At 39.9% G+C, this 60948-nt stretch overlaps 2 protein-coding genes across 5 annotated transcripts; both read left to right on the plus strand.

Moving 5' to 3' along the window:
• The first annotated feature begins 13920 nt into the window (after nucleotides 1–13920).
• On the plus strand, nucleotides 13921–25190 carry LOC137666427 (phospholipid scramblase family member 5-like). Its single transcript, XM_068406427.1, has 7 exons — nucleotides 13921–13933; nucleotides 16499–16650; nucleotides 21039–21081; nucleotides 21912–22132; nucleotides 23112–23273; nucleotides 24068–24229; nucleotides 25141–25190. The coding sequence occupies exons 1-7, from the start codon at nucleotides 13921–13923 to the stop codon at nucleotides 25177–25179; spliced, it is 792 nt and encodes a 263-aa protein (XP_068262528.1). The 3' UTR covers nucleotides 25180–25190.
• A 17667-nt stretch (nucleotides 25191–42857) lies between these two features.
• Nucleotides 42858–57096, plus strand: LOC137666164 (phospholipid scramblase 1-like). Of its 4 annotated transcripts, none has more exons than XM_068405870.1 (9): nucleotides 42865–42916; nucleotides 47658–47689; nucleotides 48493–48594; nucleotides 50682–50842; nucleotides 51895–51937; nucleotides 53030–53250; nucleotides 54080–54241; nucleotides 55293–55454; nucleotides 56666–57096. In XM_068405870.1, exons 2-9 carry the CDS (start codon nucleotides 47683–47685, stop codon nucleotides 56723–56725), a joined length of 918 nt encoding a protein of 305 aa, XP_068261971.1. In that variant the 5' UTR covers nucleotides 42865–42916; nucleotides 47658–47682; the 3' UTR covers nucleotides 56726–57096. The 4 variants fall into 4 exon arrangements, with proteins under 4 accessions (XP_068261974.1, XP_068261971.1, XP_068261972.1 ...); XM_068405871.1 differs by having other exon boundaries at nucleotides 42899–42916; nucleotides 47644–47689; XM_068405873.1 differs by lacking the exon at nucleotides 47658–47689 and having other exon boundaries at nucleotides 42858–42916.
• The last annotated feature ends 3852 nt before the right edge of the window (nucleotides 57097–60948 follow it).

A 60948-nucleotide genomic window follows, 5' to 3' on the forward strand; every position in this document is an offset into this window, starting at 1 on the left:
ACTGTAGCTCTGTAATTATGCAAGTATTCTTCTAATATTATATAATTAGATGGCCCCATCTCCCTTTCTTCCTCTTGATAATGTTTTTGTAAGTGTCAAGAGCACTGAACTCTTTCCTTGTTCAATCACTTCTGTCTCTGTGCAATACAACCAGCACTTTCCTGATGCTCCTGGAGCTGGCACTCTTCCTATACCAGAGGATGTCTTCCGCTGCATTTTCAGTACTGTAGTAGATTTTTGTATTGTGAGATAGGAAAAAATAGGGATAACAGTCAGTAAGCAGTCACACCTTACCTTTATTAGAGGTATGAGGCAGTGTTGGCTGTTAGAAAGATGCATCTGGCTTTATTTTCTTCCGCAGAAGCTTCTTGCAAGCATTTGGTGGCTGAAGCGTGATGTGGGAGATAGACCAAAAAAGTATCAGTGCATCCTTTATGCATTTGAAGGATCTTTGAACTAAAAGGAATGAGAGAGAAACTGGAGGGTATGAAGCAAAGCCAACTTTTTCAAAAGTAAAAAAGTAAGAGTACAGTTCTCAACTGGGGGAACCATCTTAGTAGCAAATGGTTAGTTTGTTCTTGAAGTTGTTCAGAAAAGCATATTTTACTACAAAATGTTTCTACCTTTCTCATTATAGTCTCCTTTTTCTCTCCTCAGGATGTCAGTCTATAATTAGCAGAGTTTATGAATTCTAAAAGCTTGAATTTTCCTACTAAAACAAAAATGGATGATATTCTACTGCCCACCCCGAACCCAAGCCTCAGTTACCATTTTACAATGTAGTACTTTTGATTTTGTCCATTTCTCCTATATTTTGTTTCTGCAAGTCTTTATTTGAACAAGAAACTGTAGAGATCTCTTGATGCCATACAGGGTATCAAATCTCACCCTCATTCTGAAGAGGTCTAAATATTTATTGTTAAAGCAGCCTAGCAAATCTGCCCATTTTAGTTTTTTCTATATTTCTTAACCTAAGGAAAGTCAGTTACATAAGATGAGGACCTGTTCTTCAATTAACCTTTTCCTATTAGACTGAAGTTTACAATAAGTTTAGATTCAACACCAAGGTTGCTAATTAGTACTTCCTTTTTTACCTAAATTTGGGCTAAGTCACAGTGAATTTTATGTTTGACAGGCTTAATTCTTGCTGCCTTAGAGATAAATCCTGTAAACAAAAATTGTTAGCCAACTTTGAAGTTGCCTTTAATTCTGTTGTTTACAAGATCCTCAAACCTTCTTTCTGCAGAAAGCATGCAAAGATTATTAAACTGGGCTTCAGAAACAGCTGTAACGATTAGCATGTTAACCCTCTGTCCGCAGCCACCCAGCTGTGTGAGCTGTGCTAGTAAACTGGGTCCAGACTCAAAAATGGTTTAAAGAAACCAACACTTTACAGACCTGTCCTCATGTTGGCAGTTATGCAGCCATATGAGAGGGGAACAAGGATAGTGATGTTTTAAATCACTGCAGTTGTAGAAACAAATCTGTGACTCTGCCCAAAGGCTCCTGCGTGGTGGCACCTGGGGCACAAACCCGCTGTCAGTCCCTGCGGCTTTTGCTGGCTGCGTGGTGGGTATTTACACCCAAAATCACAGGGGACCAGGTGACTGGCTGAGACTTGGTGACAAAGCCAAAGTAATTTGGCTGGCTATTGCAGATTGCAGGTTCTCCTGCATGTGCCATGCGAAGGCACAGATGATTCAGAGCTGGACCAGAGCCATCCTGCCCTCTCCCGTCACCCCTGGGGTTGCATCTCTGTCCAAGTTAGCATGAGAATATTCCCTCACAGTTATGTGGAGCCCAGGACTCTAAAGTTATATTGCCTTTCTCAACTCTTCCCAAAGGTTAGTCCCCTGCTTTCTTTGTACACTCACTCAACCACAGGTTTTTGGCACTTTACAGATTAATCTGCACATTTCAGAGTATGTGAACGGATCTAAATTAAGTTGCAGATAATAAGAAAGGGTGCATATCCCGTGCTTTGAATGTCCTGAAAAGGACTTTTGAAACAGCAGAAAATGTATTAACATAGTTTTCTGCATTTACTTCTTGAGTTGGTGTAAATATAGGGCTTTTGAGAGCTTGATGAATATGACAATAACAGAGCATCATTCTAAACTGATAAATTAGAAGAACAAACCATGGTAACATAATGCCCCCTACGGTTTGTGAGGGAGTAAGTACAATAGCATTAAGAGGAATGCTTCCCTACATACTTTCTCTCAGTACAATTAGAATTACATGTTACGGTCCTCAGCTACAGAGGAAAAATCTGGCTGGCTTTTCTTAATAAAAAGCTCAGATGCTGCTAATTTAGATGCTCTAAATCTCCTCCTTCTTTTGGAGATTCAAAGCAATTGGGATCAAAAGTGGTTTTGAGTAATGTAACTGCATAACTAGTAGCAGCGGAGTTAATACAGTTACATACTAAACAGTTTAATATAGGAAGTCATCACCTAAGGCAAGGCAGGCAGCCTGCCCCAGAGGGCAGAGGGTGCTCTGTAATTGAATAAATGGCCACTTGATGGCAACATTTTACCACACATAAGTAAACCCAGCAGAATTTGACAGTAGAAACTATAAACCTGGAAACATGCACGTTTCCCCAGGACCCAGTTAAAAAAGCTCCAGACACTCCTACAACGTTGTTGTCCCATAACCTCTGCAAAGACGACTTTTATCCACCGTATCGTGTTTATATCACAATTGTCATCTGTTTAGGAATTCCCTTGTTATGGGATTTCATTTAGCAAGTTAGCACTGCCTTCAGTAAGATAACCCTTCCAAGCAGAAGTGCACATAATGTATTAATAGCTTTGCAGAGTAGTAAGTCGCCTCAGCAGTAAGTTATACAGAAGATAACGCGTAAATAACGATATAACGTTTTGCTGGTAAATTAGTGCTCTTTATCTATTCATAGTTTTTCATCCTTCTTCCCTACACCCAGTTTAAAGGCAAGCCTCCCGCCTTGTGCTCTCAATTCCTTTATGGTCTCATGGTGTTAAGGAGGGCAGAAGTAGTACTGTACCCGGGAGAGGGAGCAAACCTGCTCACTTACCCAGTGCTGTGGTCTGCAAGCACTGACGTGCTGGGCTGCCCTGCTCTGAACCTGCACAGGAACCACGAAGGCAACACCCAGGGCTGCTCAGTGCGGTGCAGTGAAGTGATCTAAGATTCAAAATGGGTGAAATGAATTATGCCCTCCTTTTGGGCTGTGGATGGGGAAACACCCCAGGGTCAGTTCTTCAGCTCCCAGGAAGCCTACAAATTCACTTTTAAACCTTCCCAGTGAAAAAAGACGTGGCTGATCCTTGTATGGTGGTGAACTGGCAGCAATTGGGCAGACCCACAGGTGCCTGTGAGCACACACATAACGTAAGAAAAAATGTATATTGGCCATTGCAGGTCACCAAGGAGCCAAAGAGCAAATGTGTGCAAGTTGGCTATTACAGCAAGTCGGCCACATGCAACGTGATGGAGGGGATGAGGTGTCTCCCAGGCTCAATGTTTTAGGATTATGTCTTGTATCGTTTTGAGTTTCAAGACTAAATAATCTTGATTACACGTTTCTTCTGTCTCAGTAACTACTGAAAAAGTCATGGTTTTCATATATTTATATTTTTGCAACCTGAGGACTGGGACGAAGGGGAAAATACGGGGACAAAGCGGGAATGACTCACTGGGAATAACTATTGCATGTTGTCGGAATGTAATGCAAATTATTTTGGTCTTCTGCTTTTAAGCTGGAATCCCGCTAGTAAACTGTAGGCAGATTAATTTAGCAGTAAGTACACTTTGAAAAAAACAGACCTTTCATTTCACTGACAGTTTATGGTAGTAGTTCTCTTGCTACCTCTCAGATACGGCCAGCGCATGTCTGGAGTGGGGAGCACCTCTTCTTCCTCGCTCCTTCTGTAACAGCCATTTATTTGTTGGGCTGGGACTGAAAACACAATTCACTGCTAAATTTGCCACAGCTAAGGTTAAACAAATGGTTATTTGTTATTCCAGCTACTGGTCCACGGGCATATATACAGTCAATATTTAAAATCCATGAAAAGACATATTCACAAGGTTTGTGAAATATGAGGCAGTTTTCCTTCCCATAAAGGCAGGGATCTCAAATGAGTTGTGTTGTCAATGGGAGCACAAGAGGTTATACAGTTTTCCATAATCTATAAAGCTTCGTCAGAATCACGTCATTAGCTTTCCTGTGGTAGTGCACAGCAGAGCTAATAATGCAATTATGGTTCATGTAGTTAAACTATGCTATTGATATTTTTTTTTTCCCAGGAGGCCTTCAGTTCTAGCAATCCTAATCATCTTCATTGTGCAGCTGTATGGATTCCACGTTTCACTATGAGGGAAATAAAATTGCAAATAAATACCATCTTTCCTAATGTCTCTGTAAATGCCAGATTTAGTAACCATTAACCAAATGTTGGAGTCTATAAAGTGTATAATTCTTTGTATAAAAAAAAATATAGAAGAGGCCACATTCACATACCAGTCACCAAAATAAACTATTATGCTAGGTAAATGAGAGCAGAATTTAATCCAATATTTGATTATTCTGATTTCTTGCTGCTGTAATTCATTACATTTTCTGTTTTTTGCTATACTAACCCTTCCTCTTCTCTCTACTGTATTCAAACTGTAAGTATTAGAGTAAATTAGTATAATTACCACTTGTAAATGGTGTGTGTGTTTAGCAGGGGGGAATCTTCTTTCAACTTCCCATTCTTTTGAACAAATCTGGAACCTGGAGTTCTGTACTTTTACCTGACATGCAATAAACGTGAGAGCTGGCAAGCACAGGATAATTAAGATGCTATTTAGTCTATTATTAAGCATTAATTTATGACTTCCATTAAGGAAATATTATATTTTTTTAGAAAAAGATTCCATCTGTGTCAATTCCCACTACAGCAAAAATCTCAGTCCTGATATTTTGGAACCCTCAAGCAAAAACATAAAACAAGAAATAAGGATGTTCACTGCCTCTGTGGTCTCAGTCTTCCATGATTAAGGTTGTTCTGAGAAGATAAATTATTAGAGCAATGAATCTCTGAAAGAACTGCTCTGTTTTCTTGAGAAAAATTTTGTTTCTATTAACTTGTGTTTCTTCTGAGTAAACTACCAAACACATTACAAAGCCTTTAGAAAAGACAAATGATAAGGTGATAGTGTGTTCATCATTTTGCTGAGAAACATCTTCCTCCTTTAACGTGCCTGGGACACAGAGCTGAAAATAAACACACAGACTGATTGCTATTACGTGTCTGAGGAAAAAACACAGACATGAGAAGAACCTGCTAACTAGGCTTCCTCAGTGGACCACATGGAGATGGAAATGAGTTGAAAATAAAAATAAAGCAAACATAGCTAAAGTCTTTAGATATTCTTGTAAAAAGTTATTGTCTGTGATGATGAACTCTCTGTGCTCTTAGTGTCTTCAGATAGAATATCTGTCATTTTCCTGCATATATCAGAGGCAATGTAGCACTGGGTTGTCACTTAGGGATCTCATGGGATACACAACAGCCCAGGTCAGCCCCAGGGGAGCTGGGATGGGGAGACAGCAGGACCAACTTTAACTATCAGAGCATCTTGTTATGGGCATAGAGCAGTTCCTGCCGTTCCCCCCTCCACGACTGCTGGAAGAGAGAGGGACTGTGCAGTAACAGATCTGCCAGAAGTATTAGTGAATTTCACATGCCTTTTCCATTATAACCTGTGTTTTTAAATTTCTCAACTCTTTCTACAGGTTCTACTAATTCTGTTTTTTTTTTTCAGTTACATAATAACTGTTTTGACTTTTGTTCTTCAGTAAAGCATTTAAAATATTCACCGTGGTAGTTTGAAATATATAAGCAAAATGCTGTCAAGATATACTAATTAGAAAAGTTGTACACGCATAACTTCCTAGTATGCTCTTTTGCTCTCATTTGTTTTACATATGGTGTTAGGTCAAAGCAGCAGGCTGTCTTTACAGGACAAGTAGTTCTGAAATTATGAGCATAAATACATTTTCATCTATGCAGACGTTTTCTCCTCAGCTCTTTTTTGCTAACCTAAGCCTTTGGAGGTTTGCTAATATTTTCTTCTCTCCTTTTACTTCTTATAACAGGAAATCTGCAAAGTGCTTTGCAGGAATCTAAAGTACTAATCTGTTGCTTTTGGGAATCAAAAACAAATGCAAAAACTTGCTGTGACTTTTCACCAGTAAGCGAACTGTGATACAAGGAGAGAGGAACATAAAACAAACTTGGGAAAAAAGAATCAGTTTTCCAGGTCTGCTTTGAGCAGATTAATGAATGAACATGTCTGTAAAAATGTGTGATTTGACCAGTAGTATCGCAGATACTCGGTGACCACTGAATGGTCCAGATAAACTGAGGCACAAAACACCTGCTGTGCAGCTTGGTGTCCCAGATACACTCCTAGAATTTTATTTGACTCAGTTGGGATGCTAATGGGTAGCTGCTGTTGTGTGGGTTTGTTGGAAAATCAGCAGTGGATAAGGATTTAAAAAAATCCATTTGTTATTCCTATTGGTTATCATTTTTAATAGTAGGAAATAATATGAAAAATAACATTACATGTTATCCTGCAAGAATTATTTTTTAGTGGGCAACTGCCATCCCTTGGATAGGTAAAATATCTGAAATGCAATAAGCGCAAAACCAAAACATTTCAAATTAAAAGAAATGACTGATAGTTGTGCTGTACTATTGCGTAGAATTTCTAAACATTGCTACTAAAGGTCGAAAACAAATTGGATTGAGATCCTTAATTCCTTTTATTATTTTTTTAGGGGATGCAAAGCTTTATTAGAATTAAGCTCATCTGAAACTTATTATTCTGTCAGTATGCTAATTAATAGAGGAGGATCATGGATTTGTTAATTAAAATAAGATACCTCAGGGAAACTGAAATTAATTTTGATGTCCTAATAGAGTTACCATTATGTCATTAAATCTTGTGGATATCTTATCCTTTTCTCTTCTTTTTCTTCCCTCAAAAACTGAAAAATGTTTTATTTAATTTGAATTTAGAATTAGAATATTGAATGGTGACTTTCTGAAGATGTGGAGGAGATCAGCTGATAATCTTGGAATAGCTGTAGCCCTCATGGGATTGTCAAGACTGTTCATCTTGTGCTCTAAATAAGCAGAAAGCTGTTCACCTCTGGGTCACTGCATCCTTGTTACTCAGGATTAACCTATAAACAGTCACTCCAGCAGCCTACTAGAGTAATTTAGTAATGTTGGCTTATATTTTCTAGAGATTGAACTAGCAAAATTTAACCATCAGGCAGACATCATAATAACTGCCAAAAATTTATTGCATCTTAATGAAATATCTTGCATAGATGGAAGGTGTCATCTGACAGCAAATACTGTGGTCAGCTGGATATGTCCATGTTAGTGATTTAGTTCATATCAATTTTTTTAAGGGAATCTCCTGGTCATCCCCACTTGCTGTGCTGGAGTGTAGTTTTGGAGCAGTCCTGGAGTGTGCAGACTAATTCCTGTTGGGTGGGCCCGAATTGGAAGACGAGATCCAGGAGCACATCAAGAGCCACCAACGGTGCTTGGCCGAAGAGCCACACAGGAGCTGGAGCAAAACTCAGAGCCACCAAGCATGGGTGAGTCCTCAGTGCCTGTCTTTTCTTTCTGCAGGTCTCCTGCTGTTGCACTGCACGGTTGGCTAATGTGGACATAGCTAGGGCTGTCCAGATCTTACCTAGCACCTTGACAAGAGATCATACTATTGATGTGACAGTTCATGCAAATGTTGATTTCAATCTAAGTCATTTTTACAGAAGGAAAAGCACCTAAAACATACTCAGTGTTTTCTGATACTCTGATTTTCCAGTACACTTTCTTCTGATCTAGATGTCTCACAGTGTAGAGAAAGGGAAAAGGAGAGGTAGGTATGAGAGAAGTACTAGTTTTTCTTCTACAGCAAAGCACAATTGTTCTAATTTTACTTGGTGAATTTTCAAGGCCAGCAAAGAAGTTCTGCATCATCACCAAGAGTGTTAATTGCATTTGTATCCAAAACTTCTGTCATTCAATGTACTCGAAGACAGAAATAATCTTATTACTGTACCAGTGTATACTGTTTGAGTACTTTATCTCATTTTATCACTGGGTTAAAGGGGTAAAATTGAATTACAGACAAGCATCAGATCTAATTGTTAGAGGCTGCTGAGCAGTTGCAGTGTGGTTAGTCCTGTGAAAGCTTGTGCTGTCCCAGGAAGAATGCCTACTGTTTGCTTTCAGCCTCATAAGTCTTCAGAGGGATTTGGTTGCATGTAAGGAAGGGCAGGATGCAGTTCTCTTACTGGTGAGTCTGTGTTTAATAAGCAAAAAGAAGTTGGTATGGTTTGTGAATTTCAGTTGAACTTGGCAAATGGTTTCAAGCCAAAATAACAATAAAATCAGGTAAAATTCACTTCAGCTTCTCAAAATAGATTAATCACAGTACTGTTTACTGAAGTAGCCAGAAAAGAGGCATAAAATGTCTTTGTTTCCAACACACAGTTAAAGCAGAGAACTTTACATGTACCTCCAGAGTGCTTTTGCCACAGAGCTATAAGGTTATCCTCTCTCACGCTCAAACCTAATGAATATTGAAGGATATTTACCTGGAGCAGAACAGATTCGGACAGATCTAAAATTCCCTTGGAGTGCTCAGTAATTTGGGTAAATTCACTCAGAGGTGAGAGACCAATTTCAAAATTTCTTCATGACCAAAGAGAAGGTTTGGTACATGTTTGGTGTAAGATACATTCAGGTCTTGCACACTGCTCCTTTCTGGCCTTATTTTTGCTTAAATCACATTGGTCTGCTTACATAAATCAACATCTGCATGGTCATACTTCCTCTGATTTTATCCCAAAACCTGTTTAAAGTGATTCAAATTGAAATATTTGGGTCTACGGTTGAATTCAGTATTTGGGACTAAACATTTCAAGCAGCTGTTTCAGAACTGCTAGGAAACCCGAATGTGCATGAGACAGTGCTCACCAGCAGTGCCCGCAGCCCCCTCGGTCTGCTGTATTTTCATGAGAACAAAAGTTTACAGGTGAGTTTAAAAAAAAAAACAAACAACAAACAACAACAACAACAACAAACCAACACAACAAAACCCCACCCCAAAAAACCCCTGACAAAACCAAAAACCAAACACTTCCTTCCCAAACAAACCACCAACCAAACAAAAACCCCCAAAGCCTTCTCCATCTACTGTGTCAAACCTGGGTACTGAAGGTGGTTTATGGATTTCCAGTTCATTGCTGTATTTTGCTGACATCTGTATTTAGGCTCTGAACCACACAAATACTTGCTGGGGGTAGCGTTACAATTTCTGATACATGTTTCAGTACCCATGTACCATTTCTAAACACAAGTCCTTGAATCTTTTCTTACAGAATCATTTTAAGATTGCTATTTTGATCCCATTTCTCCCAGTTCACTTAAATGCAAAATAAAGAGCAAACTGCTGAACAGTTGTTATTTTTAAAGGTTGTATTTTTCTATTAATTCATGCACAGCAGTCACCTCGTGGAATGGCTATGGCAAACCTACCATCGACAGACAGACAAGAGAAGCCCGTTCTGCAGCACCGTGTGCGATATGTGTGCTGTCAGCACGGGAACTGACGGGTGAGCCAGCCCGTCAGCGTTGCCGATGCTGGGGTGCTCCCTGCAGTAATTCAACGTGATTGCAGACATCTTCGGAGGGGAGGAGCTGCTGTAGGCACGAGCCGAAGCGAGACGCCTCACAAACCAAAGTTCAAGGTGAGATCCATGTTAGGCAGTAGCTGATTTAAGAAATTGATTTTTTTTTTTTCCAATGCAAAAAGATATACTGGGTAAAAATCTGTAACTTGGAGCTTCTTATTGCACAGGGTCACAGTCTGATACTTATGCCCATACTCAGCATTTCTCCTTGCGCTAAAGGAAAGCATAGGGAAGCAAGGAAGGCTGTATAATTCCCTATTAAAAAAATGACAATAAGAATGCGTTTTAATGCTGGTAACAATTGATATTTTGAGGAAAGGAAATTTAAAAAGGAAATGGACATCACTGATCATCCCTCTTAGCAGCAGGGAAGCTCAGGCATTGCTCGGTGAGGTCTTGGGTGCATTTCACGGTGCTTGCGTGCTCTCCTTAACCTGCCTGCTGCACAGCACAACTTATCCCTGGCTGCCTGGACCTCAGTAAGGGCAGGTGGGGAGGAGCTGAGCTCTCTCACAGGAACTTGTCTAGAGTGTGGGGACAAGGGGAGAGGCAGTTCCTGCTTACCTGGGAGAGCCGACAGCGATACTGTGGGGAAAGGGGAGTGGTGTATTTGCCCAGAGTACAAAGGCAAATATCTTACACCAGGTTTATAGGGCAGTTTTCTGAGCAGCAGGGAGCAGGACAAGAAATCAAACAGCTTTTCCTAATACTTTGTATTTTGTTGCTGTCTACTGTTTTACTTCTTGTGCCTTTGACCCTTAGTGAAGGTGTTATTTTGTGAAACCATTGCCATACTCTGGCTGTGGTGCCTGTAGAAAATAGAAGAATGATTAGGCTCTAGAAAAGCAGCATCTATGCTGAGCCATATGGTACCTTTGCTCTATTGACCCACCTGGTTGACTAATACTATGTGCTTTCTGGAGGAAAATCTGTGTTTTGGCTCTGTGCCGTCTGGGACAATGATGTCTTAGTCCATGGATAAGTTTCCTACAGGCTGCAGTAGTTTGTGTAATAACTATTAACTACAATGATGTTTGTATGTCAGCTTAGCAGGGGTGGATCCCTGTGCTTTTGGAGAAGTGGTAGTTAAAGAAAAAATGCAATGTAACTTTTCTTTAAAGAAAAAATGAAGGTTCTAGATGTATAAACTCCTCCAGCCAAGCACTGCTGGCCCTGATCTGAAATGTCTCATTGATTTTAATGGATCCATGCTAACTCCTGTCTTCTGAGGATTTACACATCAGTTTTTATAAGCTTTACAGCATGGGATGGAATGCATATATTTTACAGGTAGAGGGAATACATGTGTGCACACTCAGTTTCATTTTTTTCCATCATTTTTTATTTTATTTATACCTGTGAATGTGTTACAGATGTTCAGCACATTCATATAGAGGAAGAGAGCATGCTCAGAGTCCTAATGACACAGTAAATGTAGGCAGTGATCCCTGGGAGCCTTTTGCAAGGCACAAAGGCAGCGAGATCAGTGTCTTGGCAGAATCCCACTCTGGGTGCTGCTGCTCTGCTTCCTGAAGTCTTTAACAGTTGGCCAGAAATAGCTGTACATAATTCTTTAAATGTTTGTCCTGATTTCTTGAGTATTTTTTCCTGTACATTTCTAAGTAGCACCAAAAAATGGATGCATTTGTGCCTGGACAAACATGATCAAGTCTTCTGCTCCTGAAGTCCTTAGTGAGGCTGCTTTAATCATGTCTGGAGTAGATTTTCACCAATATGTGAGTACTTATTAAAAAAAAAAAGCCAAATATTCAGATTAAAGAAACTATTAAATACATAGTTTCATTTGTAAAGACCTATGCCAATGCAAGACTATTGTTTACAAATCCTGCAGAAACCTATTGATGTAATCTACTAAAATTATTGCTTCAGAATAAAACAATAAGAATAGGGTAAGAGGGGACATCTTAAAAGGTACGGAAAATTGTGAAAGAAATGGAAAAACATAAAATGTACTCCAAGCCAAGTTTTATACCTTTCTATTACCTATTCAGCAATTTTGTAAATAATGCGGGAAAATTAGTTCTTTGGGGCAGAACTGCTTCAGGGAAATGTTTATTTCATGAGCGGCAGGATAATGAAACCTGGCTCCTGCAGACAGGTGGACCTGCCCGTGCCACCGCGGAGGCCCTTGCCTGGGACCCCATGCCCCGGTGCCGGCAGCTTCCAGCACTGCCAGGCTGTCCTGTCCCAGAGCCTGCGCACGCTGTGGAAATAACTGGGACTGGTCCTGTGTGACGGGTACCGAGCACAGCACAGGCATCAGTGTCCGTGTGCTGCTCCAGGTCAGCAAGTGAGCTGCTTGGGCTTCACAAAAATGCTTTTAATAAATGTTCGAAACATCGTCTTTCAGCATATGTGTGCATTGTCTATTTTAGGCACATTTTTATTACTGTACTACACTACTACATAAATACTACACAATTTATGTATTGACAGAATTATTTGGATTCTTTTTCAGTTTGGTTTTCTGGGAGCTAAAGTAAATCTTTATTAATTTTTAAAGGTAGGTGGGTGCCATCTCACCTGAGTTTTCATCCCTCATTTTCAAAGTTAGGTTTACTATATTTATCCAGAGCCTTCCCTTTCCTTTTTTCTTCTTTGTTTAGGCTTTGTGTCTGCTCTCCAGGTTAGAGTCCCTGTTCCAAAGCGGCACATCTTTGATGGGGGAGAAAGGAAGCAAAACGTTTTAGTCATTCTTAAATTTATTTCCAGTGATGTCAAACTTCTTCCCAGTCCATAAGGATTTGTTTAGTGCCCATTTTTCAGCAACCAAAGTTTTTGTCTATGGGCTACCTTCTCCCTTTGCGTGGTGTTTCCAGGGGTGAGCACAGCAGGGACATGCTGCTGGGTAGGGCTGTGCTGCCACTGAACCCAGGGACTTCTCAAGCAGGCAATGATAAACTCCTGGGAAGCTGTGCATAGCCAAATTTTTACATGTTCCATAGGTAGACCTGGGGGCCTTTGTATGGACTAATATAGTTAATAAAAATCAACTTCCATACAGTTTCATTTTTATTTTTTTTTTTTATTCAGAGGGGCTTTCTGTATTCTTCCTTCAGAGATCCACATCAGCATCTTCCTGAACTGTAAACTCCAGAATAAAATCTGCTCAGACATGCTCCTACAGACCTTTTCAAATCAGTAGGACTTGAAGCAGCAGAGAGGACAGAAAATGGTCCCCGACACCTCACTCTGCTCCACCGGGCTCTGTGCATAGGCTCTGCCATTTTTGCAGCCATGCACCATACCTGTCTGCAGATTGCATGTGCCTGATGATCCCCATGGTGACTTGGGCACTTGAGGCAGAAATAAGAGCTGGTAAGCCATGGTTACTCTCTCTCCTCTGCTGCCTTCCCTCTCAGTGCAATGTGGGTGATTAGATGTGTTACGTTTTGGTATGGATGGTGCTTGTCTGGAGCAAAGCACAGCCAATCTGTTTTAATTCTCCAAATCCAGTTTAAACACCTCACACAGATCGGCAGAGCCCTGCATGGGGGGGATGGGTGCCCGTGTGCAGTGCCAGGAGGGGCGTACAGGATCATTTTCTGGGTCTTGGTGCAGGTATGACACCCCTTGTAAGGGAGGCTGATGCTATGTGGATGGAAGACAGTGAAAATCCAAGGTACCTTTTCCTGCTCTGTGCACGGGAAATGTTGACTAGGGGCCAGCAGTAGGGAGATGCAGGTAATTAGCTCTTCTGTCTTTAGTGGATACCCTGAAGAAAAGGACACATAAATATTGAATTATAAAGATAGAACTTGTGTAGTCTCAGAATATATACGTACATTATAAAGCAGAATTTTAGGTCTAATGTGTTCAGTTAGCCAGTGGGTACATTGAAGTTTTGCCTCTTTGTATTCACAAAAACACTTTTTCCTCTTTCCATTGGTGCAAACGAGTTGAAATGAATAACGTTTTTCTTGTTTGTTAGCATCATCTCCCCCTGTTGTCCATCGACATAAAATGCAGTGTTCTGGAACATGAGAAAGGCAACACATTTCCTCCAGTTCTTTGTAAGCTGATATGAAGTAGACAGACACCTTCTGAAGTTTTGTGCATGCTGTGCTCTTTTTTTTCTTTGCTGCAACAAGAAAAGCCTTTTCTTTTAACCCAGCTTCCTTTGAAGCAGTAACTCGGGAAGCTTCATGGCCTCTCAAGGTAAGTGCATCTATAGTCTGTATTTTTAGATCATGTTTACAGAAAACTACAGTCTCGTACGTTTCCAGCAATCAGCAGTCTGATGAAATGAGAGTTTCAGGCTAAAACCACACCAGCCAAAGCACAATTGTTTTGGCTTCCTTTATTTTTTTCAGCATTCAAGAGGCTCCTAAGGAGACTAAAATCTATATTAGAATGTTATTTGAATAAAATATGCTACAAAAGGTTAGCATCTGCATTCAATCAAAAAATTTAGCGTTTGTGCCTTTGTGCTTAAACCTGTCCATACAGCATGTGTGGGAAGGGCAGGTACTGAGCCAAGGGTACCACTGCTTCTGCACCCCTCTTTCCTATTCCACTTTGAAAATATCAAATCAGCAAATGCTTTTCATTTTCAAAACTGGCCAGAGTCCTCATATAACCACATAAGAAAAATTAAATATCTGAAGAATAACTGAATTTAATCAGATTACTCCTATCTGGGTTCATCTTTGTCTTATATTTTCTTTTAGCTGCAGCCAGCTGGATACTCAGGTCTATAGGCAAACATTGCAGTATGTTGATCTAACAAGCCTTCTAAATTCATTTTTCCATGCTTTCGAATACTTAAACTAAGCAGAAGGACACAAATCTATTTTTTCTTAACATGAATGCAACCGCATAAGGGTCACCCTGTTGTGACATACAGAGGCAGATGTTGGCCCAGGGAGTTTCAACAATGTCTATGTATGTTTGCCAAATTTTACCCCTCTTTTTTTTCCCCCCAAATAATAGTCAAGACATTCTGTATTCACAACACTAGAAGTTATAAAGCAGCAAGCAGGTTTTACAGCATTGTTGTACTCTTGGAATATACATTTTTTTACCCTGAGAGGTATGCATTTTGCTTACCTTTAGCCATATAGAAGAGATTTGGTTTTGCAGATTTTTTAATGCATAATAGTTAACAGAAGCAGCAAAATCGTCATGTTGTGTAATATGGTTTTCATAATGAAGGAACTTGATAATATGCTTCTTTTAGGAACAAGTAACTCTACAAATTATGATTGTACAGAATGTTCACTGTATCATATGGTAACTTTTAAGTTTTCCCATATCATAAATGAAATGAGAAACATCCACAAAAATAGACAAAGTGTCAGAGTGGCTTGGATTGTCATCAATATTTAATGTATTTACTGTTTGATTTTTGTATAGCTTAAAATTTGACAGGTAGAACTGCAATTTGTTGTCTTTTTCTCTCTTTATTATTCGAGAATAACACTAACACTCGGCTACTTCATGGCATTTCATGTAAGAACAAGAGTTACGGCAGTAACAGAACCCTGTGAGGTAAAATGATGCAGAAGAGCATATAAAATATTTATGACCCAGCTATACATTTTTAAAAGCCAGCTACAAATTCAAAGGGGTTACTTCTTCTTCCTGTAGTCTCAGACTTTGAAAGAAAGCAGTGGCTGCAAAGACAAATTAAGATCAAAATATCATTAAACGATGAATCAGCCACAGTGAGTTCAAATCATGCTAAAGGATCTCATCTAAACCCACAACAGCAAAAGAGAGCTTCAGACTTAGAGCCAAAATTCCTTCTGGACCTCAAACCCTGACGTGCCTAAGTATTGTCACACGTAAGATAAAAATGATCAGTTTGGGGACAGCTTTACTGGCAAAGCGTAGGGGCTCAGCTTAATACAAGGATTTGCTGTTTATATGCAGAGAGCTTCAGCTCACTCTTTCTTCCTCCAGCAAAGCCAGTGTTACTGAAGGCTCATAGTAAAAGCAGTAGGAGTTTGTTGGAAATCAAGCGGCTAAGGTGACCACTGTGCTGTGGGAGATGGTGCCTGTGTGTGTGAAGGAGGGTGGGCACACAGGTGCCTGTGACAGTAAATACTCTCATTACCTTCACAGCAACAGCCAAAGTAACAATCACTGTGTCCTAAAGGACGTGTTTGCAATAGCAAACCAGAAAACACAGCTTAATGATATCTGATCTTTTCATGACAATAATAATGAATTATCTTTAACACTGTAAGAGGCTGTAGACTTTGATACCAGGGCTGTAACATCCAGCTCAGGGAATCTGAGATCCTGGAAAGGGTATCTCTAATTAAGAGAAAATTTGCATGCCCTCAAGATGCTAGAAAGCCCTCAGCAGCTCGGTGCACACTAGCACACAGGGCAGCTCATGGGGAGTAGAGCTGAGCGACCTGAGGAGCTTGTGGCCACCCTGTGTGTGAGTTCAGGCCAGCTCCAGCCTTGTCCCACAGACTGAGTGCTCACAAGATGTCAAAGTGGATTAGGGTGCCTTCCAAGACCACATCTCCTCGTTTAGTTTCATCTAAAGTGATCCCACCTTGCGTACTCCAAGACTGCTTTATAAAATAAACCATCATGCTCGAAGTGTGGGGCCATCAGGAGATTTGTTTCAGATCCTGGTTCCTAATCTGAACTAAGATGCTGATATAGTTACAGGCAGAATGTGACATTATTGTTCCAGTTTTGATCCAAGCAGTTAGCTGCTGTTTGGCCCTGTTCATTTCTGATTTTTTTCTTCTCTTCCTGCAGAGTCTCAGGGACAAACCAACCCAATCTTTAAGGATTGCCTCCCTGGTTCTTCTGACCTTCCTGAACAGAATAAGCCTGTTGAACCAACAAGTCTCTGGAAGCAAGCATCACACACTCATAACTTGCCAGCTGGTCTGGAGTACCTGAACCAGGTCCTGGATCTTTCCAAATGTTAGAATTGCTTTGGTTTCCTCATAGACTTCTTTGATACCTTGGGGATGGGGTTGTTTGGATTTTTTCTTGGGGGAGGGCAGGTGGAGATGGAGAAGCTTTTTTTCATTTGATATTACTATGAAATAAGGAACATAGGAATGACAAGCCCTTCCTTCACTGCTACCATTCATTTCTATAGAAATCCATTTGTTGTGCATGCAGCTCTCGTACCAAAACCATGGTTTTCTTCCCTCTAGGAATTTTTCTAGGTCTTAGTATTACCCCTCTCATTGTGCCCCCAGTTTCCTTCCAGCTCCTTAAGAGCTTACTCTCAGGGAAAGGGCTATCAAACTGGCTGACCTCAAAAAGACTAGAACAGGCAGTGTGTGAAGGAATTGTCACCTCCTTATAACCCATCCTTTGAGGAACATTAAGGTCTTCTGAGCAAATTCCTTCTGCCAAGGACAGTGCTCTCCAGGTTAGAGGTAAGGTCCTAGGGAGGCAAGCTCCCATGGAGACAACTTTGTGAGTGTAAGCCTGGGTGGCTACAGACCCGCATGCACTCTCTGTCAGGTCATGGGGCAGGAAAATGCCAGTGCCCAGGAGAGGGAAGTGCCTGCAAATGGAAGCAGATGAGTAGGTCACAGGTTGGGGAGGGAAAGGGAACGTTAAATTCTTCTCAGTCCTACTGCTAAACGTGCAGCTGTCCATCTCGCTCTGCGAAACCTCTCAGCTCCTGGAGCTCAGGCTGGTGATGGTCTGCAGCTCTGCTCCAGAAGTGTCATCTCTTCCTGCATTTTTTCACTTGGAGGGTCACTGCTGCTGCCACTGCTTTGACAGTGGATTTCATACACCCTGCCTGGCATGGGCAGGGGCAGAATCAGGCCCCCAGTGCAGTCAGGTTGTGATTCTCATATACACACCTCTGCTGTGTTTGTATTTTGGTGGTGCTGGGAAATGTTTGTTTCACTCGAGATCTGTATTTTAGACATACATTTCTGGTAGCTTTGTACAGAAGTAGAAATTCAATGTATTTTATATTTGGAGCTGAGTTACCCAGATAGCTAATGAAACTGGGAGACCCTTCAGAAACAATCTTTCTTGTGGAGTTACGATTTTCATTTCATGGTGCACATGCACAAAATGATATGTGTTGTCAATTACATGAGCATTTGCTCACAGACTGTGGGAGCTACATTTCTTAGTCTAAAAGTGATTGTGATAGTAAATACTTGGCAGGTTACATATTCAGTCTCCTGTATGAACATGAATTATACCTCAGATTTACCCATACAATGTGGGCAAGCAAATTCTATTACTTCTTTTTATAGAAGCTTTACATCTGACACAAAGACAAAAGAGCAAGTGGCTGTCAGAACTATAACTAGAACTCAAGACTTCATTCATGCTTGCTCTCAGCCCAATAACCATGTGTCTGTGCTGCAGCCCTTGTTAATTATTTTCAATTTGCTCTGCAGTCTGAAAAGCGGAAAGCATGTGTGCAATGCTGATTATTGGCATATACAATAATACACAGCTATAGTTTCTGTGCATTGCAGAACATTTTGGTGTGTGATGCTGAAGTCATACTGGCTGTGGGACTAATGAAACAAGCTCGTACAGGATAGAGTGCAGCAGGAAGGAGATCCGACCAGCAGGGAGGGGGCTGCCTGCAGAATGAATGTGGGATTCACAGCTGCCAGGGTGACCCCTTGGGATTTATCCTGATGGACTAAGAGATTTTCACGTCATGAAATTGTCAAATGAATGAAGATGTTTCTAGCAGAATTGGGAATTTTTGATGCTATTGGGAAGACTGGAATACTGTGTATCCTTCTGGCTATGTGTGTATCGGGGAAAGGTGGGTCCAAACTGAAACAGGCACAGACAGGTGCTGCTGGAAGAACTTGGGGAATAGAAAACCTGCTTTAAAACAAGACTGCCAGTGTTTCATCTCTAGGCCAACAAAATGCTGTCAGAGAGGGAACGGTGACAGCTCTCACCCCAGAAGAGCAAATAACCTGTGGGAAAAAGAAACATTTAATTTATTAAATGATATTACCAGCAGAAAGATTGTAGAGAAAGTGGCTGTGAATAAATATAGGATAAAAAATAGAAATGAGGTTCTGGGGTTATCTCCAGCAGGAGTGGGGAAGATTAACTGGATAGATTTGAGAAAGCTGAATATATTTCTTAGTAAGACCATGACGTGCTTGACTCTGAAACAAGGATTCAAATTTAATGAATCTCAGAGAGATCCCTACAGTCTTATTCTAAATGTCAGCTCAAGGACACAGCATATAGTGTTGGATAAGAGGAAAAGAAAATATCTGTCATGTACGTTAAGGCCAGGCAGCAATACTTCACTGTGCAAATACACACCTGGAGTCAGTCAGGCTGCTGATTGATTCACTTGGCAGCCCGAGGTGCACCAGAGACGGGCAAGAAACTGCTTCTGCCCTGGCAAACTGATACCATGCTTTCTATCACTATCACAAAAGTGACACTCTACAATTTCCTATAAAACAGGCTACTCAAACCTCGTTATTATCTCCCAGATCACAGCTGTAGTTCCAGGGATTGGCCAGTGCCCATCACAAAAATTGAGGGAACCTGTGACCACAGCAGGAATAGACAGACGAGACCTTGGAGAAGAATTTTCCAAGTAGCTCAACAGCATGTTGTGCCACCATTCAGGCTTAACCAATTTTGTAAGAAGCTTCTTGGTTTATACTTGGTTAGACTGATCAGATGTAAATTTAATGCCCACAAAACTGAATACTGAGAATTAACTGTGTAGAAGGAATTGTAACACATCTGAGCTCAAGAGGACTCAGACCCTTGTAAACCAAAGGGCTTTAGATGCTTTCAAATGCAAGTGCAGAATTCCCTTAATCCACAAGTGCCCCAATAAAAGATGCATCAGAATAGCTGCCTTGCCCAAACCAGTGAAAGGCGAAACAAGCCTAACAAGTGGTACTGCCACGTTGTCTCAACATTGTTTATACACTGCTCACAATAAACCAACACGCAGACCGAAATCACTCAAAGCTTTTCATGGTTCAGGCTCATTAATTTTCTTTTCCCTGTGAAAGTCTCTGTGGAGCAAAGAAATCCACCTTAAAATCAATACTAAAATATTAAAATAGCCCTACCATCCTTAACTTGTTTATTCTTTTTTCAGCAGCAGAGCACTTCCCATGAGCTCCAAGAGTTCACAATAATATTTTTTATTATTTCAATTACTGGCATGAACATTTCAGAGATTAATGAAAGGGATAAAGAAGTTTCTCTTTTACCAGCTTTTCTTTGCAGCCTGAACTAGCTGCAGGAGATGACTAGAAGTGACAAATGGCTGCAACAGTTTGAATATGTACCAGGCAAGATTTATCAATTGTAAAATATACAGACGCTGGAGAGCTGCGACATGCTGGTCTCAGAAGGTCACTGTGTGCTTTCTGTCTGCAGCTGTGAGTAATGGCAAAATCCTGTGCCGAGCATTTGCCCATCAGGAATTTAAGGAAAAGAGATTAGCAAAGCCTAAACTATCACATAAAACAGGCATAAAATTCAGATAAAATTGAAAGGTAGACTGAAATTAAGTATTCCTGGTTTTATAATACTAATAACTGTTCTCTAAAAAAGAATAATGTTGGAGGAACAAGAAGCACAGCAAAGCTGGGTACCATGGCAAACAGGTTTTCTCCTGCATTTGTAACCAGCTCATGGCAGAAGACAGTTTCAGCCAGCTGAGGGCTTCTCTGGGGAGCTGTTGTTTTGCTCTTTCTGGCACCCTGGTGTGACTGTTTGCCAGATTTAGGGTGCAGAACTCCCGTTGCCTGAGATCAGAGCATTAAAGCTTGTGTGTGCCGTCGTTGGCATCACCTGATAGCCCTGCTGGGCTGCTCCAGTGGGGCCCTTTGGGATGCAGCTACAGCATGTTTCAGGCTTTAGCCCAAGCTCATTCACTCCTGCACTGCCACGGCGCCCAGCACTAACCTTAGCTTGGGGTAAGGGGCTTCCCCTCTGCCAAGACCAGGAGGGAGGAAGAGGAGTGAGAAGTGGGCGCTGCTTCTCACATACATCTTTCCGTTGCTGTTGTCTTCCTCATTCCCTCAGTGAAGATTATTTTTTCTTCAAACGTGCAGGTGAATTACATGACCACAGCACCCAATGTCACACTATTCAGTCATCATTTCAGACAGATGTTTAAAGTGTGACTTGAGATAGCCCTAAGGCACCCAGCTTGTACACCTCTGGAAGGAAAGAAATCCTAATAACAGGGAGATGAACATTAAAAGTAGACAGGTGATTGCTGGCAGCCCCAGACCTTTCCAACACCCATCATCTTGCTTTTTTTTTTTGCTTTTTTTTTTTTTTCAAACAGCTGGACCGGATAATTATTCATCAGCAAGTGGAACTTCTTGAAGGTATGGTGCAATCCTTGTCACTCTTTAAGTGAGCTGGTACACAGACATCTCCAAAAGGCTTCCAAGTCTTGCCCCCAACTTGCTGAATTCATTGCGAAGCCTCCTGCTGACCTTGCGTCAGGTCTGTAATGTCGTGTTAGTGTGGTGAAAGTTCACTTTCTTTATGCCTGTTCTGCAGCAAACAAATGAGGAGAGAAAGACTATAGTGAGTAATCTCCTCAGCAGTCCTAAATTCTCTCCCTCAGACACCTCCCTCTCAAAGTTATTAACCATCTTTCCAATCCATGGAAAAATGTATTGTCTTTAACAATGATTAACATGCTACAAGAAACAAAGCAAATAAAGAAAGAAGACACAAAATACAGCATAAGAGTTTCTGTTTACATAGTTCCTCAGAATTTCAAAGTACTGAACAAGTATTAAATTCTGCAAGTAAACCATTTTTTTAATATATTTCTCCCATTCATAATGTTTTTGGCCCAATTCTTGGATACCTTGCTGGGTGAATGTTTATCACTGAAGTGGGACAGCCTCATGTTGTTACTTTTCACAGATGATAAAGTAAGAAAAAGCCCAAACCAAAACTCAGGATCTGAATTCTGTTTTGTGATACATACTTTAGAGTACAGCAAATCAAAGTCTTTAAATATTGCTTCAAAACACAGACCTGACATTATTATTTCCTTGTAATTGTATATTTTCTTCGTGTCATTATTTCAAAACAATTTTTTAAACAGTCTCTGTTAGATAGATTTTTAGAATATATACTAATATATATATACACACTAAGATTATACTAAGGTAATGTTCTACTTGTTTTGCTTTATTAGCCATACTTGGCACAGAGACCTCCAGCAAATACGAGATAAAAAACCATTTGGGACAAAGAGTTTACTTTGCAGTAGAAGAAAATGATTGCTTTGATCGTAACTTATGTTCGCCTATAAGGTCTTTCACCATAAGGATTGCTGATAACATGGGCCGAGAAGTGATTACAGTGAACAGACCCTTGAGATGCAACAGCTGCTGGTTCCCCTGCTTCCTGCAAGAGGTGAGCGCATCCTAATGGCCTTTTGTCCAGGCATCTCGCTGTACGTGCACAGACCTAAAGGAGCCTCGTGCAACCTCTGCGGGGGTGGCAGGGAGGAATTCACACCTACCTCTCCGCCTGGGGGACTGCGTTTGTTTAGAAGTAACTATTGATAAACGAGGCCCTTCCATGAGTTGCATTCCCAGCATGCCTCCTCCCTTTCATGGGACCTTATTTTCCTGACATCCCAAGTAAGGCTTTTGTGTCTGATGATACAGATGTCTCTCCAGCCACGTAACACCCCAAAACACTGCTTGTCCTGACACAGACTAACGTCTGTTTGTGCTACAGATGGAAATCACCCCCTGTACTCCCAGAGCGTGAAGGATGGAACGTCCCTGGAGGCGCTTAGTGCATGTGGGTACCACTGGGAAGCAGCTCTCCAAGGAGGCTGATGCTTCCCTCCGTGGCTCTGCCTTTTCAAGGCCATATATCTCTGTGAAATTGCAGAACTTGGAATTAAGCTGCTTTGAGTAAAAAACGCAGTTCCTATAGATTATTGTATCTTTTCTTCCTTTTTTTGACTCTGCTTTATTCAGACATCTGTCTTGTTTTATACGTTAACTCATCTATTTACTTTCTCAGTACTGCATCAGGATTTAAAAAAAAAAAAGTCCTTTGGTAGAATAGATACTGTATAAAAAAGCTTCTAGGATACTCACTGTTTACAATAACAAAAACCTTTCAAAGTGTATGGCTTACATCAAATCTTATATGTAAGATATTAGCTTCTGGTGCAGCTTTTGAGATTCATATTGTCCACTATATTGAAAAATACCATTAGATAGCCTCGTAATATCCAGTTCACAGTTTGGTAAAATTATATAATTATATTCAATAAATAAATATTTTGTCATTATGTAAACAATATACTATTATGGACAAACATATTAATATAAAATTAGCCTATAAGATTTTTTTGCTTTCTTTTATTTGCTAGTTAGAAGTTCAGTCCCCACCAGGTACAATAGCTGGGTATGTTGTACAGAACTGGGACCCTTTTCTGCCAAAGTTTACTATACAGAATGAAAGTAAAGAAGATGTACTAAAAATAATTGGCCCATATGCAACTTGTGGCTGTTTTGAAGATGTTGATTTTGAGGTATGTTTCTTATGAGTGTTAAGAATTTTAAAGTTTTATTACTTTGAATAAATTTCTCACTCAAAAATCCTGCTATTCTACTCTTAAAATACTATGTATGTTGCTATAACTATGGAACAGAAGTACAACAATGTGCATTGGAGTTCCTGACTCGTACATTCAGATTCCTACAGATGTTTTCTGACAGGAGTGACAATTCCTTCAAGGAAATAAACATGTTGCTAAGTGAAGTCCTGGTCCTCTGCAGTCCATGAGCACTCAGCCATTGATTTTGATAGGCTCAGGGTTATCAGGCTGTACAAAAGAACTTCTGTGTTGATCAACTCATTAGCCAAATTGGACGACTTCAGTGGGTACTGTCCAAAATTTCAATATGCTGTGAGAAACATGCAGATGGCTATGTAATTGAGGACATATCTGTCAGTTGTAGGAAACAGTGGTCCTCAGCAATGGTACTGCTGTGACTTGGAGCGTGTCAGAAACACAAGACAGGAAAAAAAAAATCATTGTGAAAGAAGAGCAAAAGTGGTATAAATTTTCACAATTGTTTTCCTTCACTTTTCTGTCAGCTCTAAAAATGCTGATGTTTCCAAACTTGAGACCCTTTCTCATGTGCCACTCCTAAAGGCAAATCTGACAGTAATAGAGCACCTCAATGATAAGAATAAAAGAAGAATCTGACAACTATAGCATACTCTGTGTGTCAGGGCACAGTCATTACTTCTATGGAAATATAATCAGTGTGTACTTGATCTATTTATATTTAGGTGTATTCCTATTTTTTATTTGTGCAGGTAAAATCTCTCAATGAGATGTCAACGATTGGCAAAATTTCCAAGTACTGGTCTGGATTTGTAAACGATGTCTTTACCAACACTGCCAACTTTGGGATCCAGGTCCCTGTAGATCTTGATGTGAGAATTAAGGCAGTAATGATTGGTGCTTGTTTCCTCATCGTAAGTATGCAAAACCACAAGAGGTACACCCGCAGAGATGGGCAGTGGGACCAAAGGGGTCTTTGCTATGAGCTGTGATCCTACAAAGGCATAAGTGCAGTGTAAAGCCAAACCCGTTAACTGAAACGCTTTTAATTTAATGGCTGCTTTTGTTTTTTTCTTATTTGCTGAGCATCTTTAGGTTCCTAACATTTTTGTTTATTAAACTGTTTATATAGTATTCTACATGTAATTCAACATTTTGCATGGTAGGATCAAATATTAACACACATGTCAAACCTACCAAACTCCCCCAAAACCCTTATCTGTTGTGTTTGAATGGGTATATGAACCAAAACAAAAGTTACGTTATTTCTAATGATAATTTCAAACGGTAGGTGCCACTTCAATAGTTCTGTCAAGTGTTGCATGTAAGACCTTCAGGTCATATGAAATTTCCTACAAATATTCCCTTGTGAAGATAATCATAAGAGAAGAATTACATGAAAAGGAGAATGCTCACTGCTAGGGGTGAGATGAGTTGAGATGCATATTTTCTAGAATTACAAAGGTCTTTTGGCAACTCTGATGCGTTAATATTAACATGCAATGGTTTAAAAATAATCTGCGATACTTATATCAGAGAATATAAAAAAATGGACAAAACTATTTAAATTATTCACTGGGAAGTGTTTAAAATTGCAATAAAAATTCAGATATTTTGCTTTTATTAGGTTAGAAATATGACTCTCATGACACTTAAGATTTTCGGATTGTGTCCTCCAACACTCCCGTTGCTCAGTGGCAGAGTAATTGAAAATGATTGACTAATCTAATTACTTTATGTAAAAAAAAGTCTAAAAATAAGACTTTTGATAGTAATTGTTCCATTTTTGTACCTTCCTTACTGTTCACATTTTGTTTATTTGTAGGACTTAATGTTTTTTGAAAAATCTTTGGATGGATTATAACAAGATGACAGAAACAATAAAACATGCAGAACATGTTTCAGTAAGTAAAAATGAAAATAAATTGATCTTCTTGCTTTGAAGACTTATACGTTAGATACTTTCTAATTCTTTTTCATTTTCTTCCAGAAATCCCTTGAGCTTTGGACATGATTTTGAACTGCACAAATCCTTGTTCCTTATAGGAAAAGAAAGGGAGCTAATGATGATGTTTATTAAAATATCTCTCATGTAAATAATAATTTCCCACCTACATTTTATGTGTGTTGTAGCTAAACACATACTTTTCACACAGAGCACTGCTGCTTTGGAACAGTGCTATTCTCTTCTTTCTCTTTTGATGTTCCTGCATGGGAAATCATGAAAGATTAGATGAAGCCTTGCTGCATCACTGATGGAAGTCTGTGTTTAGAGAAGCCTTTGATGTTTTGCAAGTGCCGGTACCAGTTACTAACCACATGAGGGTGTGTTCTGGGGGTTTTGCTTTTTCATAATTTTAGAAGTAATTTTCTGATTTGTTATTTAATTAATAGTAACAAACTGAGGTTGAAAGTAACAAATATAAAGACATCACCCGATGGGAAGTTCAGGATGTTATCTGGTTCAGTGAGCTGAAAGCAGGGAAGTGATGTTAGCTAGTAAATTAATTTTATGGTGGAAGTTTTGTTTAATGAGTGGCAGCCAGAAATTAGGCTTCCAGTATTAGACTTGGGAATGTAAGCTCTATTCAGAAAATCTGCTTTTATTGAATGCAGGCCATAAGGTTTGAGAGATGGTCCTCTGTGTGCTAGAGGTGCACGAATCACTTCACATTTGAACTGTCTAGTGTCAAGGATTCTTGCTCCCATCCACTCAAGACTTTTCTTAAAAGGTTTGTTCCTCTTAATATCTGGTAGTTGATAACTTTTCATTCAGCCTTGCATGAGGCCACCCTAGAACAGAATTATTCTTTTCCTTTGGCAAGCTCAGGTATTTCCTGTGATAGGACTGTGCAATAGGAGCTTTTTCTATTTCAGATAGCAGTTTTACATAGCTGCTCATTCCTGTAGTCACATCTCATCATACTCTTCCCAAACACTCCCACCAACAGGCTTTCGCTAATACAAGCTTCCTTTGTAGGAACATCCATGATAGATATGCAGGAGATAAACAGAAAAATTTTTGTTGCAAAATATTTGCTGTATGAACTTGCTTATGCCTCTCTTAAAAACTCCAATGAGTCCTCAAGAAGCAAACCATTACCATTCAATATTGGTGGTAAAAACATATGCTATTATAGTCACTGGTCAGGTTTCCAAGGGGAACATTTGACAAATCACTGTGAATGCTGGATTTTTTTAGCATGAACTAGTAATTCAATTCTTGCAAATAACCAACACATCAACGGAAAGGAGAGGAGATAATGAATAATTCATAAAAATGAAAAAGAGCTAAATTTATCAGATGATTAATTCTCAACAAATATTTAGACTAATTTTAAATTAATGTTCATGGATATGAATTCAAACACAGTGAAGTCAGGAAGCTGCAACTAATGTTCCCATAGTGAAATTAACTCAGGAATGCTTATAGGTTTAAACAGTATGTTTCACATTATATACCACACTTAGGTATTTATACAGATTTACATATGTCTTGAAAATAATTGTAGTTAACAAGCCCTGACAATCATCATCTGTTAACCATTTCATTCCTGGCTCTCGCAGTGCCTCTTGGCAGTGCAATCAGGCTGCAACCTGCAGAAGTTACGGACTCCCTGGGAACCGCTGCACCCTGCGCAGGGGCTATGAGCTTCGTGGGCAGGAAGCTCCCTCGTGTGGAAATCTGTAGTTTTGCAGAAGAATGCAGATCACTGATGCCAGTTTGCTGTTCTCACTAGTTTCACGTTGGTGTCATTCTGTTAAATTCAGTCCTTTCACTCCTGATTTACTCTAATGCAGACTGAGAAAGAGAGACAGATTTTTATATTAATTTATCTCTTTAAATCCCTTTGCCGTCTTAGACAGGAGTGACTATTACTGTAGCCAACAGTCTTGGGTCTCATGCAAAACCATGTTCCTGCACTGTTGTTGAGCTGTGTGTGCCTGAGTGCCTGGATGAATGCGGTGCCAGGTGAGAGCAGCAGGCTCCCCTGCTATCTGCCATTCTTCCTCTGCCATTTCCAGCCGTCTTGTGACCCTCAACAAGCCAAAGATATCTTTGAAGCAAATGTGTCCAACCACCATTGAAGTCAATACAAAATTTACCTGCAGGGCTGAATTTAGCTGTAGCGTCCACATATATAACTTGTAGGTAAGCAATATATGCATATATTTTTTATATATTGCAACCAGATGATAGTACTGTATTTCTTGCACTTAGTGACTTTGTTGCTGTTTAGTGTGTTAGTACAACTTTTGTGGTGTTTTTGTTTTTGTTTTTGTTTTTTTTAAGTATAATGTTTGCATAAGTGTATGAGGATGTTTAAATGCCTCTGTTTATACCCAGGAGCAGGTTCAGTCCCTGGATAAAACAAAGCACTGGGGCTGGGATAGCTCTTGCTGGCTAGAACTTCCTCAGCAACCTGCTTGACCTTGGTCCCACCCTTCAACTTCTCGGTAAAAATTCAGTGTCAATGCCAGCACTTTTTCAACTGGAAGCTTCTTTATCTAAACCACAGCTGCCATACAAGGGCAAATATTTATCCTCAGCAAAGATGATGGAGTTCTGCGTGATGTTACTAAAGAAAAGATAACATGTACTAAGATTAAGATTTTTAAAACCTGCAGCTCTAACCAGTAACCCTTTCTTATTAATAGCAATGTGTTTTAAATTATGGGAGCTATGTATGCTCTTTGCAAGTCTCGTCTTTCATGATTCCCCTATGGGCTAGGAGTGGCTCTCCAAAGGAGAATTCTGTAATCCCCAAAGGGGGACAGATATTCTCTAAGGCAAATTCATGTCCTGAACATCATCTAGAAAGAAACATGATTGTTCTAATGAAACAGAAATTTTACTTAATCCAGCCAAGCAAATTGTTTCACACTTGATCACTAACCAAATTGTAAAGCTGTGTAGTACATAATTCTTGTGTTCAGTAGATGGCAGCAAGAGTTCATTATTACAATATTTAGTTTTCCACAGATCACAAGCTGTACCCAGGATGCCGATTAAAGATCAACATACCTTTAACCTCTAATTGATTTCTACCCTTAATTGGAGGATTTTATTTTCTTTGTCTGATATTAAACCTTTGTCACATGATGCAAGGTTATCTTCATTGCCTGCAACTTACAGCTGAATTATGGGTGACTGATATTTTATGAGATCTGGTAGATGCATGGGCAGAATCCAGTCTACCACAAAGTGAGCTCTTCTAGTCAGCCCAAAACCTCTTTTCTGCACCTGGAGCATCTCTCCAGCTTCCACAGGTGGACAGAGGAGAAGCCTCAGCACATTCCCCACCTTCTGCAGAAAGTGCCGTGTCTAAAGGAGATTGCTTTGGGGTGTGGTCCCTAGAAATGTGGAAGGTTTCTATGGGTAAAATAACTTTGCCCCCATGTCATGTCATCACGATCCATCACTATGTGCTGTCCTAGGGCAGAGGGATGGAAACCTCGTGTAGTGCCACAAACCCAGATGACACCACTACCTGGGAAGGAGCTGGTTTGTCCATGGGAAGCCCAAACACTCTTTATAAGTGAGTGGCAACACAGGGTCTCTGTAAGTCCTGAGCTCTTTTGGTCATCTAATGATGTGGTGGATGCAAAAGTACTTCTCTTTGTAGATTTTGATGTGCCTATTGAAAAAATCTTTTTGTTTCAATTGGGTTATTTGTTTTATGATTAAGCAAACCTAGAAGTGATCCAAAATACACATTTTCTAATGGAGTTGTCTAAGTGGTACCTGTTTGGGAAAAAAAATGCAATTTCCTCCTCCTGAAACTCTTCTTAGTTGTACTGATTTCTTTTCAATTAGAATGACATGTTCTATGTTAGAATGATACACACTAGTTTAACTGAAAGTTCAACTTTAAGTTTTTAAACGTGCTTTTTTCTTCCCTAAAAATGGCTCTCTTAGGAGGCAAAAAAGGCTTTAGTTCCTTAGGGAAAATTACTCCATATCCTGTGAAAGGAGTTTTGTTATTTTTTTTCTGGGATTCTAGATGTCTTTCTAAACTTGATGCCTCTTAGGAATAGCTTCTGTGATGCCAAATCATCATTGAAGTACTCTATTAGCACCTATCATGAGACAACAGTTTATTTGTGATTTTTAGGCTTTTTATTACTTCACTCCTCTGAAATGAAGTTAACAAAACTATTTTAAGAGACTAATACCTACTTTTTGGAGTGAGACAGCCCAGGCCAGATACAACTTTCTGCTTTCTTTCTGTACTTGTTAGAATTATGCTTACAAAAGCCCACTAACCTTTTACAAAAGAAAGGTCAGAAGGACAGAGACTGATGTGTGCCCAGTGACTTGCCCCCAAAGTGTGTTCACTCCTTTATCCCAAACGACAGTGAATTCCTGACACTGTGAAAAGGAGACCTGCAGGTGACCTCGCATTGTTGTGTATCTCCTAGATTGCCATTTAAAATTCATCTCAATTCACAATTAGGTCTTATTCTCCAGTCTCTTTGCGCAAACAATACAGAGACTTCTCACCCCTATTCTTGCTTTCATTTTCTTCTGGCAACGGAGCATAAACATAGTTATTACAGCATTGCTACAGGAATCGGAGTCCTGACCTCATCTGCCTTGATACCCAGCAGACCTACTTGAAAGCTACAGATTTCATATTAAACCTTCTGTGTTAGTGTACACAGGACAATTCAACCCAACAAACCTAAGGGTCTCACTGACTATTGAAAAGGCACACAGTGAAGTTCGTGTTGATGGACTATGTTTCCAGTATGGAGTCCTGGGTCAGCTGCGAAACCATGCAGCACTGCTACTTACACAGCTGGTTTGTCAGTCTTGGTTTTGGAAGAGATTTAATTCATACAATAGAGTAAAGTAAATTTATCCCTTCCATTTAATATCCTAATTCATGAGGAATAAATAAGTCAGGCAATCTTGTACAGACCCAAATTCAGTGCTTTCACAGGCTGCAGGTTCAGTCCTATGTACTTATTAGATGGGCTCTGGCACAGAATAGCTCCTAAAATATGGATATTGGCAAGCAGACAAGCATGGAGACTGCTCAAATGCTTAAAGATAAGTGAGCACTTTGTGTGCTCTTATTTATAAAGAGACCAGTCCCTCCTGGGTTTAATCCTCAAATAACTATATAATAAAAAATGACGAAAACTCCTGAGTTCTCATATAAAATCTTAATTGGGAGGAAAGTCCCAACTTACTTCAGTGACTTTATTAGCTCTGCTTATTGTTTATCTAAAGTAGGAGTACTTTCAGGCTGATAGATTAGAGTTAGCATGCAATAAAATTAAATGATATTATGGAAAAACTCAGGAGAGAACCAAGAGCCACAGGGCAGCACTGGGAGAGCTGGGGCACAGCTACAGCACAGCCAGGACTGGGGCATCCTCTCCTCCATCACTTACAGGGAAAGTTGGGTATGTGTGGCTGGAAAACAGGGAAGCACACACCACGCATTTTCCATCTTAGGTTTCTGTAGGCCAGTCATAGTATGTCTAATAATGTTTTTATTCTGGCAACTGAGTGAGTACTGAGGGAAAATTCTTCCTGTAAGTCTTTCCTACAGGGCTCATTAGCTTGACGTGCTTTTCCACTTTAATATCTTAATTCGAGGACTTTTTTTCTCTGTGCCAACATCATCAGTTAAGTGCTCTATTTAAATTTCTGATTTTTTTCTGTTAAAAAAAAAACATACAACAACAAAACCCTACATGCTACTGGTGGCAGCCACTGCTGTCTCTAGAAATACTTGTTTCTATCTAGAAATGACCCTGGACACTCTTTTTTTTGTTGTTGTTTCAGATGAGCACATTTAGAGAAAGAAAATGTTGTAGTGCATGTGTCAAGGTCCAGTATTGCTTTGTCAGTCTTTTCTTACTCGTTTATGGATTGCTTGCAGAAACTTGGGGAACTTTTGGACAAGGCTAATGACTATTATTATTCTATCCATGTGTTATTTCTAGAGCTGTGAAGAATTATATTTGGCCATCAGGAATCATTTTGGGCAGCTGTCCTTAATAATAATGCTCCTATATACCAGCCAGTGTCAAAATAAGAAACGCAGCCTGGGATCAAAATATAAGGATCACTACTAGAAATACCTCGAATGCTTCACACTTTTCTAGAATTCAAATGAAAGTTTTGAGCTTTTATTTTTTTTAATTACTTCTGAGTTGCATGAAGAACCCAAAGTGTCAAAATACTGTTTTATTTAAAAAATAAAAATCCTATTTGCTCTGAAAATTCAGGGGAGATATTTTGGCTATTATATAGGATAGTTTGCTCAGTGTATAGGATAGGTATGAAAAAGATTATTTTTTATTATTTATTTATTCATTTTAGCTTCTCTCCTCTCTCTAGTTTCATATAGTTGTAGAGTAAGGCTCAGAGCACCTGGAAACAAAGAAAGAGCCACAAGTGATGCTTTCTCTCTCCTTCAGCATTGCCCAGCACCAGGGCAGCAACACCGCACCTGGAACAATAAGTTTCCCTTGAAAATAAGGTTAGGGTTAGACAAATCCTTACTGTTTGTGATTCAAGGGAATTTTTTAAATGTCAGTATTTAAATCAAGAACTAGATGTGCATTTTAAACTCCTTGGAGTTTGGAACAGTTTTGATTTGATAAATATTTGGTTCTGAAACATTTCCCTTAACTGAGTGTCCCATCTGAGAACAGCATCACACCAATGCTCTGAAAATGCAACAGCTCAGATAAAAATAACAAGTTTAGTGGAAGCTAGGACAAGCAGGTTATTACCTAAAGTAACAATTTAGTAAATAAACAAATTAAGTGGTTCCCTATCAGGAACAGTTTTATCTCTGTCTTTACTGCTGCAGACTATCAAGGGCCTGATATAAAATGGTGTCATCTAATATAAACCCCCAGAAAAGTGAAACCCCAACAAGAATTAGTGGTGTACAATGTATTTCATCCTTCTTGACACAGTGCTGTGGCTATTGTCCCAGCAAAGTCAATACAGTCCCACAGTTCAATTCCTTTCCTTTCCTAATAGAGCCTAAGAGAAAATTAAAGAGCTTTTTTCCTTTCTATGATCTGTAAGATGGGTCATTACTGATTTCCTTCATCCACCTGGACACTCATATGGTAGTCATCATGGTGATACCAGACCAGTACGCACATTGTTAAAAAAGCATGCAACGTGACGTCGTACTGTGCTGGCTGCTAAGGAAAGCCTGAATGCGTACATTTTCTTCTTGCTTTGATGAGTAACTGCAAGCAGTGCACGAGGAAATAATGTGAAAGATTCAGGGTGATAAGGTAAGGACGAGAGACACAAAAGCCAGGGCTTGGGAGCGCTGTAGAGAGGAGTGCCCATGTAAACAGATTGGGTGTGTCTTTTGGGAAAGACTTTGTTCGGTAAGAGCAGAGGAACACCGACTGATATGTTGACACCGAACGTGCCTGCAAGCGCGATACCTAGACAGTGTGTATGAGATCCATGAAAACTTCTGAAAGCAGAAACTGTTTGCTTTTAGCTGTAGTGGTTGGACTGGTGGGACTAGGCATTTTTTCTTGATTTTTGTTTTTTCAACAGAAAACTTACCTCCTGCAATGTGTATGTGCATGTGACTTCCATATGCTCACCAGCTGGGAGACTGTTATTGTAGAGAGGTGTGGTTATATGACCGCGGGGAAAAAAAAAAGCACTTATCTGTGACCTGACTTCAGAACAACCTGTTTGTATAAGCAGTCTCATAAAATGATTTGTCGCAATTCTTCCAGCCTTTTGCTCACTCCTTTCTTGCCAGTACTGGGTTTGACACGTTACAGGGAACACGGTATTGTAATTGGGCTATCACCACCCTGGGTAAGGCAATTGGCCCTCATGTTGGGGAAAAGTTGAATGACTGTGGAGCTTGGGAAAAGGAAGAGTCTGACTGAGATGAATCCCTGCAAAATCACAGGGTAACGTGAGCTGAAGGAAAGAGCGAGGTGTCATGGGAACAAACGAGCAGGGAGCAGGGGAGGACACAAGAACAAAATATTTCTATCAAAAGTAAATTAATGCTTTCAACTAGCCGAGAAATCTAATATGGTCTTTACAAATATGTTCTCAGTGGAAAAATTATGATGGTTCTTCATTACAAAATAAACATCTGCTTGGTGAAGTCATGGTTATCTAATGCACTGCTGATCTGTTCAAGCTATAATGCTTTCTCATCTTGTACTTCAGGAATATCACTGATAGAAGATGATTAAGAAGGAAAATATTTTAAGAAAATCTGCAGAGATGCAAAATGCGTCATGCAGCATTGATGTGCTTGGTACCATATATATTTGTTACTACAAATATGTGTTAGCTTTCTTGGTGAACTTTTTACTCTAAATCACTTAACTGTAAAAAACTAAAATAGAAGACTTTCCTGAAGGAGATATATCATAACAGATGAAGCAAAAAAAAAAACCAAAACAAAAACCTATACAAAAGAGATTAGACTCCTCTCCCACGCTATCCTGGAAATTAAATTTTGTAAATAGCTTTGTTCAGTCTGTTGTTTATAAAGCAACATCATCTTAACTGCAGTCTTGGTTGACGTAGAAGGATTTAGAGTTCCAACACTACAGTGAAGCATTAAAACCACAGGGCTTCATTCAAAGCCCGATGAACTAAAGGTTAGGCTTTGGATCAGGGTATTAAGGCCTTCTGTCAGATGAATCCAGAGTAATTGTATGCAGCTCTACCAGCAAGTATTTTATATTATTAACTCGGAGAAAATAACTAGTAAACGGTGTAAAACTTGCTCTAGTTCTAAAGCCATAGAAAATACTGATTAATGCTAATATAGATCCACTTAGGCAGAAATTACATGCTTTGAAATTCTGGGAAAGATCATTGAAAGAGAACCATATACAATAATTGTAAATACCAGTGTGAAAAAGGATTTTACCTCAATTTTGGAGACCTGCCTAAGGAGCTTATTGGTTCCAGAAACCTGCAGAGCCTACCTGCGTAGACTTGTAGGCCAACTCATCCCATCCAACTTGCAGAAGCTGCAAGTCCAGGGGGTTGGACCTCCCGTCTCCAGCAGGAGAGAGTGGCCATTTCCCATGGTCAGGGGGCCGGGGGGCACTAAGCCTCCTCCCACAGCAGCGCAGGAGGAGCAGGATTTAAGAAATAATAGGATTAAATGTGAATTTCCTGAAAGCTGTGTTCAGGATTTCTAAGGAATGATCCTGGCCTGAGCGTGAGGTCACTGCTTTGATGAGTAATTTCTTCATGTGTAATTATTCCACATCCAAGGTAATCTGTAGGAGTTAGAGTTTACTGTACCTGATATTGGTGGCTAGGTCTTAATAGTGAATAGGGTTTATGTCTAATGTAAGTCTTCTCTGTTTTCCTCTTCTTATGTTTTCCCTTTCCCAGCTTCCAAACCTCCCCAAATCTGACACCTCTTTGTATGAGAAGCAGTGCCTGGTGCTGGGTTTCCTCATTTCTCATTCTTAATTGACCTGTAAATTCACCCCATAAACTCTTGCAGATCTAGTGGCCCTTCTACCTTTACAACTTCTTAACTATCTTCTTGATTAATGAAAGCCTCAATGTCCCCAGTACATTTTTTTTATCAGACAAGTCTGTTATGAAACGCATTAACTTGGACTTTATTGGTTTTAATAACGTCCTGTCCTCAGCCTGGTTACCTGTTCAGGTATTTTGCCATTCGTCCTCAGGTTGATAAAAGAAGTGTGAGTGTATATCACCCACAATCAGAAATAACCCTATTTACAGCTCCTGCTCTGGAGAATGGGCAAAGGGAGAGGTGGGGACTCCTCCCCTCGAGCCAAAGATACCACGTGCACCATGGCAATAGGCTGCCGCTTACTAGCTTTTTCATTTCATGTACCTTTTAAAAGGGGAGATGTCAATTCAAGGCCCCAGGTGTCCTAACATAAGTGCTGTTCTGTAGCAGTCAGCTCTGGAGGAATTCGGCCAGGGAATCCACCCACGCACATTCCTTGCTTGTGAGGAAACATACTGGAGGAAGGGGAGTGTTCGAAGACTACTAACACTTCATAGCTGCTGTATGATTTAATGTTGTCTGCAACACTGCTTAAATGAAAGAACTTGGCTTTGCAAAAAACTTAAAAAAACCCACAAACAAACAAACAAAACCCCCAAACAAAACCCCCCAAACCCGAACACAGATAACTCTAAGTAGCCTGGAAATTCAGAGTGCCAATTTCGACATACAGAGCTGCACGTCTGCAGGATGGGGTGTGTGGAATTGGCCTGAGTTGGCTTTCCTGGTGTATTGTAGTAATTAATCTTTTTAGGAAAAAAAAATCATGCCTGGGAAAATGTTGCCTATAAATACCTATTTGCAGTATCAGTATCCCTTTAACAGAAAACAGGATTTACGCAAGCTGCATTTTAAACTCTTGGTATCACAGTTAATCCTAAACGTTGTAAACTGTAATGGCCTATTTCTTTACATCGAGTTGTTCTTTTCCTCCCTATATCCTAGTTTCCAACTCTAAAGCGGCTTACGCTGGTTCATCTGCAGTGCTGACATTTAAAAATATGTATGACTGGCAGCAGTAAAACTCCATTTAGCCCCCTTCGTGGTGTAAGAAAGAAAATGGTTTGGCACAAAAACATTTAGCAGCAAAATCAAATACATTGTATTGTTTCTATTGTTGTTTAGTTGTTGTATTCCCCTTGTGTTCAAATATCTTGAGGAAAGACTGATGACGATGGCTGACAGTTCACTGTGGCAATGGCTTTTCCTGTTGAAATGATTATGACAATTGTTAGTGACAGCCTGAGGGGACACGTTGCTGGTCAGCATATGTAAAAATATAAGGACTGCTGCTTTATGGGGTTTGGAATTTTTAAGTGTACAATCCTGCTATCTGGATGCTGAATTAACAAAGATATTACAATACTAAAACCATTTTCACCCAGTTTCCCTCTAGAAAGAGAAGCTAAAACTCATTTATTAGACTGCAGGCTTGATGACTGGCTTGACATTGTTAAATGAAATAAAATAAGCTAACAGCCCTGTTACCACAGTTACAAATCTTTAATACAGAGATAATGTGTTAGCTGCCTCTTCTGGTTTCATGAATACATTTTTTATTATCTTAGTGAAGGCCTAATTACTGAACCAAAACGAGAGCTTCACTGGGACTTGGGAGATGTCAGATGCCTGTCAGCTGAGAGCGTGATGGAATCCATTTGCCCCAGTTCCACATCAAAGAAATAATAATAATAGCAATTTATCTACTTTTAAAAATGTTTGGATTTAAACTGCCTTTTACTACATGTACATCATGTCTGACACACTGGTGGTGGTCTGATATTAGACTCGTCATGTTTTATCAAAATGTAGATTTTGCCTATTGGAACATTTCATTATTTGCCTATCTGCTTTCAAAATCACTGCTAGTTTGGATACAAGAAGTAGCATAAAGGCAAAAAGGAAGATAATTCATTGATTATTGTTAAGATTCCTAAAATGTGAATAATCGAGGGGGGGGAGGCTAGGTTTAGCCTTTTAAAATTCAAACTCTCCTAGCAAGTTCTCAGCATTGTGAAAATCCTATAATTTAGAAGTGCATTTTCTGTGATTGTAAATTGTGTGGCCTTTGCCAGCAAAACAATATTGTCTGCCAGAGCAGACAATATTGCGATCTACCGTTCCTCCTCTACTCACTGAAATGATTCTGGTATTTGACATTCAGTTTTGCTTTTGCCCCGTCATCCCCAGATGCTAACGCTGACTCCGGTTTACTCCATCCTGCCTTAGCCCTGCAGCAGTTTCCATGTAGAGGGATGGAGGGGTTTTACAATGCAGATGTCCACACGCTGGTTGGCAGGCCCTGAACCTAAGCTCAGAAACTGACGGTCCTGGACTCGGTCAGTACCTTTTCTGTTCCCCTGCGTACGCAGTTTGAGTGACACCGGCCTTTCAGAGCCGTACACAAGGGAGGGATGTAAGACAGGAGAAAAAAATGTACCCCTTGGCTGGGGCTGCTGCCAGCATAGCTCAGGAGCCATTCCTGGCCTGCCTCGGGGAAGGGGGCAGCTTTTTCTTTTTTTTTTTTTTCCTCCTTTTCATTTATTTTCTGGTGCCACCCTCTATTTTGAGCCTCAAAGCTAATATCTTCTGTCTTTTCTGTCTTAAAACAACAATAACTACTCACAGCTAATCTTTCTCTGCATCTGCCAGGGCTGCTCACTGTTCTGGGTTTGCCTTCCAGGTCACAAACGATGGAGAAGTGAGCTTGTGTCTTCTGTGGGATTACGTGCGCAGCCACAAAAGGCCAAGCTGCGGGTAATGGCTGTGATTTCCTGCGGCATGCAAACAATGCCTTCCTCGAGGTTAAATGCAGTTACACACCATCTGAGCTGCACAAAGGCTATCTTCTTCTCATGTACAGCCATGAGAGAATTTCCTCCCGGGTTCCACCACACAGAATGTACTGCCTGAGCGCTAAGGGGAATGGAGCTGTTTAGCTGATGTCAGGAAGAAAGACGAAAGCTGCTTTGGTCAACACGGCTCCATCCAGCAAACCAGGTTTCTGAGACCGCTGTGTCAGAAGCTGGTGGAGGAGCTGATCCCATTTCTGATGTTGGGTACCACGGGATCAGACACTGAAGCAGAAGTAAGTAATATGCTGAATATGCAGACCATAAGCAACATACCTAGAAAACAGGGTCAAGGATCCACAAACAATGATTCTTTTCAGTTAAACATGCTAAACCTGAAGAATAAATTACTAGGAGCATGGCCCTTTTCTTGAAGCTATTCCAACTTCTCTTCCAAATGTTTAAGGGGTTCCCTTGTGTCACTGATCAAATCTGCTCACTGGGGTAAATAAAAAGGTACTGAGCATTTCAACCCACTGATCTAACAGAAAAGCACTGACTGCCAGTCATAACACCAGTGATCCTAGTTGGATAAGAAAAGAAGCAGAGCATTATATGATAAGGCAAAGACCCATAATTTACTTTCTATTCTGTGAATCATGGCATCTTTTTTTCTGCCACTGAAGGTGAATATGTTTTTTCCTACTGATAAACACCTGAAAGGAAGAGGAAGAGATACGCGCTATCTCTGCTCTCTTTGTTAAGATGACGATATCCTCACGTAAGAAATGACTTTTTAACACAAGTATGAATGTTATGTTTGCTGGGTAATAGAATTTAAATTTCTGGGTATAAATCTGAACTGAGCTAAATATAACTGTGTCCTTCCTATAAAAAAAGGAGAGGTAGTATCAAACACTACCATGTATTTCCCAACCATGTCAAAATAATCCTATACCTATTTCTTAAAACCTATTTCTTGGTGTCTGATATTAATCCTCTTAGTGGACTCAATGCAGATGTGGGGAAAAATGCTAGTCAGCTTTAGATTAGGTTCTTATGTACCTGAGGAAACTAGCAAAATAAAATCCCCAAATCCTTGTCATATCCGGTGTCTACGATAGAATAATAGGTTTTTTTGTTTATGGAAAGTTGAATATTGAAATACAGACCTTATTTGGGGAGTTAGAAGAGAAAGGCTACAGAGTATACAAGGATACAAAGTGACCCACACTTACTCATTTCTGGTTTCTTTATTAAGGATTAAAATTTAATTCCCAGTCTTGGGATTCATGCATGCACAAATCACTGTGATTAGATTTGTCTGGTTGAGATTAAGTACAGTTTACTTTGCAGAGACATACACGGGCACCAGCAGCTCCAGTATGGACTAGGTGAATGTATAGAAAAGGATGCAGAAGGTTAGTTCACCAACACTGTAATCAGGACATGAGCGAAGTTGCTCCAAGCGCTTTCTTTCCCAAAGAATTCAGTATTTGTTTTTTCTTGTTCCTGTAACTATGGAGTCTACATGAATATATTTTTTTTCCCCTGAGGGTGGTGCCTTATAAATATCTTTCAAATATCATTGATTTCCCTTTCAAGGTGGGCATATAGCTTGGAGTTATCACCTCTATGTAGGTATGTAACCAGGTATTCTGTGGATAAAAAAAAAATATGTCTTGCTAGAAGTATAATTACTGAAACAGCCCAGTATATGTCATGTCACGATTTAAACATTTATTGTACTGCTTGAATTTTGTGTATCCCAAATCTTTTGATGGATGGAGGAGGGAAATATATTCTGTTATATTCTATAATGTACATATTATATACATTATATTACATTCTAAGTTTTTTGATGGAAAAAGTAAATATCATAAGGAGAAAGTAATTCTAAGTAATCTTTAGAATTTTTTTTGCATTTTACAATCAGATACACAAGGTCCTTTCTGCCCTTCCACTCTGCGAGTGGAAAAAAAAGGCCCTAGAAAAGAAAATGTTAGTTTTGGGTGTTTTTTTTTTTGTTTTTTGTTTTTTGTTTTTTGTTTTTTGTTTTTTTTCACTGAAACAGCGTAACACATTTTGATAGAGGGTTTTTTTTTTTCTTTTTTGAGTGGTTATTACAGTAAAGACTTCAGTATCAACAACACCCTGACGTCGTTCTTCTACAGGCGCGAGCTGAAGCCCAGGAGAGCATCGTTCCTCCCCCGGCGCCCACTCCAATGTGCAGCTCCAGCTCGGGGAGCAGAGCTGGGAAAGCAGGCTGGCTGCCTGCCAGTGAGGGGAGGCTGCACGCTGCAACAGTACTACGCTTTTCTGCTGAATTTTATTACAAGGTTGACTTTAAGGCAAGCCAGAAAAGTTGTTACAACTTTCCCTGACACATCCAAGTTTTCAAACAGCTGGGATAGGCATCGTGGGCCAACTCCCTGATGGTAGCAGGGAGCTTTGCAACGCAGGCAGCACACCAAGCGGCTCCATCAGCGATGCAGTTTGGATGATTTCATGTGATACAACACTAATTTGCACAACTCATCAAACCCCTCAGCAATGTGACTGTTTAGTTCATGCCGAGGCTGCTCTTGGGTATTTCTACGGAAGTTCAAAACTCCATACTCAGGAAGCAATTTGTCAAACTTTCAGCCCTTGATGTAGCTGAGTGCAATCCTGGTCAGACTAGAGGCAAGAAAACTGGGCTATTAATTTGGTACGTTGTAAGAGGTGATAGTTGGGACAGGATTTCATACTGTTTTCTAGCATCCTATCTTGGAATGATGTGAGGTTAATATTTGATTTTCAGAACTGTTCTTTCCTGAGGACAGGATAATTTTGTCTTTCAGGGTTATCCATCAGGAGTTCCCTGTGCCTCTGATATTCCTGGAGAAGCTGTCAGGACTAGTGCTGGATTTCTTAATGTAAGTCTCTAATTTAGACTCCATAACCTCTGAGCATTGACTTCTTCATCTGTTACTTCAAGGTATATAACATGCGATCCAAGGTGAACTGCAATTAATACCTTGCTGCAAAGATATTCAAAGCTGTGGGATCTGGTGAAGAGGTAACTCTGTTTGTTGTGCTGTCTGGGTGATGGGTTTATATTTGATGCCATCTGAAATATCTTCTATTTCAGAATGATGTGACTTATTATAGCCCCCTTGACACTGTGATCATTTGGTTTTAAGAGTTAGCTAGCTAGTCCCTAACACAGAAGGAGCAGACTATCTTTTTCCCTTCTTGTGAAAGCGTTGCACATTTTTGTTTCTACTCATCCATCAAACAGGATTATCTTCTTCATAGGTAACGAGTACTTGTCTGGAAGTACTCCTAAGCCTTGTGGAGGAATGGATAATGAAAAAAGGATAGCAGCAGCCTAGAGATGGAAATATCAAAAGTGCATTTTGCTACCATAGATCCATTATTTAGACCCTTTGACAGAACAGAACTGTTCTTTGCTTTGTTTTATACTTCTATCCTGAAAATAAGACTTGCATATTGCATCTCATTAGGTTTTATCTGCACCTGTACACATTGTACATGCCATAATATCCAAAGGCTTCTGAAAAATGAAAGACAGGACTTTCAACAATATGAACAGAATTTTAAAAGACCCTAATACATTTTTTTTTTTAAAGCTCAATTTATCATGTTTATTGAATGATCTGGGAACCAAAAACATTGAAGAAACTAACAGGAGAATTCAGTATTTGATTTAAAACCTAAGAAAATATTTTGTTATTCACTGTAATGTGTTATAAAAAAATCTAGAATGTAATGGTTTTTGTAGAATCTAAAGATTAAAAATTCATTAATATGTAAATGACAATCCATTACAGTAAAAATATAGACTACATATTTGTAATCAATAGGACTTCTATGTGAATCCTAACAGTGACATTTAAAGAAATGTCTCTGCAAGCCAATCCTCTGCAATACATTATACCATTTTCTCTGTAACACTGGAACATTTTATGATGATCATTAACAAGCATTGTGTAAATCTACAATGACCTTTGTAAAATCAGGCATTTCAGTTTAACATATTTGTGGCTTATCTATGTAACATTGATGTTAACCGCATCTTTTGATTATCTTTAACCTGAAAATGTTTGGAATACATGACATGTTTTGTAATAAAGTAGCTTCTTTTTTAAAAATCTGAGCTGAAAGTAAAGGATTTAACACTTCCCTATCTTAATCTCACATTATCCATCAACAAATGGGGCACTTTGAGATATAACAGTATGTCTTTTTTTTTTTTTTAATAAATTTATGGTAAACCTTATTTAACAGAAAGCTTGATGACCCTTTGTTTTAGAGGGATCATCTGGGTCCAAAACTCCAGCTGCTTTTATGTGAAAGCCCTTCAGCAGCTCTCTTGGTACTCTCTTTTTGGCCCTCTCCATTCTTCATCACTACAGGGCTGCTAACGGATCAAGGATGGTGAGTGGCTCCTCAGGGCCTACATGGAACCAGGAAAGTACAGTAAATTTGGGACCACGCACAAAATGTGCTTTCTATACAGTCAGTTTTGAAATTCAAGTGTTATCTGCCCTTCTTGGGCTTCACCTCGTATGATTAAATTCATTATCAAAAGAGTAAATAAATTAACAGGTGCCCCCATTCCTTACCCGGTTCTCACAGTCATGTATGTCTGGATTCTGCATTACGAAACTATCCCTTTTCATAAGACTCATTTTTGCAGTAGCTATCTAGAGGCAAGTGTTTTTGAAATAAAAAAAGCTTTAAAAGTTGCAGGAAACTTTTGGAAACTTTGGACCTTTTCAGACTTAAAAACAGTGTTTCCTTGAGCAATACGAATGCACTGCACTGCCTGTATTTTTCCAACGAGTATCTTATCAATGAGTAATAACGTAGTATCAGACATTAGAATGAACCAGAGATAAGGTAATAATTTCCTCAAATCACTTGCGTTTTTAGGAAATCTTTCAGAAATAGTGCAGCAGGGTAAGCACCAAGCAAAGGGGTTTGGGGTTCTTTCCTTCCATTGACAGATATTTCACAAAAAAACCCAGCTGTCTGATGAACATTCAGGCTACAGTGGAAACTGTTTCAGACAAGAGAAAGTGATAGTGTCCGGCCCTCGCTGCCCGGGAGGCGGTGGCCCGGCCCCCGGGGCGGCACCGGGCAGCTCCCGCCCAGCAGCGCTGCCTATTCCGGAGGCGCCGGGCCGCGACGGGGACGGGCGCAGCGGAGCGGCGGCGGCAGCGGGGCTCCGTGCGGGACACCGCCTCGGCTTTGGGAACGGGTATTCTTTGCCATATATGATTTCTTTGCCGTATATGACTTCCTTTATCTATTCAGATATCTTCTTTTTTTTTTTCATCACAGGGATGCTTAATGATTAGAATGGCCGTGAAAAGGACCTGATGATTAGAAGGGCACTTACCAATTTGTGCATTAAGTTAGAAAATATCTCTCTAGCAACAGTTAGTTATTAGAGGTGGCAAAGTAATTCGCTTGCAAAGGCTGGTTTAAGGCAAGATCTTGCTGCCGAGGCTCTCCCGGGAGAGCCCTGCTCCAGATAGCTGACAGCAGCAGGCACGGTTCAGGCCATGGTGGTCCTGTCACCCAGCAGTGTTAGAGATGTGCCTTCGTCTCAGTAAGGCTGGATACCCAGAGCGGGACCTGTTTTTTTGGCTCTCAGGTGTTGAGACTCCCAGGTTTCAGAAGAGATGTCTATGTAAGGGGAGGGCATCAGAACAATTTTATGTCAACTTATAGCTCATCTCTTTCCTTCTCTAAAGGCTATTTTGTTAACTTTAGCAGAAAACAACCTGTTTAATTAGATCAACTAGTTTATTTTTAAGCATACTGGTTCGCCAGCAGTCAAGGTTAAAATCCAGTGGCTGAACAGCCTAATATAATGTGGCGATGAAAAGAAGTGCTACAAAGTTAGCTAGGGTGAACTAATGAATGCCTCACAGCTATTTGGCTTTCTAAGTCTTTGAATCATTAACCTTCTGGGAAAGGGCCTGGCTTGGTATTTAAATGGCACCACGTGTGATGTTTGTGCTTGGGGGCTTACATTAATATGCTCTTGGCAGTATTTTAGTGAACTGGATGAAAAATGAAAGTGATAGTCATGCTAGTATACTGATAAAGCAGAAGCTCTGTAGTTAACTAGATTAAGATCCTTCTAAGTGAGTTGCAGTCTATCTACTGACATGCACCAGGGTACGGGAGATGTAGCTGCGTAATGCAGTTCTGAAAATGAGAAAGCGACCGAAAAGAAACAGGGACGTTCTGCTATTGCTTAAACAGGAACAATCTAGGGATGTTATTTCCTTACTGTGAACTAGAACAGCTTTGTTCTGACTTCCTTTAGAACCAGTATTTCCTTGATTTCCTTTGAAAGTTTTTGGCTGTCCTTAAGTGCCCAGGCTCAGAACTCCTGCAGAGGGAAAAACACTGTGCCTGGGTACCCGGATGCCTCTGAGGGTTGTTTCCATGTTACCCATTTGAGTAATGATTCAAGAAAGTAAGGAGAAAGTGAGTGTGCTGGTGCTGAGTGAGAAGGTTTAGGCTATCGCAGCAGCTGACTGATACTTCTGAGAGCAAAGGGAAAAAGGCTGGGAACTCCTATGGATGAGGAGGAAGGCTGGCAGTATGGGTTCTAGATTGTACAACATATAGGGACAGGGTATGAAGAATAAGACTTATTGATCTGGGTTCCTTTCTCTTGTGAACAGCAAATGAGGTGTGGGGGTCTGCTGTCAGCTTGCTAACCTGCAGCTGAACAGCTGCTCTTGGCAGTTGAAGGATCGTTGGTGGTGTGTGGGGGGGGTGGTTCTTCTGTCTTCATTTCCTCTCTTCCTCCTCTGCAGTAAAGCCACGCTGCAGGGTTCAAGTTGTGTGTTTCAGGAGAGGTGGCTGGCGGCACCTGCCTTTCCCATTCCCAGTGTGCAGGCACAGCGGGGGATCCAGAGACTGTATTGCACAAGGGTTATACGTTACCAGATAGCCGCTTTGCATGAAGTGTTCCCAGTTCCCCCAGTGCCTCCTTTCTGCCAGCAGAATTTCTTCTGCTTTCCCTTGTGTAGAGCTGAACACGAGTATGTTCTCTCCTCCAGAGAAGAGAGGATATTTATATCTCAGCTGTACTCCCTTTGGGAGAGTGGACCCAGAACTATGAGTTACTACGGGAATCTGTCAGGAAAGGGCAAAACTTGGTGATTTTTCCTGGCACAGGCTCCCTCGTGTAGCCCTGACCCAAAATAGCCCCCGTGAGAGGTGAGGTGCTGGGAGCTGGAGCCTGGTTCGCACCCTCCTCTAACCCTTCAGCACTCCAGCTGGGGGATTTTGGAGAAGGTTTGATCAGCAAATACCACAGGTAGTGTAATAAAATGTGAAGGACCCTTATAATCCTAGCATAACTTAGTCTGGAAAGGATAACCTTTGGAGGTCATTTGGTCCATTCCTCTGCTTAAAGCCAGCCAAAACTCAAATTTAGGTCAGATCGCTCAGGGCATTGTAAAGCTTTTTATAAGATGTATGCAAAGATATACAGCTGCTACTTGTGGAACTCCATGGCCAGCTTACTCACTCCAACACAACTTACTCTGGATTTATGTTGTGAATTCAGGTTGCAGCACATGGCCAGCGTAGCACAAAGGATTCGTGCAGCTACTGTTTTTGTTGAACCAAAATTAATTCAGTAATGGACTTCTACTTGCTGAAGCACTTTCTTTTTTTCTTTAATTCCGTGGAATTTTAACTCCATTACAAAGAAATAGCATTCTCCCTCTTTTGTATTAGTGGGAGTTAAATGCAAATACCTTTACTTTTCCCTGCTAAGTAAGTAACATTTCAATGATTCTTCCCTATATTTATTTTAAAACTGTTATTAGAACTAGTAACACATAGTAGCATATAAAGCCTCATTTTATTAAACTGAAATGAAAATGTAGGCTTCAAATCATTGCTTTGTGTAAGCCAGGCAGCTGGAACCAAGACGTTTCTAAGTGATTGGTCTTCCCGTTACTGCTGTTTCCTGACTGAGGTTTCACCAGGCGGGAATCTGCCCATGCACAACAACGTGGGTGAACAATATATTGTGCAATATAAAGATTGATAAAAATGAGTTTTAATTCTTTGTTCCTTTGGTATTTCAGAATTTTATGTTATTTCACTATCTTTATGAATTATTCAGATGAAAAGCAGGGCATGACTGACAATGTGTTAATCTTGGTGACTGAACTGGAGGTGGTAGAAGGAGTCTAGATAAAAAGCAACAGAAGAAAAGAGACTATTTTAATAAAAGAAATAATCTTACCTATTCTCTTTAGCATCATGTCTGATGAAATGGGAGTTGAACTTTGTAAAAGCTTAGTTGCTTTTCTACCTATAGAGCATATCAACATTTTCTAAATCCTAGATTGCACCATGGTGTATATGTGTGGTTGTAGGGAGAAAAAAGATTCTGGGCTACTATAAAGCCTTTCTTTTAAATAAATCATACGATTCTGTCTCTACTCTCCCTTTACCAAAGGGTTCAGTTGTAATTCTCAGTATTTCACTGAAGTTCAGGTAGCTGGAACATCTCACAGTATAAACTGATCTTTTGCTAATTTAAATAACATTTTTTGATTCATCTTTAACTTGTGCTACTCCTACAAGCTGGTAATTTTGTCAACACATTTTTAATACAGTCATATATTAAACTTGTCACTCTATATTACCAACTGTGACAACAAGGTTTAAGTTCTGTAATTTGAATGTGTTCTTTCAGATTTTTAAATTAGATGCATAATTTTAAATTATTTCCTATTACTTTTTTTAACCTGTATTCATATGGGGACCAGAATCCATTTAAAGTACGTAAAACAGGATGATGGTTTTGCTAGTAAAACTGGTAAAGGAGAAGAAAAAAAAAGGAACACTTTAAGACCAATTTATTAAACAAAGAGGATGTTGTGTACTACTTGGGAAGTGAGCTAGATACCGTGTCGTCCTAGAACCGTTAAACATCCTCTTGTGACATCTCCTTTTACTCTGGCAGTGAAAAGCAGGAAAGAAGTTTCATTTTCAACTCCATTCCCAGCTTTGAATGACCATCTTCATTGAACTGAACTAGTTGGAAGAACCATAACAGACAAAATACACTACTAGTTTAACTTGAACTGCATTCTTTTTAAACAATAACTAGGTTTATTGTTTATTTTAAAGCTTTTGATCCTATAAAAAGGAGCTCCTATACCATTCTGTTGTATACTTCCAATTATGGATCTTCTGGCTATTTTGGACCTCTGTCTTTAACAGAAGTTGCTGCCATTGTCTTGCTTCTCTTGTTACCCCAGAGGGTGAAAGGAGTATCTCTCAAGGTTGATGCTGGCATCGGTAAATGTTCTGTCTGCTTTTAACTCCTTTTTTGGCAACCCTGGAAGAGTAGAAGGAAAAAGACAAGCAGTTGGCCCTTTCACTCATGATATTCTGCTGTGGAAGCCCACTCGCCTGTGCGAGCCCACCCTTTATTATCTTGTGGAGGCAAAAATTGGATACACGGTATTTAATCGTACCACTTCAGAAGTGGGATAGCATAAAGAACTTAACAGGTGGTAGCATGGTGTCACGGCTGCTCCAGGATTTACCCAAGCAGGTTTTGTAGTCAACATCAATACGCTAAAACAGTTGCTCTGAAATTACTGCAGTTATGTGTTCATATGAATTTCATGGTGTTTCTGCATAGCTGCACAGTGGAGTCCTGCACTGCAGTGAAATAACTGCACATCCCGATGCTTTCCTCTGAGTTGAGGATGATTTCAGAACACTCAAAACGTGAATGTAGGTGTAGGTAATTCAGACTTATGTTGTGGTGGAGACATAGCCTAGAAGGAAGCTGAGATATTTACAGTTATTTTAGCTTGCATTTGTAATTCTAAACCATACAGTTTAGACAGGCAAGTATCTTTTATCAATAATAAACAGAGAACTCTGGATAACTCATGAGTGAAATTATATATTAAAAAAAAAAAGTCTTTTTTTTTCAGAACAATTATAAGCAGATCCACGGCAATGGAAGGTGAGTAAAATATAAACAAATATCAAAGATAACATGGGTCCTTCTGAGGTGTTCAAGCAATGTTAGCTTAGCTATTAGTTTACCTTCTAATTTTATGAAATATTAATGTTCTAAATGGAAATGATTTACATTTTAAAATTGAATCATTTACAAAACACATAGCTTACATTTTCAGGTCTTGATTTCTGAAGTTAAAGAAAATAAATAAATAAATAATATTGAAATTCAAGTTATTTCTGCTTACAAACTGAACTTGGTAAATGTTTTGAAACCCATAACCCTCTGAGTCTGCTGGTGAGGCATTAGTATAGTCCTAACTCGAAGAAATTGGGAGAAAATGTTTTATATGGTGGAGAATGGCTCATTACCAGTCTGTTCTGTACAGGAGGGCAGCCTGTCAGTTCCCTGGCAATTCTTTGAATTAAAGCGTCTTTCTAAATATAAATGAGCAAAGGCACCTCTGGTCCAGACAGGGAGTGAACTGACCCTGCTTGAGCAGAGGTTGGACTAGGTGAGCTCAAGAGGTCCCCTTCCAAGCTAAATGATTCTGTGACATCTTCATGACATGGTGTGCAATACCTGCCCTTTTTTCTGCACTTTAAGGATCAGAACTCCTTTAAGTTATACTGATGTTTAATACACATATTGTGCATACATACAAGCTTGTTATACAGTTTTTGCTACACAGAAAACAGCTGCTTAATTTTGTTGTGTCTGCTCTGAAAAAGGAGGCAATGTTGGGGATCTTTCACCCCAGGGTAGGAGGAAATGAGCAATACTCAGTGTATGTTCCATTCTCCCAGGACATAAACCTGCACCAGCACCTGGAATTCCAAACAACAACTATGCACCAGGCAATGAAGTCCCCTATGGCTACCTTCAGCATGCACCTGGGACTTACCAAGGTAGGTTGCTTGGCTACAGATCTGCCATACCAGTGGGAAATAAGCACAGGAAATAGGTGGTTCCACAAGGGTGACCATCTCTGATTTACTTTTCTTCTGTTTCTGTTAATTTCTGTTTTGCTGAAAAGTCATCTTCTTTCGTTCTTGGTGCTACATGTTAGTATGTGCTGAGCAGTACCAACAGTGGTAGGAGTTAAAAATGTTGGATGTTCCTCAGTGGTCACTGTGGGGAGTTTGGTAGGGAGGTGTTACTGATGCAAAGCAATTAATGTGTGGCAGCTTCTTGCTGATGATCAGATTTTTTAATTAACATGTTATTTCAGTATTCCACTTTATTTTTCTCTAGAAATCCAGAACTGAAGAAAGAATTGGTTTTCTCTCACAGTTCTGCCGGTCTGTGTATTCTGTTCCTGTTTCCTCCCTTGTTGCGGTACTTTGCATGTGGTTGTACCTTACACTTTCACTCATTTGCTTTTCTCCCCTTCTATCTCATTTTCTGCTCCACGTTTGAAATGCAGCACTCCTAAATAGCTTCTCATGTTCTTGCAAGTAATTGCTTTACGAAGAAGCAAATCACAATGAGCAATATCTAACAATCAGGCTCAAAGAATAGGTTATAGATAAAATGCAAAAAGTTTGGCCTAAGTTACCTTGCTGTTCCTAAGTTAAAGCTTGTGCACCTTGTGGCAAGGCACTCTGAGGTCTGGAAGTACAGTTAGCTTCGGCGGGGAATGGGCACATGCTGCCGGTGAGATGGAGGTCAGGGGGGCATTTTTCATTCTGAATAGTTGTCTGTGCACACACACACAATGGCAGTAGATAGTCGGTTTGTGTGCAAGGCCTGTGCTCAGACATAAAAGGGATTTTGTATTCCATAAGTGTGGATCCTTCTCTGGGGTGAGTGATCCAGCCACCTACGAGTTTTAAGCCACAGCTGTTCACATCACCTGCGGTACTGCCCTGCTTATGGCCACAGCGTGAGCTTCCATGTGGTACAGTCCATGTTTTGTAATGTAGTGTGAAACATTGGTGCTGAACTGATTTAGGCTAAAGATAAGTCTACAAGTCAGCATCTCTTAAACTATTTGTCTTTATACAACTCTACAAAAATACTCTTTGTGGATTCTGCGTTGTGCTTGCTTCTGAGTAAAAGGTAAAATTCCTCTCCATCAGATTGAAAGCCTATCTGCCTACCAGGAAGGTATTAAATAAGGGAAAAAATATAGTTCTTGTTCTGTAACTTTCGACAGCAACTTCAGCAGCTTCAGCTACAAGGTCATACAACACCTCTGCAGCACAGGCCAGGTTGCTGCAAGCAAGGCAGGGCTCTGCATGCAGCTTGGGGATGTGGGATGGGTTGTGAGCACCCTGAAGAGCTGCGTGTGCCATCTGGTGGGGTGCTGAGCATTCAGACCCTGAAGCGCTTCATGAGAGCTTGTGTTTCCTATTGAGTGCTAACTGGAGAAGACTTACTTGACATTCACACTATATGGAACTGTTTCCTCCTTTACTACACACCTCCTTCATGAAGGAGTTGTGGATTTCCTGAGTTTTGAAAGAGAATCCATTAAACAAATGAGAAAGTGCAGTTTTTAGATCACACTCATCTGGTTTGAAAACTGCAGGTGAACTTCGCTAAAAGGACATTTCCTATCACATAAGCAGAAGGTATAATTCCAGGAAAACTTTGTCTTAAAATTCCTAATTTGCTTAACTGACAACTTGTAAATGCCAATACTTTTCATGTATTTTAAGGTATTCTGTCTTCTTGACTTAGAAATAACCTTCACTTATTTATTTCTGATTTTTGAATTGCCTATCTTTATGTGAATAAAATTCCTGCTATATTCAAGAATGATGCATTTATTTGTTTTGTTTGTTTTTGTCTGGAGGGATTAGAACATCCCAATCCACTGTAACTTCCTTCACAAGACTTGTAGTATTCATAACTGAAATATAATGTAGGTATAAGGATCTTCATAGTTCAAAATAGTAAATAAATTAATCTTTTGAAGATCCATGGGGCAATTCTTTTCCAACATCTAAGTTTCATAACTGCATGTCTTCTACCACACCACGTGTTGCAGGCGCAGGGAGCTATGGTTTCCAGGTACAGCCTATGGGAGGCTCAGCTGGACTTGCTGTTCCACCTGTCCAGAACCAGCCCATCATGAAGGAGGGGGCAATCTGGATGCCTGTCCCTCCTCCTCTTCCTAACTGCCCTCCTGGACTGGAATACCTCACACAGGTACCTGCACCCTTCCTCCTTCCCCAGAGAACAGGTATTCACCTGAGAAGCAGCCTGCATCCGTGAAAAAGCTAAGAAAAAGCATCTGGCTTTGTTGCAGCTGCGTGAGTTGCTGCTTTTGGGCTGTTAAGTGAAGTATTTTGTAATGTGACTGATGAATGTTTGAGTGTGGAGGTGCCTGTTACGGCTGCAGCACTTCATGGAGTACTCTCCTGCCAAGTGAGATGCTGAAGGACCACGGGCTCAGGGCTATCATACATCCTTCCCAATTCTGAAGCTACTGTTTGTGAGATGTAATGTGATTTGGCAAGGTGTATATAATAAATATATATAATATGGGCAAATGTAGCACATTAGAGGTGCTTAATTTTCTTCACACCTCTTCATAATGTTGTTAGGAGAGGCACGAGTCAGACTTCACAACGTAGAGAATGCTCATAGCAAAATAAGAATTGTTTCCACATTACAGTACAAGGACATATTCTGTAAAAGTACAGTTCATCTCATCACTGGGAGCAAATATCAAGGCTTAACACTGATGTATTGTTGCCAGTTTTGCATGTTGCTCAAAAAAAAAAAGGCACCAGTGAGGAGAGGCTGATTTTTCCTGAGTTTCACTCAGAGCTGAGCAGTAGCCGAGCTTCTGCTCTAAAATTCCCCAGTTTCCTGCCTTTGTCTGCACGGACCCCTGATGTCGGCATGTGGGATATGAGGTGTCAGAGGCTCTGTCAGGCCCTGTAGCTGAGCTGCCCTGAGTCCTGAAAGGAGCACAGGCACATGAGCCCTGCATGCTTCTAACCGCACCAGCTTGGGTACAACTTCTGTTGTCTGCTCCGGTGCTCTGAAACACTGTTCTGCTAAACTGACAGGGGACAGGACAGGGAGGACGTGAGCTACTTCCACAGCTTTACCAGTAGATGATCTGCCTCTATACGATGTATTGATCCATAAATTGCATTCTGAAATGAAACAGCGATGCTGCTTAAAACTAGATTTCTCTTAGTTACAACTTATTAACTATTTATTCTCTTTAATTTTTCAACCACAAACAGATTGACCAGATATTAATTCATCAGCAAATTGAACTTCTTGAGAGTAAGTGCAAAGTATTTATAGCAGAGAAATGTTTAAATCTAATAATGCCAAGAACAGTAAAATTTAGACTTTCTTTGACACTACGTAGTTAAGGTGGATCGCTACCTTTCTCTTTCCTGCCTCTGTTATCTGTCTCCATTCCTGCAGAAGTTGTGGAGGAGAGGAAGGAGAAAACAGGAGAACAGAGGATTTTAAGCAGGTTCTATATCTTAAAAGATACATAGCAATGCGACTGAATAATCTTGGTAGCTAGTTACAGCTGAAGTCACACATTTCCCAAGTTATTAATTCGCATTGTTTCTATTTGCCTCTCTTCCTACGTAAATATCTTCTTTCTGTCCTTTCTTACTCCATTTAATTCCATAGACTGACATGCAGCTCCGATCCCCTTTCCAGGCAATCCTGCTGTTTCAGCAAGTTGAACTGCTTTCTTTCTGCTCCCCTCATTCCATTCACTTTAAGAATATCAAAGTCATGTTATCAGCATCTTTCAAATAGGAGAAATAAAATGGACCACCCATCTCGGCCGACACCTAATGCTGCTGCATTTTCTTTCTATAATGCTTCAAAGAGAACTTTCACTTGTTAGAGAAATTAATCAAAATTTCTGTCCTGGCTCTTGTTTTTTATTTGTGCTGCTGTGAAGCTTGACTGTGAGGCTTTTTTTTTGCAGCCTTCTCATTCTGAACATATTTGTGCTCTCTAGAGCCCTTTTCTTGCTGCACTCTCAAATTCACAAGTTTCTTTAATTCTCATCCCTTCAGCTCTTCCCTGGGAATCTTCCATGCTGTGTTGTTTATAATTGTGGTGCTTGCTCTGCCAGTAGGTGTCTGTGTCTGGCGAGAGGGGACTGATGGACATCTCCGTGCTCTTTCCGCATTGCTATATTCATGGTGACTTCTCCTCTCTGAACTTCCCCATCAAGCTGCTCTGCTCGAGGGTCCTTCCCCACCACTTCCCTTCGCCAGTAGCTGCCTCTGACAGACTTTGAGCCGAGACCTGCCTTCCCAAAGGGTAGCTTTAGAGTTAGCGTGGTGACTTTTCTCACCAGATACACCTCAGAAATTTAACAGTTCCGTTCCTGTTTTTCAGTTTTGACTGGCTTTGAAACAAACAACAAATATGAAATCAAGAATACGCTGGGGCAAAGGGTGTACTTTGCAGCAGAGGACACTGACTGCTGTACCAGGAATTGCTGTGGGCCATCACGACCCTTCACCCTGCGGATTGTAGACAACCTGGGCCACGAGGTGATAACGCTGCAGAGACCCCTCCGGTGTTCTTCATGCTGCTTTCCCTGCTGCTTACAGGAGGTGAGCTTCTCCCTCTCACCGTCTTCCTTCATGTGGGACATGGTCCATCTGTGCAGTTTTAAGATGGGATTGTCTGAATGAGGAGGCAAGGTGAAACAAGTCAAGTTTTGCATGTAAGTTGTGGGGAGAGAGATCTGTGGGATTTGTGCATGGGGTCCGTGGTCTGGGAAGAAGGAAGTGTGCCGCGACACATAGATTCACTCTGGCCACTTCTGATTATGGTAATGAAAAATGTGATTAAACAGCATGTCAGGGAACTTGGGGCTAGTGCCGAAATCTGCGCTGGAGACGGACTTGCAATGTAAGAGTTAGGTAACAGCTTTCATAAAATAACAGCTAGAGTTTTCACTTTACTGCTGTAAAAGCCATAGTGAAATTCAACACATGAGAGGATGAGCTTTTTTAATAATAAAATAATTACGGGGTGAAGCAACTTCTGAAACCTCAAATCTGAGCCTACTCAGAGCTGTTACTGAGGGATTTGTAGTAGCTGCATCCTGTAATGTCTTTGCTGAAGGCTTTCAGGATGCTGACAGCCTTTCTTTCACTGGACTTTGATCTTTATACTGTAGATGCATAGCTTCTGTGCTCCACAGCCTTAGGCATATCTTACTGTTTTCAGTGAAGGCAAAAGTTGCATATGAGATCTGCAATTTGTGTGCAGTTTTCTGAAAACGTTCACAGAAAAACCCATGCAGCTTCACACATTGGAATGGCAGATTGTTGTGGCAAAATAAGCTGTGTTTGGTTTGTGTGCTAGTGTGGGTTTTGTCTAACAAGCATATCAAAGCATGAACATTCATGTGGAGGTTTTCTTTTTCCTGTGAAGCTGGAAGTTCAGGCGCCTCCAGGAACACCAGTTGGTTACGTTGTCCAGAACTGGCATGCCTGCCTGCCAAAGTTTACCATTCAAGATGAGAGAAGAACGGATATACTGAAAATTACTGGCCCGTGTGTTGTTTGCAGCTGTTGTGAGGACATTAATTTTGAGGTATGCAATGCTAAAAATTGTTTGTATGTATCTTCTTTCAGGTAGTGGTTCGGTAGTAGTTTGTTACTCGACTTACTGTTAACTGAACTGTAGTATATATTAAGTAATTAGTACATAAACTTTTAATGCTAGTATAATCAACTCACTTCTCTAGATATCTAGATTACTCTAGATAAGCCAGACAGAATGCCAGAAGTGATGTCTTAAAGCCACTCATCAGTGATCCATGAGACTGATTTTTCTGCGGTTGCACAGAAATCTCTTAATTGAAATATTTAGCAGCAAAATATTTTTGAATCTGTTAGGCCCTAACAAAAAAATGTTATTCTCAGCTGTATCAGGTATTTATTAAAATGACTTCCTAAAACCACTCATTTAATCATTTAATAATGGTTCAATGACCAAGTAAATCAAGATAATTTAGACCTAAAATATAGATTTGAATGACCAAATAGTTACAACTTTCACTTGAAAATAATAGTGATTAATGCACCATTTTTTTGTACACATTAAGTAGTGGATACACTAGTCTACCATTTAATATTTAAAATGATGTTGCAAATAGTTGTTAAAGCAAATTTAGTATAATTTTATTTTTGGGACTAGTCTTTCACATGACCCTGAAGACTGGATCTAACTTTAGGAAACACAATGTTAACGAAGGGCAAATCTCTGTTTCGGAACAGAAGAATGCAATTTGTTTAATTTTCACTTGAGCAATTCCTGATACATGGCAGGAGAAACTAATTCACTCTCTTGGCTGAAAGGCAACACTTCCAGCAGAGAGTGCGTACATCTGTGTGGTAGCTGTCTTCCAACACCATTAAAGCATTGAACTCCGCAGTCAGATTTAGAATTAAGTTCGTGTCTTCGCTACTTAAGACTGACTTTCTGATAGTCAAGGTTGCCTTTTGGTACAAACAGTTGCATTCAATGACTGCATTAATTCGAATAACACAATCCGAAGCTTTCAAATGGATCTATAATGAAAAGGATTTGGGAATATTATGAATGACAGATTTGATGTTCTTTTCATTTTATATTAAACTAGGTGAAGTCTGTGGATGAGACTTCCACTGTTGGGAGGATTTCTAAGCAGTGGACTGGGTTTGTGAAAGAAGCCTTTACAGATGCAGATAACTTTGGAATCACATTTCCAATGGACCTTGATGTAAAAATGAAAGCTGTCATGATCGGTGCTTGCTTCCTTATCGTAAGTCTGTCATTCACTAATACTTGAATATGAACTGACTTTTTCATCTCCATCTTCAAATTGTGCCGGTAAAGGAGTTGACTCTGAGATCCTTGAAGGGGGTGACAGCTTGTTGTGAACTTCCTGCGTGTAAAACTAACCACAGAGGGCAACAAAGTATTATTTCAGATAATAAGCTTATTCTAGACTACATGAAGTGCTAACTGTGTTTAAGGAGAGCTTCATATGTGATGGGACTGAGAAACCCTGTAAAGAGAAGTGTCCTTACAGACACATTAGCAGAGGCAAGCATGTTTATGTGGATGGTGAAAGCAGATCAGCAGTAGCCAAGAGACCCATCCAAAGCCAGAGCAGCCAGCTGAGCTGGTGAACTGGACAGCTGAATGCTGCGGCCAGTTCCTCCCAACTCTCCTTCTTGGAAGTATGTGAAGGACTAAGCTGAGCAGGATTAAATGCTCTTAGAGGAGTAATTTCCAATGGCAGGAACTTCTGTGGAGGCAAAGCACATCTAACTTGATACAGCGCTTTTCAGCTGCACTCTCACTCTGCCATGTCAAATACTGCAGTGCAGCTCACTTTCCTCTTTGAAAACAGGGTGCGACATGCTTGTGTTTCCCCTTACCTGTGCGATTCAGCATCAGGTACCATTTCAAAAAGTGCATTGCTTCTGTGCTGGCAGGGCTGCAGAGGAGGAGGAAAGGGGCATGTGAAGCACCTTGAGTTTGGAAAGTTCTCACCAGCCTCTAACAGCCCTGCGCGCAAACCAGGTTTTCCTTAGCTGTGTGTGTTCATTTGCGTGAAGTACAGCATTAGCGCATGTGAGCAACCCAGGACTCCAGACACAGAAAATGGGGCCCCCAGATGTAAACTAAAAATAGGCACCATTATGATGGACTCCAGTTTGAGGTAAAATTGAAGGGACTGAGTCAGGTCGAACAAATCCAGGGCAGGAATCCTCAGTAAAGGAAGCACATCTTAGGCTAGTGATAATTTAAAGTATCCATGTAGGTCTTTCACCACCTCTTTCTCTCTCCGTGGGTGTCCTATTCTGAGAGACCCGGGGGATGGAGAGAGGTGCCCCCACCTTCTTCTCATCATTTGAGGTTTCAGAAAGGAAGATGCTTTGAATACGTTGCAAAGCAACCAGGAGATCTCTGAACTAAGAACCGCATTTAAAAAGTATTTTTGTTTGTTTTTTGTTTCCTTCTTAGGACTTCATGTTTTTTGAGCATGCTGGTGATAACAAACAGCGAACAGGAGTTTGGCAATGAAGTCTAGAACTTTTATATAGAAGGAAGACGAACATAATCTCCCAACTTTCCAGTGAATTGCAGAGCTCCCGTAAGAATGTGAGAAATGTACATCTTGTGCTTGTAATTATATTTCTATAAACTAAAAGCTTTATGGTATTTTTCCTTTTTTTTCATAATCTGATGAAATAATTTGTAGTATTCAAATAAGAACCCTTTGTCTGTGCAGATCAATACTGTAATTTATAGAAATACACAGCAACCTTTTTTCCCAGGAAATTTGGAATTGTAAAATAACTACATATAGTTACTTTAATTCCTAAAAAAGAGGACTACTTTTATATTCAATATTAATATAAGCAGTGAGCCTAATAAAGACGTCCTGATCTTTTCCTGTGTATCCTTCTTTGGTAGTTTTGCCTTGGTGTTCACACTCTTGTTTCCAACTTCTTATCAAATATATATGTTCAAAACAAAGTAAGTGAACAGAACTATCAGAAATCACTGTAAAATTGTATTAAACTAGTGATGTCAAATATTACTCTTTTAGTGAAAATTAGTTTCATAATTTGGGTTGTTTTGAAACTTAAAGCTTTGATTTTCACCAACAGAAGTTTAGAGGAGGCAGGAAATATAAATTCCTGTGGTCACTTCTGTTTGATAATCCTTTAGTAATTGCTTTGTGCATGAGTGTGTTTTTTCCTGAGGCAAGGAAAAACTAGTTAGTTACTTTTCAGTTTCTCTGCTCCTTTCCTCTTCATTTACTCCACAGTTTTCACAGATTGTAAGTCCATCTGTAGGTGTGAGGGCGCAGGAATAATAAACAGAACAATTCCACTTCAAAAGTAGACGCATGAAATGGCAGGTCTATTTCTTAGCATTTATTGCTTTATTTAAATGTGCAAGCAATGGGTAAAGTTGCTGTTCTTACCCCAGCTTCACACAACATGTGCACATAGTGGTTCTTGGGATCCACTATGGACAGAGGTCCTTGCCAATATTTTCAGATGTATTCTAATTCTGCTAAAGATTCCTTTTGTTCACTATTTTCAGTTTATTGATTGCTCCTGGCCAGTCAAAAAGCAGAGGAAAAGGAGTGCCGTTGCTGCTCTGTACCTGGACTCTCTTTGGTGTTATAAGAATTGTACAAACTCGTGACAACAATCTATACTGTTCTGAAAGTCTTCAAAATTGTATATTATGCTTTGTTAAAGTTAGCTTCTGCTGCTAAAGACAAAATTCCTTTAATAATAGGGATTGCTGGAGGTGCACTTTTGATTCATCAGCACTATTCTTAGGGACTTAAATTATTGTTATTTTGAAAATATTCTGTGTTTTATTGACCAGCTATTAATGAGATACTGGAAATTCAGTCTTGCTAAAATCTGCTAAAAGTTTCTGATTGCTTCAGTTACGAACAGAAGCTACATGTATAGAAACCAAAGTAACACACCCAGGACTGATTGCTTCAGTTACGAACAGAAGCTACATGTATAGAAACCAAAGTAACACACCCAGGACCAGACCTGTCTTGTAGGGATTCATGTGGCTAAGCTCATCAGTATTATTTTTCCTGCAAGGTGTGACACACAGCTTCAGTCCTGCCTGTAGCTCTGAAGTCTCAGGCTCAAGCACATTCAATAGCTGCACTTTTCAACAGAGAGTGGAGTTACTCAAATATTGCATAAACATTTTTGTAGAGATATTTGAAAATACCTGTTTAATTCCATGGCAGGTCCTGCATAGAATTTAAATTTACTTTTTGCATTAGAGTGAGGTCTGTTTGTGGCTGTTTGAAGAATGGATGGAATAATATTTTGCAAGTCGGCAAACCAGTGATAACCTTTGCCTATGCTGAAAAGCATCTTGCATCATAAATTCATCCTTTGACAATAAGCTGAGGAGTGTATGGAAATTTAAGTAAGGTATTAGGACCTTGGGCTGATGGGACATAACCAGGAGACTTTATTTTCATTCCTCCAAGTAGTTCAAAATTTTATGTTCAAATGTTGTGCTTAGGTATTCACTGTAAGTCCTGGAAGCATCATTGTCCCAACAACCTTGCATACAAAATTACATAGAAAAATTCACTTACATCTCTGTAGAGCAGTAAGGGAAGAATGTGAGAACGGAAACAGTCAAGAATTATCAGCTTCACATCAAGATGTGTAGGGAAAAAATGTTGCAACTCTTGTACCTTCATCAGAATTGCAGTTGCAAGCAGCAATAATTCTGTAAAGTGTAATCAAAGCAAAGATATCTTTGCATACAAACAGGTTTCTCAAATACAGTGAAACCCAACAATAAAGTTATCTAACTTGTGGTGTTGTCATTTAGACTTTTTGATTTTATGCTGCCTGAGTCTAGTGGTCAAATTGCTACAGCTTATTCCTTCACCATGTATTCAGCAAAATTAATAAATAATGTGAAGAATTAGATAGACCAAGGGAATCAGTATGTGAATCCAGCTACACAGTAAGGTGTAAGAAGTTCAAGCTAGGCCTCTCAGATTTGCCAGAATTGTGGTAAGAACATGAAAGAAGTTCCACAACCTCAGATCATAAAAGGACAGAGAGAGCATTGGACTAGCGGAACTTTCCATCAGTTGGGTAGCTGGATATCTCTGATACTGGTTACATGGCTCATAAACTTTTTTCTTGTGAAATGGTTCACAGTCTCTTATGAAGGTAAAAATATTGCATGAGAAACCTTAACTAAAGCTATCAAGTCGTAACTCTTCAGTTAACCAAACAATATCTTTGTAATCTCTTTCTCTTTTTCCTAATGATATTTAATTGAAAAATGCTTGTTCCTTAAATTCTGCAAGAACTTCTGGAGACAGCTGTATTCACTTGCTCATTTCTGAAACTGATTGTGCTAAATGCATAATAAATCATTCTTTGAGCTGTCTGTCTTCATTTTGAAAGAACCCATAACAGCATCCATATTTAATAAATCACCAGACTCTCAAACTCTCCAGTCTTCATCCATCAGACTATAAGCAATACAATGATTTATCCCCCTATCCATAAATCCAGGCTTTGGAAAACATTAGAAGACTTTCAACAGGCTGCCTGTTATTCAATACCATCTCAGTTAGATAGAGCTGTTACATAAAACCTTTACTGAGTGAGATTTGCAGTTGGGTTTCTCTAGTTCTGTTAATGACCTTTCCATCTGTATCATCCCTGTAAGTTTTTCTTCTCCAGCTGTACAGGAGATGCAATCACTTAATGAAACCTTATGGCACAGAAAGGCATAATTTGTATGTTTCTCAGTAGAAAAGCATAGTTAATTCCAGTTTCCAGAAACAAAAATTATAAGTGTAAAAAAAAAAAAAAAAAGTATTCCTTCTTTAGTCTTATGCAAGATTGGGTTTTTGTTTCTTGAGGAGAGAGAATAATTTTGCTAATCAGAGAAGAGGAGGAGCATTGTTTTAAAGTATATTGTATTACAGCTGATCTCCTAAAAACATTTTAATTCATATTAGCAAAGTTCATAAAAAGGCCTCCTTGGGTCTCTCTTTGTAGACCCAAGGACAGCCCTTACATCCCTCATGTACCTCATCTTGGTTTTACTAATGAAGATAACTTTGATCACAAGCTGACAGCGGGAGCAGGGACTGCACAAGAGAAGGAGAGTCAGGGAGGGAGAAAGCAACTGGTTTTCCTGAACTGAATTTAGCTCATTGACTGCAGGTGCAGGGGTAACTCACTGGAAATGCTAGGGGTAATAAAGAAAAACAAATCTTTGTTCAAGGGAACAAAGATGTATTGTAAAATTGCATGGTTTACGTGTTTGACTACTAAGGGGCATTGTATGATGTGAATGCCAATAATTTGTGACAGGAATACTTATGAAATTGATAAACAGTAAAGGTAAAAGGATGATGCAGGGAGGAAGTTGTGGAATCAGAGGAACTTGCAGATAAGGGAACCTCTCACGACCAGAGCAGGGAAAGAGATAAGGGTTGCATGGAGGGAAAACCACCACTACACCACAAGATTAAGAAGCCATGTCAAGCAAAAAAGCAATCATGTAGTAAGATTTGATCTTAAAATTAGTGAGACGGGAGGTAAAAAGATATAAAAACCTCACAGGAAACAGCAAGAGGTCAGAAGGGGGAGAATAACAAAGGAAAAGGTGCAGCTCTCCCAGGGTGGAGGGAAGAGCCCAGCTAGTGGAGAATTCTGTTGTGTTGGATCAGGGCTCTGTCTGTGCTTTCATGATATATATACTTATAC

The sequence above is a fragment of the Nyctibius grandis genome, chromosome 8 (assembly GCF_013368605.1).
Source record: "Nyctibius grandis isolate bNycGra1 chromosome 8, bNycGra1.pri, whole genome shotgun sequence".
Classification (NCBI taxonomy): Eukaryota; Metazoa; Chordata; class Aves; order Nyctibiiformes; family Nyctibiidae; genus Nyctibius; species Nyctibius grandis.

Coding starts and splice junctions, on each gene's coding strand:
- LOC137666427 (XM_068406427.1), top strand. Junction 16,651..21,038: donor GTCTGGAGTACCTGAACCAG/GTCCTGGATCTT, acceptor TTTTTCAAACAG/CTGGACCGGATAATTATTCA. Junction 23,274..24,067: donor TTGAAGATGTTGATTTTGAG/GTATGTTTCTTA, acceptor TTATTTGTGCAG/GTAAAATCTCTCAATGAGAT.
- LOC137666164 (XM_068405870.1), top strand. Junction 48,595..50,681: donor TGCACCTGGGACTTACCAAG/GTAGGTTGCTTG, acceptor CACGTGTTGCAG/GCGCAGGGAGCTATGGTTTC. Junction 53,251..54,079: donor TTCCCTGCTGCTTACAGGAG/GTGAGCTTCTCC, acceptor TTTCCTGTGAAG/CTGGAAGTTCAGGCGCCTCC.